The following is a 54,397-nucleotide window of genomic DNA, read 5'->3' as shown; positions in this document are numbered from 1 at the left end:
GCACCAGCTCTTAAGTTCCAGCATCTGGGACCAAAGCTCAAGACATGTGATCCAGAAAACAAACATCTTTGAGCTGCCTGCAGCCTGAGATGTGAGGCTTGAACACATGCTGGGATTTCTGGGACTTTTCATAATTTATGAGTCCACTAGGCAGATAATTTGAAACCTTGACAGTTCTGGAAAATCTACCCACTAATGGTCACCACACCCCCTGGTAAATCAAGCTGGGTTTTATTCAGAGTTCATTTCCGGGACTTCCCAGATCTCTGGGCCTCGCCCCCAGGCAAACACTTATCTCTCTCTCTCTCTCTCTCTCTGCCTCTCTCGGCGGCGGCGTAGGCAGAGAGGACAGGGGACTTTGCCTTTATCGCAGAAGTCTGCCTTTATTTCAGAAGTCAGGTGAGTCAGTCTTTCTGTCCCAAACCTGCGGATGCTCACAGAAGTTACGTGCTGTCCTTAACGTGTATGCAAATGGGGGCCCCTGGGCTCCACGGTCTCACACGTTACTCCGTACAACACTGCAGTGCTCTGCCCTTCTGAAAAGCAGGTTCTCCTGAGAAGCCAGCTTGACTCTGGTGTTCCAACCCCCTTGAACGCAGGGATAGCCTCATCTCCCTGCTGCCTCTGCCCTCGAAGGGAAGCAGAGCACAAAGCTCAGCTCAGCTGCCACAGGTTCCGATCACAGAAGGTCTCTGGCCCCTTGTCTTCCTGACATTGACCGAGGACCACCTCACACTCCTGCTCACACAGCCCACCACGGAGAGATGGTGTGGTGACGTGGGGGCACGTTGATACAGCTAGGTTTGAATCTGAGCTCGTCATTTGCCGTCTTTGTGACCACGGGCAAGTTACGTAGGGCCTCCTTGATCCTTTACAAAATAAGAACTCCTAAAATCCTACTACATAAGATTATCGAGAGGATTAAACAAAATGGCTAGCACCTCACCGGGAATCTGCCGCAGGGTAGTGGTTTAATGAACCAAACTTTCTACCCACTCTCTCAAGTCACCCTCACAGTCAGACACAGTGTAGACCAGTAGAGAGAGTGGTGTGCTGGTAAACCAGCTATATGGCGGGGGTGGGGGGATCCCTGATCTATACCATTTGTCAAGACAGCAAGCTGCCAAAGGTTTCAGACTCAGCTGCAAAGCGCCTGGTTGTTTAGCGTTGGGTGTTGGGTCCTTGCAAGCCAGGACAAGCCAGCTCCGGCACACTGGCACCATGCAGCAAGGGGCTGTGAGCCTCCATCTGTGGGCACGCGGGTTGAAGAGCTCCCCGGGTCAGCCAGGGTGCTGTGGGCCCTGCCTCACATTCCTCGTGCCATTGTGGGCACGCAGTGCAACTGCTGACGTCTGGGATGCTCACTGTCGTGCCACATGAAGGCTGTTCGGGACTTTAAAGATAAGTAACTCCTGCGACAATCTCGTGCACACATGTGCTATTTCGGAGCATACGAAGTATTTCCGGGTGTCCTACCATGTTGGAATCTCTTCTGGGAGAGAGTCAAAGCTCAGTGAGGGCAAGTGTCTTGCCTAGGGCCACGGTTTGAGTGTGGCCAAGTCTGAACTAGAACCCAGCACACAGGACTCAGAGGCATCCACTCCTCTTACCACCCTGCCTCTTGAGCGTGGACAGCAAGGCCGGGGTGTCTGCCACTCCCTAAGCTCGGATTCATCCTGGAGATTATTCCCCACTCACCTGGTTGTTGATTGTCTTCACGGTGACCTGGTCACCCTGTTCAGACTGGATCTCTCCAGCGATGAAGCCCTCTTTCTCGTCTTTGACCCAGCAGGACTTCTTGATGTCATAGGGCTTGTTCATGGCTTCGATCCTCTCCTTTTCTGGAGGTGCCAGGAAGGGCATCGGGTCCACATCGTCCCCACATTCACCTCTGTATCCACCAGGCATCGCAGCTTGGCTGAGGGAGGAGCAGGAAGGAACCAAGGGAGGGAACCAGGGCTTCCCTGGGTGCTGTAGGGAAGAGCAAGGACAGTTTGCCAGGACTGATGGGTAGGCTAGAACAAATGCCCCAAGAGAGATGAGGCTTCTTCTCTCATGTCACTTTGAGTGTCTTGGTGCCATTAGGTCTTAATAATCAAGAATTAGAAATTAGGTAATAGCTCCTCAGAGTTGTGTACCCACCCCCACCAACCGCAAAACCCTTTTGCTTCTGTCCTCTCATATGCCCCTCACACTAAGGCTGTGAGGTAGGGATCAGGAAGCTCGTTTTATGGAGGAGAAGACCGGAGCCTGGGGAGGCTAAAGCAAGGATTTTAACCATGAAATTAGGACAGGAAAACAGTTGCTACTTGGTTTTCGTTTTCTCTTAAGGTATGAACAGAGGCCACACGGCACAGTAGCACCCCAGTAATACAGTTTCTGTTGGGTTTATCCCCAATAGAAACCACAGCTAGTTTCCTTTAATTTTAGCATAGTTGCAGACACCTCAAAATATTATTTACCCTCATCTCAACTTTGAAATCATGGTCTTATTACATCCTCAGTTAGCTCTTATTTAATTCTACTTATAAAGAAGTAGACTTTTAATTACTGTATCACAGGTTAACTTTTAAATATTTTGATAACTGTATTTTAATACAATTGGTTTCCTTTGTAACCCTATGTAGGTTTTTTTTTTTTTTTTAATGTGTTTAAAGACACTAATCTGAGCTGAGGTCTATGGGTGTTGCCAGATGCTAAGCAAGTGTTTGGTCCAGAGTAATTGTCCCAATTCAATGATTACCTCTCTTAAGATGAGGCCCTTCTGGGGGCAAGTCTGGGCCTCTTGGTCTCTAAACGCACATAATTTCGCAAAACACCAAGAAGTAGGAGAACTGAGGACTCATGGTAGCAGAGAGAGAAGTCAGGGGTATCCCAGTTTGTCTTGGGGGTGAAGAACCTTCTCAAAAGTTTGGGAAGGGTGTGGTTCTGAGCGCCTTTGTCAGCAATGCTGTTCTAGAGGCCGAGTACAGCCTCCAGCTCTAAATAAGCCGGCTGGGGATGGAGGGTCTCAGGCCTGTGCCTCCCAGGATCCCCACCTCCCCGAGCTATCCTCAGGAGGGCTCCAGATTTTCCCGTCAAGGGCTCTGATGTTTCCAGAAGAGGCTGACCCAGGAGAGGCAAGAGGTGGCAGCAAAGCAGACACTTCCTCCTGGTCTCATCTCTCTGTGGCGTCCATCTCTCTGTGGGTTCTCCGACCCCAAAGCTGGTCTGTTTCACAGAAAATGAGAAAGAGAGGAAGGGGGTGGGCGTCCTGTGCCATCTGGTGATGCCTATGCTCCCACTGGACAAAATGAACTTTTTAAATTCAGGTAGTAAATTCAGGATCACCAAGGAAACAAATGGTATTAAAATATAATTAGCAGAATATTCCTGTGTAATACAGGAATACGTGTACTCCTTCACCAACACATCAAATGACACAATCTGACCGCGAGTCTAACAACCCAACATCGTTCTGAAGCAACGATGGGGACCGACAATCTTTCCCGCTCTCTACAACATCGTCCAGTGATGTGAAAATCGTGGCGATTTCCATTGCCGACAGTCACAGGTGTTGGGGACTGTGATTTGTTGCCTGTATTTAAAAGGGAGGGAATGATACATTTCCGTTAAAGGATGGAATTGTTTCTCCACTGAAGACTCCAGAGCCTAGGGTGAGAACCCTGCCTAATTCATCCAGAGTCCCGTCCTGGGGGAGCACTGGGCTGGGAGTCCTCAGTGTCCTGGGAGCTTTCAGCAGTCCGTCCAGCACCCAGGAGACTTGGTTCTCCCTCAGCTCTGCCACAAGTCACCTTGGGCAGCGCCCAGGCTGCATTGGATCTCCCCCCTCCCCCTTCCTGGAAGAGAAGATTGCTCAACAGAAACTTCCTTTTGTCGTTTGTTTTCCCAAGGGCTCAATTGCATTGTCTTTTTGCTGCCTCATTTTCCTGCTTCTGTTTACCACAGATGGAAGTCACCGGAGAAATGAGACCAAAATCCACATGAAAAAGAAAATGCAAATATCAGCAAAGTCAGATTAAAATGCATTAGACTTGTCATTAAAACAAAGCAACTGCTTGAGTCTGAGGGCCAGGTGCCTTTTTAAATGGTTCTAATGTGGGAGGAAGGGCCAGAAATTCTCCTTTGTTTATTCCAATTAGGCTGCTTCTGTGTTTTGTTTTGTTTTTATGATGGTTTTGCCAGGAACCATAAGCTATGGTGTCATTGCTATTGTTCTGGCCTGGGGGCCTGGGGCACAGACCCTTGGGACCAGGCGCTGCTCCCCAGGGCTGTACAAGCCTCTGACACCAGGTCCCACCCCTCTCAGTGGCCACAGCCCCTTGCTCAGTAGTGAGCCCACCTCCCGGGCTCCCCTGCATCTTCAAGCTACTCCTTTCCCTCCAGACAACAGCTCTCTCCAGGCATCTTTGATAACTAAGATCTACTTTCTCTTTCTTTCTTTTTTTATTTAAAAATTTTTTTAAAGTTTATTGTTTTTAGTAATTTCTACACCCAACGTGGGGCTCAAACTCTCAACCCCGAGATCAAGAGTTGCATGCTCTTCCAACTGAGGCAGCCAGACACCCCCTCAGGCCCCTTTTTAAAATCATAAACCACAAAACATAGAAAACATTCAGCTCAAGGAATGCAAAAGCTGCATGGGTCCTGGGGGTGAGGGGGGAGCAGAGATGCAGAGATGCATTATGGTGCGGGAAGGACAGGGCTGGGATTGAGCCCTGGGTGAACCCAGCACCTCCTCCCCCCCACCCCGCCCCCAACGAGGGAAGGCAGGTGGTGCAGTGAAGTGGGGGTGATCCAGGTTCAAATCCCAACTGCTGCTGTCTCATTGTGGAGTGCAGCACGAGCCCCAGTGGCTGCCTCCTTGCCCGCAGGTCCAGATCCCTTGGAGCACTGAACAATATGCTCCCTCTGCAGCCCCTGGGGCAGGCAGGTGCTCAAGAAATGCTCACCTCCTGCTCCCCCTTGCTAATCTGGCATCATTACACCCTCTTGCCTCAGGTGGCTCCTCCAGAGCACCCACCTCCCTGTTTCCCATCTCCCCCCGCAGCCCCTATGGTACCCACCTGAGACCACACTGGAAGAGACTGGGTGCCCAGCAGAGGCTGGCCATTCCCTTTTATACCTGCCCAACAGGTCTGAGCCAGCAAAACCTTAAAAAAGAAAAGAACCCCTCAGGGCTCTGGCTGGCTTCACCTTCCAGAGTTTGACTGGATGCCCCCAGGTCCCTCAGGGGGGATCAGTGAATGCTGTAATTTTAGGACATTCTCTTTCCTCCCATTGCCCATGTGGGGAAACTGATGACCTCAGCCCAGGGGTGCAAACTGAGGGCAGAAATAGAACAGCTGGCTAATGAGTTTTCTCCTCGAAGCTAGGACTCTGCCCATGGAGGGGGCCGACTCTCAAGGAGGAAGCCCCGGGCTGACACATCCAAAATCTTTGGCATGGATGAGCCCAGATAACCAAATGGTTGATGACTTTGTCCGTCTGGAAGGCCGTGTGAGCTTGGACTTCCCTCATTTGATCACGGCCATGAACCCCCTCCAGCACCTTGGCCATCAGAGGCATTATGATGCAGTGCCAGCTTGGAGTCCTAAAGCCATGCCTCCAATTCCTCCATGGATTCCCACACATTCTGTGACCTTGCGCAAGTCCTTGCCCTTGCCGGGCTTGCCTTCCCCATCTGTACCCTTCTCAAGCAAAGATGGCCTCTGGGTCTGGAGGGAGAAATTCTTCCTGGCTCTGCCTTCACCCTTATCTCCACCCCCCCCCACTGTTGTTTTTTTTTTTTAATTCAGACAAATTAACATAGAATTAACCACTGTAAGTGAGTAACTCAATGGCATTTAGTACATTCACAATGTTGCACAACTACCACCCTTACCTAGTCTCCAAAACGTCATCAGCCTAAAAGAAAACCTGGTACCCTTTATTTTATTTTATTTTTTAAGATTTATTTTTGAGAAGCAGACTCCCGCTGAGCAGGGAGCCCAACAGGGGACTCGATCCCAGGAGCCTGGGATCATGACCTGAGCCGAAGGCAGATGCTTAACCGAGTGAGACACCCAGGTGCCCAACCTGGTACACTTTCAACAGCTTCTGCTCAGCCCAGGCAACCACCAATCTGCTTTCTATCTTTATGGTTTTGCCTATTCTAGGTATTTCGTATGAATGGAATTGTGTGACATGTGACCTTTCGTGTCTGGCTTCTTTCATTTAGCATCATGTTTTCAAAGCTCATCCAAGTTGTAGCATTTACGGCTGAACAGTATTCCATTGAATGGATCTGCAACATTTTATCCACTCACCCATTGATGGACATTTGGGTTGTTCTCATCTTTTGGCTACTGTGAATGGCGTAACATACGGTTACATTTATTTGAGCTCAGGTTTTCGATTTTTTTTTTAAGATCTTATTTATTTATTTTGAGAGAGAGAGAATGAAGGCGGGCATGTGACTGGGGGGAGGGGCAGAGGGAGAGAGAGAATCTCAAGCCGACTCCCTGCTGAGCGCAGAGCCAGCCGTGGGGCTTGATCCCACAACTGTGAGAACACGACCTGAGCTGAAACCGAGTCGGATGCTTGACTGACTGAGTCACCCAGGCACCCCTATGTTCAGCTTTTTGAGGAACCACCTGTTTTCACAGCGATGAATCATTTTACCTTCCTGCCAGTGATTCACAATTTCTCCAGATCCTCACCAACACTTGTTACTTTCCTTTTTGTTTCGTTTTGTTGTTGTTTTTAAATTATGATCATCCTAGTGGGTGTGAGTTGGTATCTCATTGTGGGTTTTATCTATATTTCCCCAATGACTGGTGATGTTGAGCACCTTTTCATGTGCTTGTTGGTCATTTGTATATCTTTGGAGAAATGTCTATCCAAGTCCTTTGCCCATATTTTAATTGGGTTGTTTGTCTTTCTGTTGTGGAGTCATAAAAGCTCTTTATATATTTTAGATACTAGGTGCCCCCCCCTTTTTTAGAGAGAGAGTGAGAGAGCATTTAATTGGGGTGGGGAGGAAGAGAGGGGCCGAGGGCAAAGTAGAGAGAGAATCTTCAGCAGGCTCCACACTTGGCATGGAGCCTGATGGGGGGGCTTGATCTCACAACCCCGAGATCGTGACCTGAGCCCAAATCAAGTCAGACGCTTAACCGATGGAGCCACCCAGGCAGCCCTAGATACCAGATCTTTATCAAATATATGATTTGCAAGTATTTTCTCCCATTCTGTAGAAAATTTTCAGTTTCTTGATAATGCCCTTTGATGCACAAAAGTTAATTTTAACGAAGTCCAATCTATCTATTTTTTTCTCTTGTTGCCTGTGTTTTGGGCATCATATTTAAGAAACTGCTGCCAAATTCAAGGTTATGAAGATTTGCCCCTGCATTTTCTTCTGAGAGTTGTATGGTTTTAGATTTTATATTTAGGTTCTGGATGCCTTAATTCACTCTTAAAGGGAAAAGGACCCCACCTAGGCACAGAGCTGATTTCTTTTTTTGTCCCTCTGAATTAGGGCCTGGGAAGCAGCTACTTTACCGAGGTAACCAAAGAACTTTTTATTTAATACATATTACTGTTTTGCAGACGCTTTCTTTTATCAGCTGATCCCTGCAGCATTATTACTGTATTCTGAAAACTGGACTCTGTCAATGAAGAATTGGATTAATTAGCAATTACGGTGTGGAAGCTGTCCTAGCACCTGCTCTGTTTAAATACTGCACACCTGAGGAGGGACCGCGCTTCTTCCGTGCCGGGCCTCAGTTTCCCCAAAGGTAAAACAAGAGTTTGGCTGAGATGCCTCCAATCAAGGCTGTTGTCAATGCTACTGAGGTGCCATTCCCGCCAATCAGCTGCTCCCCCACATTCTTTTTTTTTTTTATTTTTAAAGATTTTATTTATTTATTTGACAGAGAGAGACAGCCAGCGAGAGAGGGAACACAAGCAGGGGGAGTGGGAGAGGGAGAGGCAGGCTCCCAGTGGAGGAGCCCAATGCGGGGCTCTATCCCAGGACTCTGGAATCACGCCCTGAGCCAAAGCAGACGCTTAACGACTGAGCCACCCAGGCGCCCCGGCTCCCCAAATTCTGATCACCTGGCAGGGTTGTTTTCAAGGGAGGGGCAGAGGGAGAGAGAGACTCAACAGATATAAGTGGAGCTTCTCTGGGGAGAGCAGGGGAGGAGGCCTCCCCACACCCCATCACCCTGGGGGGGGGGTGGCTTTGAAGACAGTTATCCAGGAGAGGCTGCAGTGGGAGCTGGGGCCTGCAGTCCATCCTCAGAATGCACCCACCCTCCCTTCCCCCCAGCCAGGGAGCTTCCAGCTTATTCCCACATGATCTTCATCCTCTGGCTGATGAGAGCAGGGGTCAGTGAGAAGAAATGGGACCCCACTGACAGTGATTCTGGGAAGAAATGTTCCCTGGCAGGAGGTTTTCAGGCTGGGCCCCAGCAGGAGAGAGCACACTCCAAAGCTATCACAGCCTGGAGTTTAAGGGAGAGCCTATTGAATAAGGTGGGGCAGGGTTTAGGGGAACCAGCAGGGGGTGGAGAGGCAGTGGGAAAGCCACCACACCCCAGAAAAGTGTAGGAAAAGTGGGAAAAGTGTAGTCCTCAGGGGGACGGCCCAGCTACTGCCCAACCAGACCCAGTAGGGCCAGGGGCTTGCTCAAATCTCCCCACCTGCTCACCCATCTCCTCCCTTCATCTCCTCTGGCCACACCCAACCAGAGCCAGAGAGCAGGGACCTGGGGAGGCAGCCGGTGGAGGTCAGCCTCCTGGGACACAGGACAAGTGGAGGAAACATAAGATATGGATGTGGAGCCAGCATAAGATATCAAGCACCTGCTCCTCTGTGTCTCCTGAGCTTCTCACCAGGGAGTTTTTAGTGGCCAGTGTTCCAGCAAATTCCATTTCAGTAAGAGTCTTTGGTCAGGAGAAGGCCCTCAGAGTAACTGTCAGGTGAGTACCACCTCCCAAGAGTAGGCGGGTACACGTAATGCTCTCTGCTTTTAAAAATGCGGTAAGAATAGCACTGGCCTTGGAATTATCTGGCTCGTGAAGATACGTGGGGGAAGTTTGGTTACTCCTCTCTGTAGAAAACAAGATGACTTAGACCCCCCAGGGGAAGAAAATTCCCTGGAGTCATGGCTTAGTATTGATACAACAATAAGAACAGAGTGCTCCCATGTCCATTAGCTCATTTGGATCTTTCCAACGACCTGGGCAGGTGGGTGGGGCAGATGAGTAATGACCTGCTTTTAGCGGATGAGAAAACAGGCTCAGAGAGGTGAAGCAATTTGTCCGAAGACACACAGTGAGTCAGCGTCTGAGACGTGGCCCTATCTTTCTCTCTAGCGTGTATCACTCTCGACAGTGCATTATGGGTCTATTAGATGGTTTCTGGGCTCTTTCCCTCGTCGAATGTAAGCACGGTGAGGGCAGGGGTTGGCCTGGGAGGCAGTAGAGTGTGGGGATCAAAAACTGGACTCTGAAACCAGATGTTCCAAGTTTGCCCCTTACTAGCTCTGTGACCCCTCCCCGCCTCAGTTTTCTTGTCTGTAAAATGGGGATGGTAGCGGTACTTACCGAATGACTTTGTTCTACGAATGAAGGGAGTTTATGCATGTAAAGCGCCTGGTATCTATTAGATGATTAATAACGCGTGTTGCATGAGTGAAAGCTGGGACCATATGGTGGGAACAGTACTCCAAGCACAAAATTTCCGGGTGGTCATCGAGATGGGAATTGTTCTTGGCATCTATATCCAGAAGCCTTTGGTCTTAGATACATGGAGAGCTACGCTCTGCCCCCAAATGGCTGCCTTGGGAAATAGGGCTGCTGGCCCTCATGTGCCTTCCTTCCTTCTCCCAGTTCCGTGAGCTCCGCGCTAAGTTCTTTGCGAAACCCTAGCAATGCCATACAAGTAACTAGACACTTTCTCTGCCTTGGAGGGCTTTGCACTGTGGCCCCTTGGCCTCTGGGGGGAAAACTGGGGAGGGCAGAGGAGGCACAGTGATAAAGGTGGAGGAGTGGCACCCTGGTCAATCCTGTGCCAGCCTGAGACCCCCACGCTCAGTGCCCCAGAAGGGCCCCGCCCACCGCCAGGACCAGGGCCCAGAACCTCAGCTACAACAGAGTTCTCAGTCAAGGTATGTTGAAGAAAATCAGACTCCTGTCCAGATCCAGGGCCGGGAAGCCAAAGTTACTTTGGCTTTCCTGCTGTGTGTGCCAGGCCCTGGGCTAGGAACCTGGTTCTCCTGGAACAGCTACCCGTTCTATGAAGCAAAGGGCCAGCTGTGGAAGGTCCACAGGAGTTGGTTTCCAGCCTATGAGAGCCCTGCTATTGGACATTCAACAGTCACTCGCTCAGTACGTTTCCTGGCATCCAGAGGGGCAGGCCTATGGGTCCTCCTGCTTATGAGACTGGCCTGTCCATCCATGATGGTGGGGGGGGGGAGGATATGTGGGGGGGTGGCCTTCACTCCTTGCTTGAAATGAGAAGTGTGGCTTTGTCCAATCGGATACTAAGTGCTTGCTTCTAGAACATTCTTAGAACACAGAAACCTCCCAAGTGGAAAGAGTTCCATGGCTTTGAGTCTCAGTTCTGCCCTTGGGCAAGTGATTTAACCTCCAAGAGCCTCCATTTCTTCCTTATGAAATGGGAATAATAATAATAATGATAAATGCTTCCTGACCTCCCAGAATTGATGGAACAATCAAGAGGTGTTATGGACTTGAAAATGCTTTCTTAAACTTTTCACTAATCACCACCAACTCATGATGTCGAACATCTTTTCACTTGCGTATTTGCCACCCACGTGTCTTCCTAGGTGAGGTGTCCATTCAGATCTTTTGCCCGTGTTTTGTCACCAGGTAGTTGTGTGTATGTTTTTTATATTGAATTTTTAAAAAAGATTTTATTCATTTATTTTTGTGAGAGAGAAAGAGAGAGAGAGAGAGAATGAGTAGGGGGAGGGGTAGAGGGAGAAGCAGACTCCCTGCTGAGCAGGGAACCCAACACAGGTTCAATATCAGGGATTGAGACCTGAGCCGAAGGCAGACACTTAACAGACTGAGTCATCCAAGAGCCCTTTTATATTGAATTTTAAGAATTGTTCATATATCCTAGATACAAAACCACTGTTGGATGTGTATTTTGTAAATATTTTCTCTTAGCCTGTGGTTTGTCTTGAAAATGCTTTTAAGTAGGAGTATGCTGCCTACCTATTAAGGGTCTCCCCAAATGACACAGTATGGAGACCCTAAGAAATTCCACCTCCATCTACTAATGCTTATCTCCTGGGATGCTTCCATGGAGCATGTTGGGCTCCCTGGAGCAAGGTCAGGGGTTGGAGCTGGAAGTTCCGATGACATGGTTTGGGGCTGGAGGTGGGAGGGCAGGGAACAGAACTGGAATATATTTATCGTGCCTCGGTGTTCCTCAGCCAGTTTCTGCAGGTGTCTGCAGGGTTATATCCTTAGCAGCCTGATCCCTGCCCCCAAGGGGGGCATCTCATTGCCAGCTCTCTGTACCAGCTTCACATTCCACGCAGTTTGAGTGTGTGGGTTATTGTTAGGCCGGAGAGGCAGGGTCCACCCGGACCCACACCCCCAAGGTAATTCAGGCTCTGGGACCCTCTGATCTGGAAAAGCCACTGAGGCAAGCCTGAGGCTTCTGGCACTGACCTCCAGCCTTAGGCCCAGAGCTGCCCCTCGCCAGCCACCGCCCAGCCCCAGGCTCCCGCCTCAGGCCCTTGGATGACCTCCTTAGAAGCCCAAGGGTCATCCTTCCTACTTCCCTCCCCCCTTTCTCAGGCAGCTCTAAGCTGGCTTTCCACAGAACCTTGGAAACAACTTAACTGTCCATCCATAGTGTATTAGTTAATAAAGTGAATATAAATAGTAACATAAATAATATAAAGTTCAATAAAGTACAATGAATATTTTTTAAACTGACAACGTAAATTCATATTTTTTGGCATTCAACAGAGCCCATTGCATACTTGGGTTTTTTTTTTTTTTAAAGAAAGTTTATGGAATAGCTTGAAGCCATTTTTGCAAAATGGCACCTGTGTGAACAGATGTGCCAAGAACTTGTCTGAAAGGATGCTCTGCCAGGTGATCGCACCCATTAGCTCTGGGGGGTGGAATTTCGGGTGATTTTTTTGTTAAACCTTCTTTAAAGATTTTATTTATTTATTTGAAAATGAGACAGACAGAGAGAGAGAGAACACGAGTGGGGGGTGGGAGAGCAGAGGGTGAGGGAGAAGCAGACTCCCCGCTGAGCAGGGAGCCCGACGTGGGGCTCGATCCCAGGACCCCGGGATCATGACCTGAGCCGAAGGCAGCAGCTTAACTGACTGAGCCATCCAGGGGTCCCAAGTTAAACCTTTAAATGTATCAGTGTTGCCTGAAGTTCTTTTAATGAGGACTGTTTTTAGGACCTGGAATTATTATTTTTTTTTAAAGATATTATTTATTTGACAGAGATAGAGACAGCCAGTGAGAGAGGGAACACAAGCAGGGGGAGTGGGAGAGGAAGAAGCAGGCTCACAGCAGAAGAGCCCGATGTGGGGCTCGATCCCAGATCGCCGGGATCACGCCCTGAGCCGAAGGCAGACGCCCAACCGCTGTGCCACCCAGGCGCCCCTGGAATTATTTTTTAGGGGAAAAAAAAAAAAGGAAACAAACGTCAATCGATGTGTCTCAAGAGGCTCCCTTTGTTTTTTGTGCCCCAGGGTGGTGGTTGCAGGGTCCTTCCTGGTAAGGTCCAGAAGCTACATTCTCAGCTGTTGTTTGCCATCTTGGAGGAAAGAGGATCAGTGTCCTCCCAGGAGGGCTGCGGGAAGAAGCCTTGGCAGGTGGAGGAAAGTTCACAGTGTGCTCCTTGAAGACCAAACATGGACACAGAGTCTGAGGCCCAGAAATAGCCTCTTGCCCCAGAGACCCTTGAAATCCTGTAGGGTCATCTCAGGGAAGGGTGAGCCCCAGCAGGCCACTGCTGGAATCTTCCTTGCAGGCTCTGAAATGAAAGAGAGGGCCTAAGACAGGCTCTTCTGAACACAGTGCTCTGCAGCTGAGACAGAAAGAACCTAGGTCCTGGACAAGGAGTTCTCCAAAGTCAGCTCAGCTTGAAAAGTGTCTGACTCTAAGCCAACTGGAGATTTCCTCATTAATGGTGAATTTTATGGGATCCCAGAAATATGGTGGTCAAGGCTGCTGGAGATCAATTTCTCTGGCTGCATTTCTTTCTTTTTAATACTGTGCTTAGACTTATATCTCAATTTGATTTTATTTGGCACTGAAGTACCATTTTTATTTTATTATTTCAAAAATATCTAAAGATCTTTCCAACTTTTCATCCTCCTGGCATCATGCCTTTTTGCCAAGAAGTATTTATTCTTCTTTTTCCAAAGGAGAGAGTCTCTTTATTTACCGTGAGTCTCCCAAGGTTGAGTAAAGCCCAGTGTCTGAAAAGTCCAGGTGTACTCAAACCCCAACTCAGCTGGGTAATCTCTCATCCGTCCATCCATCCATCCATCCATCCATCCATCCATCCATCCATCCATCCATCATCCATCTGTTATCCATCACCCATTCATCCATCTGTCCATCCATCATCATCTACCATCATTTATCCGCTGTCATCCATTCACCCATCATCCATCCATCCGTCATCCATCCAACCAACCATCCATCCATCCATCCATCCATCCATCCATCCATCCATCCATAATTTATCCATCCATCCATCCATCCATCCATCCATCCATCCATCCATCCATCATTCTTCCATCATCCATCAATCGTCCATCCATCATTCCTCCATAATCCATCATCCATTCGCCCATCATCCATCCACCCATCATCCATCCAGCCAGCCATCCATCCATCCATAACCCCTCCATCTACCTATCCATTCACTCATTTATCTGTCCATTCAGCAGGTGCTCCCTCTAGAGCCAGGGACTGCGCTGGAGTGAACCTTGGTCTTATTTTCTTGCACTCTCTGAGGAGAACATGTCCTCCATGGAGCCATTACAGGGAGTGAGAACATTGTGTTAGACACACAGTGCTGTCTTTGAATACCTAACTCACTTCCTTATCTGGGATTATAATAATATCCATCTCACCAGTTTGTTACAAGGTGAGGTGTGAATGGCAGAGAGAAAGACGTTGTGTGATTATTAGAGCCCAGGTGCTCAAGTGATGGCAGGTAAGTTCTAAGTTCCTTGGCGGCAGGGACCCTGTCTGATTCACTCTTGCACCTTGCAGAACCAGCACAGAGTCGGTGCCCAGTAGTTGGTCCTTACAGAGCCTTGTCCACAGCCCAGCTCCTGGGTCACATGGCATCAGATGAAAGCCACACAGGACCCTGGGCTTCGGGCATGATCTGTGCCTCTGATATTCAGAGGCCCCAGAGAGGAGAAGTGTCTGTAGACTGCCCCCACACTCCTGGAAAAGAAAACGCTTAGGGTCATCAGGCGGATGAGGAGACTTGGGAGCAGTGGGGCTGGATCAGGGCATTAAACAGAACACGCTTTTAGGAAATAACTACTGTACTGAGGAATTCAGGTTCTGATTTTACTGCAGTGCCCGCAGACCTGATGAATAATCAGCCTTTGGTTTTGTTTTGCTGTCTTCCCACCCCGCCTTTTCCTTTCCTTAATATCCCCTTTTCTCATCTCCTGCTTCTGGGCCAATAGCATCTACCAAGAATCTAAAATTAGCTGCTTAAGGGTCATCACCCTGGGAAGTTAAAGTCTCCCTAGACCCCAGGGACTCTCTGACACATTTGTGTGTGCATGCACGCACACACGCACACACACTCTCACCCGCAGAGGCCAAGCATGTGGATGGCTCCATTTGTCAGGAGCCAGTGGGTTCCCAGAGACTGACCTCAATCACGGAACTTTTCCTAAGCCTCGTGAGGAATTGTTACATCCACTTTCTAATTCCAGGGTTCTTTTTCTTAAGCGCCTTTTATATCATAATATGATGACTAGGCATCTATAAATAATCAGGGATGGACCAAGTTGAGGGGGGGTGGGAACAGTTGGCCAGGAATATGGGGAACAAGGGGGTGCATTGACTGTGGAGGATTTGAAACAAGAATGAAAACTGACCAGAAATCAGCCTGCTTTTTTTTTTTACCAGCCTGTGCTGGCCCTTGTAAGCAAAGTCAATGATAAATACTCCTCCCCGCCTGGGAGGACATCTGCCCTACACCCATGCTTGGGACGCCGCTATAAACAACAATCTTAACTACAACAACATAAAACAAAACAAAACCATGTTCCTGTTTCAAAGAAAGGAGTCAGAAGGAAGGACAGCCTGACACCTGCTGCAGCATGGATGGGCCTGGAGGACTTTATGCTCTGTGGAATGAAGCCAGTCACAGAATGACAAATATCATATGAGTCCACTTACATGAGGTCCCTAGAGGAGTCGAACTCACCGAGAGGAAAGTAGAAGGTTGGGTGTCAAGGGCTGGGGGAGGGGCTTGTGGAATGAGTGTCTGATGGGGGTAGACTTTCAGTTTGGGAAGTGGAAGAGGTTCTGGGGGCGGATGGTGGCAACAGCTGCACAGTAGTGTGAATGCACTTCACGCATTGAACTCTATACTCAAAAGTGGTTCAAATGGTCAGTTTTATGTTATATATATGTTACCACCATAAAAGATGGAAGGAAGGAAGGAAGGAAGGAAGGAAGGAAGGAAGGAAGGGAGGAAGGGAAGGAAGGGAGGGAGTCAGACACCATCCCAGCACAGGTCCGAGCATGGAGGCAAAGATGGGGCCACACAGACCTGGCCTTCCCCCATCATGTAACCTCAGGCAAGTCATGTCAATGTGAGCAGCCTCAGTTTCCCGCTCTGTGAAACAGGATTAGTAATTCCTACTACATCAGAGGAGTCAAGGCAGGTTAAACAAACCAGGTAAATAAACCCATCCGGGTAATTCATTCTTGAAAATTTAATGTAGGAGTTTGTCGGGCAGGGGTTCTAGGACAGTGTCACTAGACCAGTGGGCAAGTGGCCTGCTATGGTCAGCAGAACAGAGGTTGGGAGGGCTGAGGAGCGGGACTCAGTGGAGGGTGGGGCTGATGGAGGAAGCAGGCGGGGAATGGGAGGCTGATGTGGGGCTCCTGGCAGGTCAGATGGTGTGGCCGCTACTCATGATTGGGGCTTGGGCGTAGGGAAGGATGAAGTGACTTCCATTTGAGAACTCGGGTTCCGTCCAAAGTGCTTTTCCTCCCGTGCCTCTGAGTCCTTTAGTTGCACCTGTGGGCCCTGCTGTGTGTGCTGATTAGATTTATTCAAAGGACGCTGGCTTGATGCTTGGCTTGGGAAGGTTACTGAGCACGCCTACTGTATATCCCGGGTACATTCTGGGTGATGGAGGAGGGACACACAGTGGGGGTATAGGGGAGCGCCTGGCTTTGGGGCCAGGGTGTCCACTTATGCATTCAAAATATTTAATGAGCAAACACTCTTCCTGGCATTGGGATTAAAGCAGTGAGTAAAACAGATAACACCCCCACCCTCATAGACCTTACCCGGTTCCATGGGGCTTGGTGGCAGAGCAGGAGATGGAGAATAAGCAAGCAAGTAAATGTTCTGCATTTCAAATGTCAGCAAGTGCTGCTAGGGAGTCGGACAGGAATGCGAGGTTGGGTGAGGTTTGATTTTAGATAGGGTGACCAGGAATGGTCTCCAGAAACTAAGACCTGAAGGAAGCGAGGGAGGCATAGGGAATAGCAGGTGCAAAGGCCCTGAGGCCAGCATGGGCCTTATGCATTTGAGGGGCAGCGAGGAGGCTGGAGTGTCTCGAGCGGGACCGTGGTGGGAGTGAGACCAGAAGGAACAGGATGGGGGGCAAGGTAGTACACAGAGGGCCTCATTGGCGACTGTGGGCATGTTGGGGAGCACTCAAGTGTTTGAACGGCAAAGTGGTATGACCTGAGTGCCATGTTCAAGGGACCCCTCTAGCTGTGTGTGTGTGGAAAAGCCCAAAGGGGAAGGGGCACAGCCAAAGCAGGGATAGGGATGATGAGGGGAGGGGGACTCTGGTGCAGGGGGACTAGTGGGTTGTCTCAAATGCCTTAGGCAGACCAGGGGGCCTGGGCCAGCCCCTCTGATAGCCTTGGATCCCACGGGTTCAGGTTTCCTATATGTCATCTTGAATGCTCTCTTCTTTTTTTTTTTTTTTTTTAAGATTTTTTATTTATTTATGTGACAGGGAGACAGCCAGCGAGAGAGGGAACACAAGCAGGGGGAGTGGGAGAGGAAGAAGCAGGCTCCCAGCCGAGGAGCCCAATGTGGGACTCGATCCCGGAACGCCGGGATCACGCCCTGAGCCGAAGGCAGACACTTAAAGACCGTGCTACCCAGGCGCCCCCTGAATGCTCTCTTCTGACACCACCACTTACCAGCCACCTCGGTTTGAAACCACAACACCAGCTTCTGTGTCTCTGTCATTGTCGCCCACCACCACGTCCAGTGGGTCACCGAGTCCTGCCCCAGTGGTGAACCGACTGGCCCTCCAGGAACCTGGGTGTGAGGGTCCAAGCCTGAAGCTCCATGCTTTATTCACTCAGAGCCCGGCTTCTCCCCATCCCTCCCCTCCAGGAACCAGGCTGCCTTGAGGTTCAGACCCTCCTCTCTCCACTCCCACCGCCACCAACCACCGCCACCCCCCTCTGCCCCTCCTCCCTCTGGCCCTGCCCCGTGAAGAATCTGCCTCTCACCTCCCCAAGGCTAGCCTAAAGAAGGGTTGTGGGTTTCGTGAGGAGGGTCATGGTATTTTAGTTTTAGTTTTTTATCTTTATGTGTCAGAGATTCATTCTATGGGTGAAATGATATAATTCTATTTCCTTTAAAACACACCAACAAATAGGGGTGCCTGGATGCCTCAGTTGGTTGAGCAGTTAAGTGTCTGACTTCACTCAGGTCATGATCTCAGGGTCCTGGGATCCAGCCCCAGGTGGGGCTCCCTGCTCAGCGGGGAGTCTGCCCCTCCCTCTCCCTTTGCCCTTCCCCCCTGCTTGCATACACTCTCTCTCCCAAATAAATAAATAAAATCTTAAAACACACATCCCCTCCAACAAATATCAATAAAGTCAAAGTTTAAAACGTGGCAGGAGAAGAATTAGGATGGTGTTGGTCATTACGGAACCTGGGTGACCAGTACTTGAGCATTTGTTTGTTCTGCTTTTACAGATTTGGAACTTTCCATAATAAAAAAAGCAAATACAATGCAAATAGGAGCACTGTTGAAGCCTTGGGGTGGGCTCCCCGCTGCTCTCGGGACAAACTCCAGAGCTTTCAGAGTGAGTTAAGGAGGTGGGGTGCCGCTCGCTGACACTGTTCAGAATTTCTGGCTCATGATGGTAAAAAGCACCAGACTTGTAGTTGGTTTTATTATTGGTTTCAAGTCCCCCACAGACAGTGCAACCCCTCACTGCCTGGACCGGGGGGACGGCTCCCACTGCCCCCTCCCCTGTAAACCGGGTCACCTTTGCTCTGACCCCTGACACTGCCGTCCCTCTGACAATCCTTTCTTTTAGGATTTTACTCATTTATTTGACAGAGAGAGCGAGAGAGCACAAGCAGGGGGAGAGTGAGAGGGAGAAGCAGGCTCCCTGATGAGCAGGGAGCCCGATGCTGGACTGGATCCCAGGACCCCGAGATCATAACTTAAGCCAAAGGCAGATGCTTAACCAACTGAGCCACCCAGGCACCCCCCCGCCCCCCGCAATCCTGAATGACCTCTGTTCCCAGGAGAACCATGGCCACTTTTTTTGCTTCAGTGCATTTTCCTATGTTGTTCTTCAGCCTGGAGCATTTTTCTCACAGTTTTTCACCTGCTAATTCTTGCTTTTCCTGAGGACTTGGTTCTGGTATCACCTCCTCCCGGAAGCCCTCCTTCACCTCCCTTGCCTTGTGTTGTACCAATTGTGGTCCTGCTCCTACTCTGCTGGGAAGGCCCATCTCTGCTTCTGATGGGAGAGCAGGGACCAGGTCATCTTATTCACTGTTGCATGTCAGGGCCTGGCACACAGTGAGAACTCGATAAATATATATATTTTTAAAGATTTTATTTTAAAATAATCTCTACACCTAACGTGGAGCTCAAACCTGCAAGCCTGAGATCAAGAGTCACATGCTCCGCAGACTGAGCCAGCCAGGTGCCCCAAAATTTCTAGAAGCATATGCCCTTTAACATTTTTTTTAAAAACTAGGCTCCATGCCCAATGTAGGGCTTGAACTCACAACCCTGAGATCAAGAGTTGGATACTCTGCCGCCTGAGCCACCCAGGCACCCCGGTTGAATAACATGTGAAATTTTGTTCCAGTTTCCAATTTGATATGAAGCCAACCCATTCTCACCAGCGCCCAGTCTCCCTGCCTGCCTTGGGAATAAACATTTGCTAACTGTTCCATGGCAGCATTAAGCCTAATACTCCAGTTTTAGGAGGCCAACCTAGCCAGATCCCAGAAGCCTTAAACACCCAGCAAAAGCCCTTCCCAGAGGGAGGCTGCAGCTGCAGAGGCTAAAGGTCCGTGGCAGCTCTTAGGCTCCTGTCTGTGTCTCATCCGGACCAGAGAAGCACCTGGAGATCAGGGACTCCCTCTGGACCCACTCAATCAGCCTCGGGACTGAGGCCCAGGCAGCCGGCTGCCCAGAGCTGCCCAGGTGCTTCCAATGAGCACCAGAGCTAAGATCCATTGACTTCGGTCAGAGATCAACCCTGCGGGGAAGGGCCAAATGCCCCCAAACACCTGCCACTTTCTGAGGGCATTTAAGGCCGCCCAGGAGGCTGGAGGCTGTGGCTCTCTTCCAGGGGAGTGGTGAGTGAGTGGGTGCCGGGGGCTCCCGATGTGGCCGTGGCCTCCAGGATTCCTCTGCCTGGGTATTGACGAGACACCTAGCTCTTGCTTGGGGGTTGGGTGAGGCTGCTTCGGTGTTGCTCCCCCGCAAAAGCCAGCGGCCTGCTCAGAAGGACGGCTCCCAGAAAGCCTAGGCTGGGTCTGTCCTTGTTGAACTCAGTCTTGGTTTAACGAAATTGTGCGAAGTGGCACTTGGGTTGTTTTCTGGGTGGGTGAGGAGGATGTGGCAGTTGCCGGGTGTCCGTTGACTCTGCAGAGCCCAGATGGGGGCTGGTAGGATACAGGGAGCCTGACCATATGGCAGCCTATATATCTGTGTGTCTGCTCCTTTACCTGTGTTCCCTCTCCCCGAAATATCCCCCGGGACATGTTCACCTGTGGGAACTATCCCCGGCTGGTTCTACCCCCTCCCAGAACATTCCCAGGATCGCTGGGAAGAAGCCCTGGGTTCCTTTGTTCTTTCTTGCTGTGACCTCTGCCTCCCCTCTGGGCCAGTGTGAGCCTTGGAGGGGCACCTGACTGTGTGTCTCCCTGCATCAAATTTTGGGTCTGGACACGTCTTGTCCATGTTGGTAAAGCCCTGTGAATGCCAAGGTGGGTTCCCCGCCCCCATGGCTGCTGCTTCATCCTTGTAGTCCTGCCCCAGCTGTGCCTGCTTGCTGACCCGTGCACGCTGGGCTGAGGTCAGTGGGTCTCCCTGGGGAATGACCCTCAGTCCAACCCCATGTGCAGTTTTAGCTTAAATCCCACTGAGTTTGAAGAAGTGGCTGTTAGTGAGATAGATCTGAACATTCTGACATCAAAAGATGTCCATAGGTGGGGTGCCTGGCTGGTCAGTGGGTAGAGCATGTGACTCTTGATCTTGGGGTCGTGAGTTTGAGCCCCACATTGGGCGTAGAGATTACTTAAACAAATCTTAAAAAAAAAAAAATCCACAGTACAGGCAAGTGGAGAAATGTGTGGCCGAACTGTGTCTATGAAACTCCCCTTCTATAATTAGCCCCTCAGCGCGGGTGTGAGTTTTTTAAAGGCTAACTAGGAGGAGGGTAGGTTATGGGAGTTAATGCTCAATACGTTTCTGAGGTATTACATTGTCTATACCACGAGTGTGTGTTAATGTAAAGTCAGAGAAATGCTCCTTTCTAGAAGCCAACTCTCGGATGATCTCGATCTTAATTTAAAACAGTTCTCAGTTCTTGAAAGATGCTAACAGTCAAAGCTTGGCTAGTTCTAGAAAAGTATTTTAAAAATGGCCTGTAACGCTCCAACCAGAAAGAGTGACTCAGTGCCATGAACAAGACTTAGGAGTCCCTAGTTTCCCTTCACTCAAAAAGAAAGAAAGGTCCAGAGCTGCTTGGGAACCTGGAAGACCATGAGCATGGCCACGTCCCTTGGCGGGGCCTCTGCCACCTGACTCTCCCAGGGTGGGAGTCTCCTAGTGTGCGGAGAGCAGCAGAACTGGACTGAGCCTGGGTGTGTATGCAAATAAAGCCCCTAAGTTGGTGCTGTTTGCCTAAATAAGCAACTTGGCCTCCTCCGGATCTCAGACTCCAGGCACTGCCGACTACGTGCTCTGACTTTGAGCTCGTGCCTCACGCAAAGCCTCCAACTTGGCTCTTTCGTGCCACTGGTGAAGGGTGGCAGGGTAGTAGCTCTCCCGGATGCCACAAATAGCCATGTGAGGGGAAGGAAGCACACTCTGAGCCGTGACTAGAGAAACCTGTGAAAGCCAGAAGAATTCGTTTTGTAGACTGTCCCCAAATCAGAGGTTTGGCTAAATCTGTGACTTTCAAACTGTTCCTTCAAGATGCCCCCCAGGGGGGAGGTGGGTAGAGGAGGAGGACCCTGTTCCCTCTGAAGTTGAGCTTTTTCTGCTTGTGCCACACTGGCCTTCGCCTTGATATTTGAAGGAAGGTGGCGCTCATCTGAACCCCTGGACCTTCTTCCGAGGTTCCTTAATGGCCATACGTTCTGGGCTGTGGCAGGAGGAGGAATGGTTCTCGTGGAAGAGTCCTGGAACCAGGCACTGCCTTGGAGCTCCCCAGAAACAAGAACATATCAGCCCCTTTTACCAAACTGGCCTCGTACTGAGGGTCTCGTGGACCGAGCTGGTGGGGCCGCGAGCAGTGAGACAGCAATGAAGTGGCAACGCATTAGCAGAGTATCTCAGAAGTGGCGTCCCTTGCCGGAGACATGTGCTTTCCTATTTCCAACATCTCCAGGTGTTGAGTGCCACCCATGGGGAGTGACTTGTTTTCCTCATCAGAACTCCTTACAGACTGTTGGCCATAAAGCTTGGTGATCCAAAGCGTGGATGCAGGAGCCCGATCCAGGCTCAAGTCCTGGAGCTGATGGCTGACAGCCGTGGGCTCTGTGGGTTTCTGTGGGAAGTGACCTCTGAGATGGTTTCCCCATCCATAAAATGGGGCCATCTCTACCTTACTATTAAAAAAAAAAGATTTTATTTATTTTGGAAAGCGTGCACATGAGAGAGCGTGTGCAAGTGGGGGGAGGGTCAGAGGGGGAGTCGAGAGAATCCTAAGCGGACTCCCCACTGAGCTTGGAGCCCAACGTGGGGCTTGATGTCATGACCCCAAGATCAAGACCTTAGCCGAAATCAAGAGTCAGATGCTTAACTGACTGAGCCTCCCAGGTGCCCCATCTCTACCTTACTATTAATGTTGTGTCATTGAATCCCAAGTGTCTGACTTTCCTGGCATGTGATAAGTATGTTTTGCCTATTGCTCCCTGAACCAGGCCCTTAATACTATTCTACTCCAGACTTAGAAAATGCCATGTGCCTTACCTCTTGGAGATATAGGGTGTAGCTCCTCGCTCCAACCTAAATCTCAGTTTCCAGCTGATAACCCTCTTGACCCTGGTTATTATAGCAGCTAGAAAACTCTTTTGAGATGGTGTTTTAAAGGATGTCCGGGGGGCAGCTGGCTGGCTTGGTCAGTAGAGCATGTGATTCTTGATCTCAGGGTTGTGAGGTCAAGCCCAATGTTGGGTGTGGAGCCTACTTAAAAGTAAAAAACAAAACAAAAAACTTAAAAGGGGTGTTCTGATTTACCTTTTGGTCCTAGAAAGCAACTCTTCTTCCTTATGGAGCAGAATTCGAAGTTACTTAAAGGCAGATGAAAGTACAGGACATGGTTACTCTCTAGCCTGAGATGCTTGTACCTCTGATCTGAAGCTCAGCCCACCGGCTCTATCGGGCTGTGGGCGGCTGGTGGCACTTTATTTAGGGACTTGTGCCCGGCCTGGTAGCTGCTCTTACCACCAGAGCCTTGGACACTATTATTCTTTTGTTCTGACTCAAATTCCCTTTTTCCTGGCCCCTTGCTGGTTCTTCATTCTTTTGGGCCCTAGTAAGGAATGTCACGAAGACTGAGTTCTTGTTCTGTTCTCACAGAGTTCATCTCTCTTCTTAAGACCTCAGTCTTGGCACTCTACTTCTGGAATTTTCCTAGTTGTCTACACTGTCCTGTCCAAATTGATGTGTCTAAATTAGTCTTCCCTCTTGAAATTATTCCCAGCTGTTGTACATTCAAGAATAGAGTCAATAGACTCTGGTCTTCTTTATCTAGTTTTCTCTTCTCTGTAATGTAGTTTGGCTCATCCCGTGTACTTGGAAACAGATGGATACTTATTGCACCCTTGTAAGAAATGTCATTCCCTGCTGCCTTGTAGAAAGTTAAAATGTGGCCTGATTTGAATAACCTCCTCTAATTAGGGACCAGCTCCCTTTATAACCTATCACCCACCACCCTCATCCAACAAATACTTGAGTACCTACTTACTATATGTCGCACGTCATGAAAGGGCTGAGGAATCCTACCTAAGACACACGTGACCCCATTGTCATTGGGGGGAGGGGGCGGAAGATGAACAAACAAGGAAATTTTGGGTGGTGGTAAAAGCTATGGAGAATATAAAACTGACTGGAAAGATGCTCAGGTTCTTAGATGGAAATTCAAAGTGTTGCTGCAGGTGAAGCAGGCTGGGGCCAGCTCACACAGGGTTGGTATCAGAGAGAGTCTGAGTTTTCTTCTGAACTCAGCAGGCAGCCACTAGAGAGTTTGGAAGCAGGGGAAATTATCTTTAAGAGATCACATGGCCTTTGTGTGGCAAACAGATTGGAATACACCAATGGTAGAACTGGGGAGAACAGGAAGAAGGCTGTTGCCATAGAGTAGCTGGAAGATGATGGTGGCCTGGTCTGGGGTGGAAGCCATCAACCAGAGAATTAGAAGGAGCAGGTCATGCTTGAGACCATCGTGACCCAAAGGTTGGTGAACTGGGTGTGGGAGAAGACGGCCATCTTCCTGTCCTGGTTGGGCATCACCATCCTGTGCATACGCTCTGTGCAGAACTCCTTGGACACAGCCACACAAGAGGGTTCTGTGCTTTCCTTCCGGCCTACCCTAGCCCTCAAAAGCCCAGTTCAAGCTGAACTGCCTCCAAGAGGGTATCCCTCACTCCTGCAGCCCAGGGCTGGTCTTCTCTGGCTCCCATGGTGCTCATTGCCTGTTGAGCCAATGTGGTGATGCTTATGGAAGCTGACTTCCCGAGTCTGCTCTCCCATCCACTGTGAGCCCCGCCAGGGCTTAGAGCAAGGACGGCTGTGGCATAGGAACCCACACCCTGGGCACTGACAATCCCCTGGCAACTGTTTTACCTGCAGGTGGTACTGTTTCCAGTCAATATGCCGACTTTAGATGCTCCAGAAGAGAGGATGAGAAAATTTAAGTACCGAGGCAAAGATGCGTCTGTGAGTACCCAGCCACTGCTTCACTCTATGCAGGAGCAGTGCAGTGAAAATCTCAGGGTTGAAATGCATCAAAAATGGAGTGGAGCAGGGGCGCCTGTGTGGTGCAGTCGGTTTAGCGTCCAACTCTTGATTTCAGCTCAGGTCGTGATCTCAGGGTGGTGAGAGTGAGCCCTGGTGGCTCTGCACTGGTGGTGGAGCCTGTCTCTCCCTCTCCTTCTGCTGTTCCCCTGCTCACGCGCATGCATGCTCACGCACATGCATGTTCACGCATGCGTGCTCTCCTTCTCCAAAAAAAAAAAAAAAAAGGTGGAGTGGAGGATCAGGACATTGGGGGTGACCAAGCAGATATAGCAAAATAGAACTCTAATCTAAAGAATAGGTCATTTCCCCCAGGATTCTCGATGCTAATAAAGTATGAGTTTCTTTTGATTCAAGAAAAAAGGGTATATTTTGTTTTGTTTTTAATTTTAATCTCCCTCAGTCTGGCATCCAAGTAAAACTCCTAGGACAGGATCAAGTCTTGAACGACCTGTAGACTGATCCCTAATGGTCAGGGTCATGTGGGGCATGTCTTCATAGACTTCATAGTCCCCAGCACCGCCTGGATCTCCCACAGTTGGGAGGCCCAGGCCTGTTCTTCAGGGACTAATCAGCACTGAGGAAGATGGGCTCAGACTTGGGCAATGGGATGCTTTGCTCTGATGGCTCTATAGCTGAGAGAGTCCTGGCCTGCCAGGACTGTAGATAGGCTTCCTTCACTTTGGGAAGAAGGTTGACTATTTCTGTGGATGTGGTATAGTAGGAGAAAGCAGAAGACATAAACCATGCTGAGACTATTTACTGTGTGATCTTAACTTTTCCAGCCTGTTGCATCTGCAGAAGTGGAATCTGACACTTTGAAGCATGTTCTAAAAGCTAAATGTGGTGAAAACCTGACTTCCCTGCTCTAAGGGCTCCAATTCTTTCTTTTCCTCCTAGATGAGGCGGCAACAGCGGATGGCAGTCAGCCTGGAGCTCCGGAAGGCCAAGAAAGATGAGCAGGCCTTAAAGAGAAGAAATATCACCAATTTCTCCCCTGACCCAGCTTCTGGACAACTTACCAAAGGGGTACATGGGGAATGTGGCATTCAGGACAGTTGTGTGTGAAATACGTCCTTAGCAAGGTTTTCTGGCTTGAAAATGTTTAAGAGATTCAGAACCTGCCAGCTCTAATTGGGGGTCTTTGAGGAGAGGGGTGGAGAGATCATGGTTAGAGCGGAGCTGGTGGTTTCAGAAAGCTAAAGGCCGTTAGGTTTGTGCCTGTGAGTTTGGGATCTATGTTCTGAGTGGGGTGGGGTGCACAAAGTACTGCTTCTAATGGAAATTCACTGGCCACCACTTAGTCAGAAATAGGAAATGAGGGGTTACGAAGATTCTCGCTCAGTTAGAAGCATCTGGTCACTCAACATATGAAGTCTTGCCTAGGACCCGAATGCTGTCCTCTATCTTCTCTTCCCCATCCATACCAACCTTGCTCAGTGTAAGCTCTGGGTTGACTTGCAGGCCAACACTGTTTTTGCAAATCCTTTCTGGAATGCCCTGATGGGGGAGTTTCTCTTCTTAGACTCCAATAGCCTCGCATCTGCATGTGTTTTATGATCTGCTGTCGTCTATATCCCACCTTAGCTAACATCCGCATGCATCATCGCACCCTGCTGGGATGGGGCAGACAGGAGTTCAATCTGGACAAGTGGATCCAATGATGCAGTAGTGGTCATCAAAAAAAATGGCCGAAAGCGTTCTCTAAGATGCCATGCATGGCTTTTTTCATTCAGTATAATGTTTTCAAGTTTCATCCATGTTGGAGCATGCGTTGGTACTTCATTCCTTTTATAGCTGATTAATACTTCGTCGTGTGGATATACCACGTTTTGTTTATCCATTCATTAGTCGGTGGACGCTTGTGTTTCCACTTTCTGACTATTATGAATAATGCTGTTTTGTGCCCAAGTATTTGTGTGGACATGTTTTCAATTCTCTTGAGTATACCTAGGAGTAGAAGTGCTGGGTCCTATGATCATCCTGTCTAACTCTTTAAAGAACTGTTTGTGGTAAACTGAATATTTGCCCAAATATCTCCATCTTCCAATCCCCAGAGCTTGTAAATGTTACCTTGTATGACAAAGGGGACTTGGTAAGTGTGATTAAGTTAAGAATCTTGAGATGCAGAGATTGTTCTGGATTAGCCTGATGGGCCCAGTGTAATCACATCGGTCCTTATAATAAGGATGAAGGACAAGTTAGAGCAGATGATAGGACCACAGAAGCAGAGATTAGCATGTTGTGCTTTGAAGATGGAGGGAGGGGGTCACAAGCCAAGGAACACAGGTGGCCCCACTAGAAGCTGAACAAGGGAAGGAGATAGATTCTTCCCTGAGCCTCCAGCAGGAGCCAGCCCTGCCTTTAGTCCAGTGAAGCTGATCATAAATTTCTGAACTCCAGAACTATAAGAGAATGTGTCGTTTGAAGCCACTCAATCTGTGGTGATTTTTATAGCAACAATAGGAAACAAATAGGTAGCCAAACTATTTTTCAAAGGAGCTGTATCATTGTACATTCTGACATTCTTATCAACACTTGTCCATTTTTGGGTTGTAGCCACCTAGTGGGTACAAAAGACCATATTGTTACAATGTTGATAGGTTTTCTTAACGACGGATGATCATTTTTGATGCACTTATTGGCTATTTATAGATCTTTTAGAGAAATGTCTATTCAAACCCTTTGCTCATTTTTAAACTTGAGTGATTTGTCCTTCTATTGTTCAGTTGTAAGAGTTCTTTATACTGTCTCTTCTGGAGACTAGCCCTTACCAGATACATGATTTGCAAAATTTCCTCTTATTCTGTGGATTGTCTTTTTACTTTCTTACTAGAATCCTTGAGGCACAGAAGTTTTAAATTTTGAAACTTCTCAATTCGTCTACTTTTTTCTTTGGTTACTTGTGCTTTCGATATCCTATTTAAGAAGGCAAGGTCGCAAATATTTATGTCTAAGTTTCCTTCTAAGAGTTTTATGGTTTTAGCTCTTGCATTCAGACCTTTGATCCACTTTGAGTAAATTTCTGTAAGTGGTGTTAAGTAGGGGCCCAACTTCATTGTCCTGCATGTGGATACCTTGTTGTCCCAGCATCATAAGGCCATCCTTTCTGCCACTGAGTGGTATTAAAACCCTTGTCTAACATCAATTGACCATAAATGTGAGAGTTTATTTGTGGACCTTGGATTCTCTTCCATTGATCAATATGTTTATCCTATGTCAGCACAACACAGACTTGATTGCTGTAGCTTTGTTGTAGGTTTTGAAATTGGGAAGTGTCTTCCAACTTAGTTCTTCTTTTTTAAGATTATTTTGGCTATTTGGGATCTCTTGAATTTCCATATGAATTTTACAACCAACTTGCCAATTTCTTCTATAAAGACAGCTCAGATTTTAATGGAGATTACACTGTATCTAATAAGATCAATTTATAAGGGTATTGCCGTCTTGACAACTTTAAGTCTTCTAATTCATGATCATGGGTATTTTTAAATTTGTTAGATCCTCTCTAACTTTTTTCATAGTTTCAGCATATAAGTTATGTACTTCTTTTGTTAAATTTGTTACCAAGTATTTTATTCTTTTTGATGTCATTGAAAATAAAATTATTTTCTTAATTTCAATTTTGGATTGTTCATTGCTAGTATATAGAAATTCAAGTGACTTTTTTATGTTAATCCTGAAGCCTATAGCTGAACCTCTATTTTCATGTGTGGGGGGAATTCCTTAGGATCTTCCATATACAAGTTCTTGAATTCTGCAAATAGCAATAATTTTATCTTTTTTCCAATCTGGATGACTTTTTTTTTTCTTACCTAATTGATCTGTCTAGAGTTTCCAATATGATGTTGAAGAAAAGCAACAAGAATGGACATCCTTGTCTTGTTCCTGATCTTAGGGGGAAAACTTTCCATCTTTTACTGTTAAGTATGGTGCTAGCTGTGTGGAGTTTTATTCGATGGCTTTATCAGGTTGAGGAAGTTGCCCTTTATTTCGAGCTTGCTGAATGTTTATTATCATGGAAGTTTGCCTGAATTTTGTCAAATGCTTATCCTGCATTTACTGAGATGATAGTGTGCTTTTCCCCCTATATCCTATTAATATGACCTACTACACTGGTGTTCATATGCTGAACTGCCCTTGCCTTCCTGAATTAAATCCCAGTTGGTCACGATGTATAATCCTGTTCATATGTTGATGCATTTTGTTTCCTAGAATTCTTCTTCCTGAGATTAGCTGTTTTTCTTGAATAATCTCTTGTTGGCTCAAGTAAAAAATTGCTCCAAGCCTTCCGTCAATTTCTAGAGTTCGGAAGGTTGATCTACTTGTGTTGGTTTTCTTGTTTTTACAGAGGAGAGAATTTTTGGAGGTCCTTACTCTGCCATTTTTACTGGTCATCACTAACATGTTCTTACTGCAGAGGATGAAAAGGTGCTGGGGATCCAAGTGATGATAGGAATTACCCCTTTCTCAGAGCACGGAGAGTGTCGCACAGATCCATGAGACCTATAAGACCACCAAGTGTTCTCCCCTAATGTAGACAATGTGCAGATTGGGACATACTGTTCAAGCCAGCCTGTTCTAACCAGATAGATGGCTGGACTAGATGACCTTTGTGGTTCCTGTGGGCAGAGACTCTGACCTGAATGTGTGTCTCCTTGCAGGTCAGCCTCAGCCTGCAAGAAATAATCAATGGTGTGAATGCCTCAGATCCAGACCTATGTTTCCAGGCCACCCAGGCAGCCAGGTACTCACAAACAGACTTCTTTTTTTTTTCTAATGTTTTTTTGTTATATTATGTTAGTCACCATACAGTACATCCCTGGTTTCTGATGTAAAGTTCGATGATTCATTAGTTGCGTATAACACCCAGTGCACCATGCAATACGTACCCTCCTTACTACCCATCACCAGTCTATCCCATTCCCCCACCGCCCTCCCCTCTGAAGCCCTCAGTTTGTTTCTCAGAGTCCATAGTCTCTCATGCTTCATTCCCCCTTCTGATTACCCCCCTCTCTTTATCCCTTTCTTCCCCTATCCATCTTCCTAGTTCTTATGTTCCATAGATGAGAGAAATCATATGATTATTGTCTTTCTCTGCTTGACTTATTTCACTCAGCATTATCTCCTCCAGTGCCGTACATGTTGTAGCAAATGTTGAGAACTCGTTCTTTCTGATAGCTGAGTAATATTCCATTGTATATATGGACCACAACTTCTTAATCCAGTCATCTGTTGAAGGGCATCTCGGCTCCTTCCACGATTTGGCTATTGTGGACAATGCTGCTATGAACATTGGGGTGCATATGGCCCTTCTCTTCACTACATCTGTATCTTTGGGGTAAATACCCAGTAGTGCAATGGCTGGGTCATAGGGTAGCTCAATTTTTAACTTTTTAAGGGACCTCCACACTGTTTTCCAGAGTGGCTGTACCAACTTGCATTCCCACCAACAATGTAGGAGGGATCCCCTTTCTCCACATCCTCTCCAGCAATTGTTGTTTCTTGCCTTGTCTATTTTTGCCATTCTAACAGACTTCTCGGGTTTATAGGTTCCTAGCTAGAAACGAGCTCCGGTGGCCTTTTTGGTTTTGTGGCAGTGGCAAAATGCCCACACAATTTAAGAAGAGGCGAGTCCATTCAAAAGCGAGACTAAATCGTTCCTCTACACCGCCCTTGAGAACAACTTAAGCTATGCAAGTGTTGTCAGAGATGAATTGCTTAATTTAAATTGGCCTCTATAGGAGTCTCAGCTCCTAGATAATACCTAAAGGGAAGAATGTTGCTTTGTCATTGCAAAGTGCCATAGGCTGGACTTCAGGATACAACGTATCTCTGGCCCAGATGTTAGTCTCATTTGATACAAGGAACGCCAAGAACATTTATACAGGAAGGTCTTAATTTCAGCCTCACATGGCTTGTTTATTTATTTTTCTTTCGTCTTTCACTACAAGGAAAATGCTGTCCCAGGAAAGGAACCCTCCTCTAAAACTGATCGTTGAAGCAGGGCTCATTCCCAGGCTGGTGGAGTTCCTGAAGCTGTCGCCCCACCCCTGCTTGCAGTTCGAGGCAGCCTGGGCTCTGACCAACATTGCTTCTGGGCCTTCCGAGCAGACTCAGGCGGTTGTGGAAGGTGGGGCCATCCAACCTTTGGTTGAGCTCCTGTCTTCCCCCCACATGACTGTGTGTGAACAGGCAGTGTGGGCCCTTGGTAATATAGCAGGTGAGACTCTCCCCTCCGGGGGGTAGGAAACCAGTGGGCCAGGCGTCTGGCATGCTATGGGAGTTCTTTGGGTAGCTTAAGATTCAATATTCTCAGTATGAATATCTAGAAATTCTGGGAAGAGTATGCCAGGTTCTTCCCAAATCCAGAGTCAAGTTCAGAGGCCAGAAATGAAAGTGGCGACCAGATGATGCCATGTGTACTGAAGCTACAGGCTTCCTGGTGACATCTGTCAATACCGGGGTCCACGGCCTCGGGCCTTAATGGCTTCAGGAACAGAGGACAAGTCTTTGACCTGTGCAGTATTTAGGACCAACTCATGCATACCCAGGACCCTGAAAGAATTCTACCTTCAGTGAAAGTTGCCAAGGGAACATACCAGAAAAGACCCCCCTATAAGGGCAGTCCTAAAATGGCCTTGTGAATTTGGGGCTTGATGCTGTATTCCCTGCACGGTCCAGGAAAGCATAAAATGAGGAGTTGGTGCTGCCAGGTTGGAAGCCCCAGGATTCCTGGCTGAGTATAAGTATAATGCTCTTGGGGGGATATGAACTCAATTGGGCCCCTCAGGATTTTGACAAATTAAGATCAGCCAAATATTAGCAGTTTCAAGTTCAGAGAATCAACAACCCGCCATGACTGAGTCAGCAGAAACAAACAGTATGATTAGACCTCCAAGGACTTCAGATATTGGGATTAGCAAACACAGAATATGAAATAAGTCTGCTTGTTAAATGCTTGCAGAAAGGAAGCCCCTATTACAGAGACTTTGTCCCTCATTTTGCTTGGTTCAGTAAGGCACAGGCAAAATTGTTTGTGGTATAAAAGGTAACCTAGGCCTTGCCCTTGTGGTTGAAGAATTATAAATGGAGACTTCTAAGGTCTCAAATCGATATTCTCACCTGAGAAGCAGACAGCTAGCATCGACCCATCTCCCAGATCAGGTTCTGAGTTGAATTTGGAAGTTCCCACCCCATGCCAGAGTCTTCTGGGAAGACAATTTGGCCTGTAATCGCCTTCATCTTCCTGAGAACTGTGTTGCGAAGTGCCACCAGCATTTAGAGTCTCGAGGGCACTTCCTGGGCCCATTGGCTGGCTCCTTTATGTGTCCATAGACTGTTTATATGGTTGCTGCTGTGTGATGTCTGCTTTTCACGTCTGGCCTATCTACCCAACTGACAGGATGGAGACCCAGGATCTAGTTTGTGGCTGTACTATGTACTTATCCAACCCAGGAATGTGTTTTTGACTTCTCACCCTTTGCACAGGGTTTTAAAAAATTAGTCACTTAGCCCAGCATTCTCTTTGCTTCCTGTTCAAATGTCACAGTCTTTTTTTTTTTTTTAAGATTTTATGTATTTGAGAGCGAGAGAGTGAGAGAGCATGAGCAGGGCGAAGGGCAGAGGGAGAAGCAGACTCCCTGTTGAGCTGGGAGCCCAATGTGGGGCTCTATCGCGGGACTCCAGGATCATGACCTGACCTAAAGGCAGACACTTAGCTGACTGAGCCACCAGGTGCCCCCGAATATCACATTTTTATGTCTTTGTAGGTGATGGCCCAGAATACAGAGACCTCGTTATCTCAAGCAATGCCATTCCACATCTACTGGCCCTCGTTTCATCAACCATACCAGTAAGTGTCTTTGAAGTAGAAAAACTAGCTAGGTAACACGTTTCTGAAATTGGGGGAGTACTTTCAAGTCAGTGCTAGGTCATACGGTTGCCGCCTTGCCCCTTAGGACAGCAATTATAAGCAAGGCCTAGGACTGAATATCACATCGGGCAGAGATGGATCCAAATTTGTCCCCAAGGGCCAATAGTGCTCATTTTTCTTCAGCACTATTTTCTAAGCTTACAATCCTATAAAAGTAGATGACTAAGCTCTCCATTCAAGCAGCACAGAGAGAGTTAATGGGTCACCAGTTCTGTTCTAGGTACTGGGTCTAGGTTCGAAGCTTAGAGTCCAAGCTGATTGATGTGGCAACAATAGGGGACCCCCTTGGATAAATGCTGGTTCTAGATCTGCCTCAAACAAAAATGAAGGGAAGGTAGTTTCTAAAAGTCCAGGGAATACCCATCCCTCAAGGTGGCAGATAACCTGACATGGGGGAACCAGTAAGAGGCTGGTATGACCAGGGAATTTGCAAGGAGAGAGCAGAGCAAGATGACAAGTAGGGTGAAGGATTTAGACACACACCTGCTGGCAGAGGGAAGCAGGAAGTGAAGTGATCTGATCTTTTAGGAAGACCCTCCTGGCTGCTTATAAAGTGAGAGCAGAGAGAGCTGGATGCTGCCATGCTGGGCATGGGGGATGGGAAGGAGCAAGAATGCCCTCGGGTTCCAGGTCAGGTTGTTTGGATGACTGTCCGCCCAGAGCAATGGAAAGACGGAGAGAAGAAGGAATCCGAGCATTAGTTGTATCTGTTAAGTTAAAGCGAGTGAGAGGCACCATCGCAGTAACGTCAGGTGGATGGATAATGCAGGTCCAGATGCTTGTGTGTGCGTCCGTCATCCAGCTGGGCAAGCTCGGCTAGAGCAGGGGCCAGCTGCTTGCTTTTGTTTTTTTGTTTTTTTTTTTAAAGATTTTATTTATTTATTCAACAGAGATAGAGACAGCCAGCGAGAGAGGGAACACAAGCAGGGGGAGTGGGAGAGGAAGAAGCAGGCTCATAGCGGAGGAGCCTGATGTGGGGCTCGATCCCGTAACACCGGGATCACGCCCTGAGCCGAAGGCAGACGCTTAACCACTGTGCCACCCAGGCGCCCCAGCTGCTTGCTTTTGTAAATAAAGTTTTATTGGAGCACAGCCATCGCCATTTATTTATACCCTTGCTGTCCGTGGCTTTTGTAATGTTACAAGGGCACAGAGGACTAGTTGCAACAGAGACCCTATGGCCCATAAAGCTGGAAGTGTTTCCTCTCTGGCCTTCTGCAGAAGAAGTTTGCCAACCCCTGACCTAGAGCAGCAGAGCCTGGGACCAAGTCTCGAGGGCTCTGACAATCAGGAGTCAGGCAGAGTCTGCCCAAAAGACTGAGAAGAAACAGCCCATTTGGCAAGAGAAATGCAGGTTTGGTGTCATAGGTGTCAAGAAGAGCTTTTTCAAGAGGGTACTAAAGACAGCTGAGAGGGACAGTAACTTTAGGACTAAAAAAGCAGCTGTTGGATTTGGTGGCTTGGAAGAAGCCGATTTGATCACTCAATGCAAAGAAGTAGGGGCAGAAATCAGACCAGAAGGGATAGCAGAACAAATGGGGAGCTGCAAGGTAGACAGTGAGTAGAGATGCATCCTTGAGGCCGGACTCTGGAAAAATAAAAGCAGGATGATGGCTAAAGAGGTGGAGGGTCCCGGAGTGTGGGAGGGATCTGGGGAGAGAGGTGACTGTGCGGATAGAATCTTCAGAGGCAAAAATAGGATCCAGATGCAGGGTAGGAGGACTGACCCTCCAACAAAGATCAGGAACGTGGTGACCCCATGTTGTTATGTTGACTGGCCGATGGGCAGAACAAGTAACTCCTGCTTGACCTTTGCTTTGTCAATGAATAATGAAATAAGTCATCAGCTGAGTCAAGGTGGCGGGGAGGGACATTTCTGAGGCATACAAGGAAACCTCCACCTCACATTTGAATATGAAACCTAAAGCTCATTCTCAGTCTCCCTAGCATGCATCACTATCGAGAACAGATTCTGCGGAAGCTCCGATGCGTGGCTTCATGCTGGTCGATAATATTGATCAGGGATGGCAAGGACACACAAGCCATTGGCATTTTTCCTCCTTTGCACCTGATGCTGGAAGCAGTCTCCTCGTTACAGATCACGTTTCTGCGGAACATCACGTGGACCTTGTCCAACCTGTGCCGAAACAAGAACCCTTACCCTTCCGCGAAGGCTGTGAAGCAGATGTTGCCCGTCCTGTCCCACCTCCTGCAGCACCAAGACGGCGAGGTCCTCTCGGACACCTGCTGGGCCCTGTCCTACCTCACTGACGGCTCCAACGAGCGCATCGGCCAAGTGGTCAACATGGGGGTCCTGCCCAGGCTGGTCCAGCTCATGAGCAGCTCAGAGCTCAATATCTTGGTAAACATCCCTGGTCCCACGTATCTCTGTCCGGGCCTTCAGATGAGAATGCGGGAGTCATACGCTCTTGAACAAGGCCTCTCCCAGCCCCCGTCTTCCACAATCGGGTCCCCTACTTTGTCTAGAACAAAGCTCGTTATCTGCTTTTCTCTGGTCTCTGCTACTCTCTAGCCAAAGGCTTGAATCTATTTTGATCCAAAGTCCTAGTGGATGTTCAATAACTTACTTCGTCTTAATCTGGTAACCAGAAAATCTAGACAAGCACCAAATTAAAAGAATCCCTCCACCCCGTAAACTATTCTTTTGTGGCCTTTCCTTCTAGGGGTCTGTGCACGTGGATGTTAACAAGTTGGCTAATATAGTGCGTGTGTGTGCGTGTATGCGTGTGTGCACGTGTGTGTGTTAACATAAAGCTCATTGTAACATTTGAATTTCTTACTCAGGTATAAAAAAAAATTCCCTCTTATCCTCTCCCCAGTTTGTTATTAGACTACTTCGGTATAGGTGAAAGTGAAAAGAAAAAAACCCAACATCAAATACTTTGCTATGATATGAAACCTGTCCCTTGCATAATAGCCTTCTTGAAGATGTGCCTTGAGACGTGGGTGGCCCTTTTGATTTCTGAGGCTGACGTTGTATGTTTATGCAGCCTTAGCGATCGTCTATGCCTAGGTTAGCATGGTCTTCCTCAGACATCAAAGGTAGTTTGGGGATGGTATTGGGGAGAGGGAGGGTACGGAGAGAGTATCTGTAAGAAGCTGCTTGTCCTGGGGGGTCTAGGGCCCACTCGGAGCCATCCTGCCAAAGCTGTGATTGGCCTCTAGCACTGCTTCACCTCTCGCTTGAGTAGCAGCAAAGAAGGCTCAGAAAACTCAAGAACTGTTGACAGTCTGCGCGGGCGGCAGCCACTCCGGTGCAGAGACACCAAAATAAATGCACAGTCAGCCCTCAGAGGGTGATTGTCTTGAGCCCGGTTGCAGACCCATCCTGGGCGCCTTCAGAGTTGAGAGGGAGTTTGTGAATACATCAAAAAAAAAAAAAAAAAAAGAAAAGAAAAGAAAAGAAAATGCCATTGGGATCTCATTAGATCCAATGAAATATACAACAGAAACTTGACACTGGTGCTAAATACAAATTCGGTAGGAGTTACTGCATTATAAACCCTGTAATCAATTTAGCGATTTTCCCAGTGTAAGGATACGAAAAGGGCAGTGTTCTTTCTTAGTAAAGGCACCCCTTGACCTCTGCCTCACATGAGCTGGAACTGTTGAGAGGCTAGCAAGTACCTTTAAACTATGCAAATGGCCATGGGATGTGCTGACTTAATAGGGATCATGGATTTAATCATTAGTCACAGGTTTCTCGAGCACCATCAACATAGCATGACAAATATTTTGGAATGCACAGAGCTTGGTGCGATTGTCCCTTTCCTGTTACTGTACCTTTGCAATGCTTGGTTACACTTGTAGCCTTGTTCTTCCAGACCCCCTCCCTCCGCACCGTGGGGAACATTGTCACGGGAACGGATCACCAGACCCAGGTGGCCATCGATGCGGGCATGCTGAATGTGCTGCCCCAGCTCCTGACGCACCCCAAGTCCTCCATCCAGAAGGAGGCGGCTTGGGCCTTGAGCAACGTGGCTGCGGGGCCCTGCCAGCACATCCAGCGGCTGATTGCTTGCGGCTTGCTGCCTCCCTTGGTGGCTTTGCTAAAAAATGTAAGTGGTGCACTCCGTGTCCATGACAAAAGGCTCTTTTCCAATTGGCCCCGTGTTGAGCTCCTTCAGGAATTCAGATCCCGGCTAAGAAGCAAATTAATTGAGATCACAACAGAGCTATGAAACCTTAGTTTCCTAACTCGCCCTGGAAAAAGGAAGAGGCATCCCATTTGGGACAGCCCATTGAAGATTTGGAGACTAAACAGGCATTGTCCAACGAAAAGATGATCCCTGCAGCTCAAATATTCAGAAAAAATCTTGAGCTGGTAAATATTGGCTTATCTTTAGTGTTGAAAGAATGTGCAATCCACTCTACTTGCCAAGGGAGGGGGGGAGGTTTTGTTTTAGGAGGAAGAACATATCAGGTTATGGTGATACTATATACACAGAAGGAAGTGGCCTTTTCAGTGTAAAAATCACATTGATTAGAGTGGTAATATACACTGAAAATCCGGATATAAAAGTAGAAATACAATAAAGCTTCCTTCTTCCTCCTGATTCCCACTTCCCTTCCCTGGGACAACTACTATCTGTCAGCATTTCTTTTTGTCACTTGGAATGGATGAGCTCTGTTTAAATCATCTGCATGTGACACAAGCCTAGAGTAAGACACAGTCTTACTCGGGGGCGGGGAGGCAAGTGGAGTAGGATGGGAGAGAGAAGCTGCTGGTGGTGTGCCTGCCCTCAGGCTGGACGGTGGGTTCCCAGGTGCGCCCCCCAAACCAAGGGTTCAACCCAATCCTTCAGATACTTCCTATCCTGTGTGCCTCTGTGAGTCCGTACATATTCTAATCAGAACATCCAGTCATGAGTCAGGGAGAAATCTTATTTCAAACTGCCTTTTGAACTACACCTGGCTCGGAGCCGTATGTTGTGTTGTTTTTTTTTTTTTTTAAGATTTTATTTATTTATTCAACAGAGATAGAGACAGCCAGCGAGAGAGGGAACACAAGCAGGGGGAGTGGGAGAGGAAGAAGCAGGCTCATAGCAGAGGAGCCTGATGTGGGGCTCGATCCCAGAACGCCGGGATCACGCCCTGAGCCGAAGGCAGACGCTTAACCGCTGTGCCACCCAGGCGCCCCCGGAGCCATATGTTGTTTCGGTTATTGATATGTTTTTGTTTTTGTTTTTTTAAGCTGAAGTCACAGGTTTTTCCCCAGCCATAAAATGGGAATAACTCCTTCTGCCCGGGGATAGAAGGATCTATGATTAATTACTCACATATCTCTGGGCAATGTCTTTTTTATAAATGCAAGGGATACATTGAGTGACGTTTCAGTGGCCTTCCTCTGTCACCTCCGGGCCGGCTCAGTGTCTGAGATCACTTCTGTGTGGTGGGCTTTGTAGCTATGGAGCTTTTGTCCACAGTTTTCCTGCAACAGAAAGACCAGAAATGTTGACTGAGGTCACTAGAACCTAAAATTCCAAGCATAATGCCTGTTTTTTCCCCATAACCTGACCTAAGGAAATGAGTCTACTTCAGCTTAGATAAGGCCCCATGGCAGTCTGCCTGCCTGCTTCTGGGCTTCTCGAAGATGCTGTCTGCTCATGAGCTAGAGGCCGGTTGCCGAGGTGTTCTATGTAAATTGCACGTACAGTCTTGGCTGTCATTGGCCTACCTAGGTATTGAACTAAGTTAGCATTGATGTATTTAAGTTCCCCAGGATCTAGAAAGAATGTAAATGTTCTCTTTCCGCAGGGAGAATTTAAAGTCCAGAAAGAGGCTGTTTGGACTGTGGCTAACTTCGCAACTGGAGGCACCATAGACCAGTTGATCCAGCTTGTCCACTCTGGAGTCCTGGAGCCACTGGTGAATCTGCTTACTATCCAAGACACCAAAATCGTTATCATCATCCTTGACGTTCTCTCTTTTATCCTCCAGGTGAGCTGTTCTAAGCAGGTTGGTTTTTAAATAGCAGTTTCCAAATTTAAGGCACTTAATTTGGTTCTTAAAGAGAGATTAAGAGAATCACATGTGGATCCTCTTACCACTCCTTCACCCCTCCTCCTGGCCACATATCCTATGGGTAACAAAAATAAGAGGACTTTCAAAGAAGGTCCATCTTCATTCTTCAAATGAGTGACTGTACGCCCAGCATTGTTTCAGATACTCAGGATACAACAGAACATAAGCTCTGATTGAGCTTATGTATTAATGGTGAGAGAAACAGACACAACAGTTGAGAGTTTATCTGCCAAGCCATCACTGATGGCTCAGAGTGGGGAAAGAATGGCAATCCCTTGTATGCAGTCATTAGAAGAAACTTGTCTCAGGAAGAACATTTACGCAGAGCCCTGAGAGGAGTGAGTCTTGTGGATATCTGGGGAAGAGCACTCAAGGATGAGTGGGAGTGAATGGATAGAAGGTGGTAGTCAGGCTCAGAGTATCCAGATCACATAAGGTGTGGGAGAACTTCAGCTTACTCTGAGTGAGATGGAGAAACCAATCAAAGCTTCAAAGCAGGGTAAAGCAGTCCGTGAACCACATGGCTGGCTCTCTTGGAAGGCTAAAACATAGGATACACTCAAAAGCACAGCAAGAAGTTAACAGGAATAGATCTTGAAACTGACTACGAAGACTTGATTAGAGATCTAGAAAAGTCTTATTTCTGAAAGAAAGCCAATGTCCATAAACCATTTGTGTCAGTTCTATATTGGTGCATAATTGATTACTCCCTGCTGGTCTACAACAAATATTTATTATGTCACCTAGTTTCTGGGGTTAGGAATCTGGGGGCAGCTTAGCTGGATGGTTCTGGCTCAGGGTCTCATGAGGTTCAAGGTGTCACCTGGGGCTGCAGTCTCATCTGAAGGCTTGATGGAGGCTGGAGGATCAGCTTTCAAGATGGCTCACTCACATGCCTGGAAAGTTATTCTCACTACATGGACCTCTTCATAGGACCATTTGTGTGTCTTCACATCATGGCAACTGTCTTCTTCTGGAACAAGTGATCTAGGAAAGCAAGGTGGAAGCCCCGATGGCTTTTATGACCTAGCCTTGGAAGTCATTTCAACAACATCCAATTGCTTATACAGATCAACTCCACTTAACACAGGAGGAAACTATATAAGGGTGTTTGATACCAGGAGGTAGGGATTATCTGAGGCCATCTTGAAGGCTGGCTATATTCATCTGGTTAAGGTCCTTTTATATGCGACCAAGCTGTTTGAAAAATTTCAAAGTAACACCAGGGGACTCCTTTTAAAAGCTCACTTTAAGCATCCTTTTCATGTAACTGTCTTGGCAAGAACTGACCCGAGTCAAGAACAGATCTGAAACAGCACCCAATTAGACACTAAGGCTGAGCAAATCACATAGATGAAGAATAGAGACTTGGCCACCTGTAGACAAAGTTGGACATAACGTCATAACACATTTGTGAAAGCACACTTGTGGGCTGTAGAAATTTAACGTCATCTGTTTCATTTGAACTAAACATTTGGGATTTTTTTCCTTGGGAGAGTCTGTGAAAACCACATCTGATAGACTAGAGAGAGGCACTGGAATAGCAGGTTAGGAGGACGAGGTAGGAGAGAGCCTCAAATGGACAGCGGAGTGTAGTTGAAGTTCTTTGAAGTGATTTGGGGGCCATTTGCTGTGGTGTCAACATCCAGAATCCTTCGCCAGAGCTCTGACTGCCCTTGGTCATCCCACATGCCCCAGCTTTCTGAAGCTGACCTAGCACATTGGTCCTGCCTCAGTTTCTTTGCTCAAAGCCAAAATATCAAAACAAAACAAAAACAACCCCCCCCAAAAAAAACCCCTCACTTTGGACATGCGGGATAGGACTAGAGTGCGTCAGGGTTTAGACACACAGTGCAAACTCTTATCAGGTAGACAGCGGAGCCCAAATCATGTTTAATTTGAACCACAGGAGGTGCCAAAATCCAGAGTTGGACCCTTAACTGACCGAGCCAGTTAATCTTTAGAAAAGTGAAATAGAGAGCAGAGCCCTTCAGGAGTGGACACCACAGCCTTTTCTTTATTTTTCTTCACTTCCTCCAAATAGGCTGTTTAGCTGAATTACTCCCTCTTCACCTAATATGCAACACGTATTCCTTCAAATCTTTGTCCTTGCCCCTCGTTGTGGGAATGCTGTGATTATCCTATGGTTGACCCTGGCAGAGCACCACTCATCAAGAACATGGTTACTTTCCAGGCCTTTTATGTGCATCTTCTATAACTGAAACCCCCGATCATTTACTATATTCTGCTTTCTGTACCGCAGCAATTATTCACCCGTCCTGCCCCAAGAACGTGAGTTATGAAAAGGCCTTTTCCAAAGCACATCTTGATCCCCAGTTTTGTAGGCCTCACCCACGGAATATGTACAAATGTTCGAGTGAAGGAATAGCCCTATGTGATGAGTCCAACGATCCACATTGGATTAAATCCACTCATATTACTTGTTTCCAGGGACTTGGTTATTTGCCGTGGTGTTACTAAGGGTCCCTTTAGCTTGACCTCTCAAGGCTTTCCAGCAAGGGTAGGCCCAGAACACCTGCATTTAAATAGCATTACTTGAACATTCTTTCAAACCGTATTTTAAACAATTTCTATTAATTAGAAGGGAGATACGTATGAAATAGTAGTAGCAATGTATTTATGGAGGGCAGCATACTTCGCAAAAATTATATTTTGTGCAATTAATATAAACTTAAATATATATATTATAAATATCTGAAAGGGGAGCAAGATCCTGAATTTTTTTTAAAGAGAGGGAGACAGAGAAGAGGCGGTGAGAAGGAGAGGGAGAAAGAGAGTCTTGAGCAGGCTCCACGCCCAGCATGGAGCCCAGCACAGGGCTTGATCTCACAACCCTGACATCATGAGCAGAGCTAAAATCCAGAGTTGAACGCTTCGCTGACTGAGCCACCCAGCTGTCCCTGATCCTGCTGTCTTAATTAGGGAAAAGTAAAACTGTGGCTGCCATTCTGGAACCCAGGAACCTTTGGTCTGACTCCCCAGTGGTGAAGCCCCACCTCCAAAGGGCTTTGGCCCAGAGTCTCGCTTTTTCTTGTATGCCCACAGGCGGCAGAAAAGCTATCAGAGAAGGAAAACCTGTGTCTTCTGATCGAAGAAATGGGTGGCATTGATAAAATTGAGGCTTTGCAACTTCATGAGAACCCTCAGGTCGCCCTGACGGCTTTGAACATTATTGAGAAACATTTTTCTGAGGTAAGTGACTTCAGAGTGGAAAGGAGTGCCCACGTGTCCTGGCATGCCACCTTACCAGGTGATCACTGGGCAGGTGCCTGTGCTGCTCCCGTGGAATGGGTGACCGGACAGGTGAGCTGCTCTCACGACTTAGCTCTGGGTTTCTCCCCCATCCATGTTGAATGGGCTGCCTTTGAGTGGCGGCTTCCTGGCTCCTGGAAACCATCCTAGTCCCATAAAAGCTTGTCCTGTTGCCTCTGATTTAGAATTTTGTTTTTGTTTTTGTTTTTTTCTTCCCCTGCTTACTTCTTTTGATGGGGACAGACGGATGGACGGATGGAGGAAGGGAGGGGATATGATGCTGAAGTGATTTTTTTTTTTAACTGAGAAACGAAAACAACTAAGGCAGGCCTAGCTTTTGAAAGACACTTTGCTACTTAACACATTTCGTCTCTTCCCAGAAGATGGGGTTTGGGTTAAACTGTACACAGGGCTTCTGACTTCTCTGCGGGAGCAGGGAATAATGATCAGACAGCAGTAGACACTCCTTTAAGCCATTTTTTATTGTAACGTGCAACACAGCAGTTTACCCTTTTCACCATTTTTGAGTGTACAGTTCAGGGTCCTTGAGTACCTTCACATTGCTCTGTAGCCATCACCAGCATCCTCTCTAGAACTTTCCCATCTTTGCAAAATGAAGCTCTGTCCCCATTAAACATTAACTCCCTGTCCTTGCTCCCCTCTCGCCCACCCCCTGGCAACCACCATTTAACTTCTCATCTCTGTGAATTTGGCTACTCTAAGTAGAATCCTGCAGTATTTGTTCTTTTGTGACGAGTTCGTTTTACTCAGCATAGTGCTCCCAAGGTTCATCCATGTTGCAGCAGGTGCTGCAGAATTTCCTTTATGTTTTAGGTTGGGTAGTATTCCATTGTGTGGATAGATGACATTTTGTTTATCCATTCATCATAGATATTCACTTGGGCTGTTCTTTTGACTATTGTGAATAATGTTGCTATGAAAATGGGAGTCCAAATATCTGTTCAAATTCCTGCTTTCAGTTCTTTTGGGTGTATATACAGAAGTGGATTTGTTGGGTCATATGGTCATTCTATTTTTAATTTTTGAGGAACCACTATACTGTGTTCCATAGTGAATGCACCATTTTGCGTTCTCACCAGCAATGCATGAGGGTTCCCATTTTTCAACACCCTTGCCAATACTTGTCTGGGTTTTTTTTTTTTTTTCTGTTTTTTGTTTGGTTTTTGATCATAGCCATCCTAATGGGTGTGAAGTGGTGTCTCATTGTGGTTTTGAGTTGCATTTTCATTAGACATTTTTCATACGAAGAAGGTGAACTCAAAGTTCTTAAGAGGCTAGGAGGCTGGGGGTTTATAGAGTGAGTGACAGTCTGTTAGGCATCAAACTTGAATCAGCAAAATCCAGAGCCATACAATAAATATGACCAGGTTGGTGATGTGTTGCTAACTGAAGATAGCCAATCCTGGTTTGGGACCAAGAGGCTGCTCTCAGAGCAGAGAGGACCCAGAACACCAATCCGCATGTTCTGGATTAAGGCTCCTATGAACACCTTGTAAGGTGGTTCAGATCTCTAGGACTCATCCAGGGCTCCAGGCCAAAGATTTCCGATTTGGAAGTAACAGCTACATACGCTATGTCCTTACTCACCATGAGGGCACTGTTCTGTGTATCAAAACTGCACTTAAAAATAAGCCAGACACGAGAACACAAATACTGTGTGCTTTCACTTACGTCAGGGACCTAGAAGAGTCAAACTCAGAGATAGGCATACAGTAGAATGATAGGGGCCAGGAGCCAGGGGAGAGAAGGAAATAGGGAGTTAGTGTTTAATGGGTACAGAGTTACAGTTTGAAATGACAACGTTCTGCAGATGGATGGTTCTGCAGATAGCTGGACAGCAATGTGAACATACTTAATGCCACTGAGCAAACGGTTAAAGATGGCAAATTTTATGATAGGTCGGTTTTACCACACACATAAACTGCATTTAAGATCCAGCCTGAGAAATATTTCAGTGCTCCTCTCCTCTGAGGGAGACTCGAGGCCAATTTAGAGCAAATTGCTAATCCACAGAAGATGTTAAGGAGTCAACTGTGTAGCAATAATATGCTGAGAGGCTGCAGGTATAATAGCGTCTCTTCTTCCCTAAAGGGAGAAGAAAGTGGCACAATATTACCAGCCCTGGACCAAGATCATGAATTCTTAAACCGCGTAACAAAAAAATACCAAGGCCCCACGGTTCCTAAACCAAGGAGCAAACCCTAATGGGTAACTTCTTTAAGAACCTTCTATGTCTTGGCATGGCCCAGGTGTAAAGGTTTTTAACCAAATGTTAATAAAATTTTTGACACATTCACCTCCATCTATCAAAAATGCCGTTAAACTGCTTATGTCTTAAAGTCATGTGGAATTCATCTCCTAAGAATGTGTGGTTTAGTGGTTACCTTTAAGAATCTCAAAGGAAGGCCCTGAAAACTGGATAGAATGGTCTAGAGCTATCTAGACAAATTTCGACTTGCAGACTTGGTTTACCCAGCAATTCTTATATTGCTTTCCCCTTTCCTTTTCATTGTCATGGAATGTCTGTTAATACAGAACATTCTTCAGGGAAAGCTATGTGGACGGTGGTCGAAAGGAGAGTGAGAGTAGGATGGGAAGGACCTAGGAACACGATACTAGGCAGTGTTGTGATGGATGCGGAATATGCTTTAAGGAGGATTGGACTTGATTTGTATTATTTAAGTGTAGAGATGGGTCAGGTTCTATCGTGGCTCTGAAGCATCACCCCAAAATGTCATGCCCAAAGCAGGTCTTCACTGGTCCTTGACAAGTGAGGAGGAAAGCTGTGTGGGAGTCCATCTAAAATACTGCTGGGAGACCATTTGTGTTCTCACAAACATCTTGTTGAGTGGTGAGAACAAATCTATGATTTAGTGGAGATAAGATCTTCCAGAAAGTATCCTCGTCAACGTTTGGGGTGACTATGCTTGCTGCTGAGAGCTGTGTTGGTGGGAGGGGATCCTCCATGTTTTGCTCTCCCACATGGAAATGAAGAGGACCCAGGAGACTCCTTTTCAACTACCTCTTTCATTCATCAGCTTAAGACATCCTAGCTTGGTACATCTCTGACCAAGCAGAATCCCACTCTACAAGGACTTTGAATCTTAGACCCAGGGATTGAGCACAGAAGAAACAAATAGTTGGCAAGCGTTCATTTACTCCAGCGGCAGGACCTTACGCTCAATGGAGTGGACATTCTCAATGGTTACCTGCCTTCTGCTTCTCCAAGGCTTCCCTTTGGTCCCGTCTGCTCTCCCATACTCCTTATTTTTTTTTAAATATTCTATTTATCCATTTACTTATTAGAGAGTGAGAGAGAGTGAGAGAGGGCACAGCAGGAGGAGCAGGGGGAGAGGGACAAACAGACTCTGCTGAGTGCAGAGCCTGATGTAGGGCTCAATCCACAACCCTGAGATCACAATGTGAGCGAAAATCTAGAGCTGGTCACTCAACTGACTGAGCCACCCTGGTGCCACTGTTCTCCCATGCTCTTACAACAGATTCTCTTTTTGTTTAAGTAGCCAGAATTAGTTTCTGTTGCTTGCAACTAAAGAATCTTAACTGCTACACATGGGGTGAAAAACTAAACTGTAACTAGTTATTTAAATCCAAAAGATCTATTAAATCCCATTCTGTCAAGATAGACACTGTATAAAGTTTGAACTTTAAGTTAAAAACACAAGTAATATATGTAACAAATTGTATATACTGCTATATGGTATATATAATAGTTATTATGTTATATATGAATGTTTTTTCAAATTAAAAACAAAACTAAGAATGGAAAAAAATAATCCCAGCATGCCAACACAACTATTCTGGATTGATTATTTTTAAGTAATCTCAGTGCCCAATGTGGAGTTTGAACTCATGACCCCAAGATCAAGAGTTGCATGCCCTACAGACTGAGCCAGCCAGCTGTCCCATCAACACAACTGTTTTTATGTTTGTGTTTTCCCTTCCAGTTTGAGTCCACATAGGCCTTTTTTTTTTTTAATCTGATTGAGATCTGATTCTTTTTCAACATTCTAAAATGCCACCTTTTCCCCGCTAGCAGAAGACTGAAGTTGAGGGGAAGGCAGAAGGTGAGGTGATTTACAAAAGTACCTTGAGAAAAAAAGTTTTTAATGAAAAAGGTTCGAAACCCTGTTGAGGTTAGTCATTGTCCAAATGGTCTGACCTTGTTGGCTCAAAATACTATTAGCCTTTTTTCTCCCCTCCCAGTCAACTATTTTTACTAAAATTGCATAACAAAGGAGCATTTGTAGTTTAGGGATACTGATACCAACTTGTCTAGCAAGTTTTTTTTTTTTTTTAAAGGAGCTATCTGCCTATCGTACATGGCTTAGGTACAAAGAGGTGGTGTTAGTCACCTTCTGGTGGCTGGGTGCCCATGTGCTTGGACTCAGTGTGTTGGGATAACTAGCAGAGCAATAGAAAGAAGGAAGAAGTAATTGGCCCTGTGACAGCTTTATGATGTAAAAGCTGAATTGGAACAACGGACTCTCTTGCATTACCCAAGTTTGTCATGAACCATAGAAGAAATGCAATTCTCCTATCTACACTACAATCCATAATTTACCTGCTGCCTGTTTGCCTGAAACATAGAGGGACCATGTTTAATGATAATAGTACATGATATTTTAGGCATAGTAGCAAAAATAACCAGACATGGAGTTGTGGGCTGTGGGTTCTGGTCCCGGCTCTTTTTCTAAATACTTGAAGCCTGGACAAGTCCTATAATTTCCCTGTTCTTTAATGCCTCATCTGTCAATGCTTTTCATTCCTTTGGGCTTTCAGTTTTTATCTGCAAAATAGGGAGGTTGGGTTTGGTAAATTACTGGTTGTATAATGTTTTCATATATTTTCTTATGTGCAACTCATAACCTTGAAAAGTCAAGTGTGGCAAAAATGGTCATCAGTCTCCAATGAAAGAAAGTGGAGCTCACAAAGTTACTCAATATGTCCTGCATCTTTTAGTAAGTTGTAGAGCAGAGACTCAGGTACAAACCCTGGTGTATTATCTGCTTTATAACGAATTTCCCTAAAACTTAACGGCTTACAAAAAACCCCTATTCATGCACACATTTTTTGCGGGTCAAGGATCTGGAGACAGCTTGGCCGTCTGGCTCAAAGTCTCATGAGATTGCCTTCAAGCTTCTGCTAGAGCTGCATTTTTATCTGAAGGCTTAACTGGGGGGAGGATGTGCTTCAAAATTCACTTATGTGGTAGGTAGTAGGTTTCAGTTTGTCCATGGCTGTTGGCTGGGGACTTCAGTTCTCCATGACACAGGCCTCTCCATAGATGACCTGAATCTCCTGCCCATAGGACAGCTAGCTTCTCCCAGAGCAAGTGATCTGAGAGTGTGTACATAGGAAAGAAAGAGTGCTCAAGACAGAAGCCACAGTCCTTTATAACCTAGTCTCAGAAGTTGATATACTCTCATGTTCACCATATGCTCTTAGTTACACAGACTAACCCTGGTAGAATATGGGAGGGTCTACACAAGAGTGTGGAGACAGGAGACAGGGATCACCTTGGGAGCCACCTTGGAGGCTGACTACCCCACTCTGCTACTCTGCCATGTGTTCACATTTTAGAAGACATCAATTCAGATGATAGCCTAGGGTCAGTGAAGTCTCAGCAAAGAAAAAGAAGAGGTGAAGAACCGAATGGAAATTTTAGAACTAAAAAATATAATAATGGAAATTAAAGTTTACTAGATGAGCTCAACAGCAGAATGAAGCAGACAGGAAAGAATTAATGAACTTGAAGATAGAACAATAGAAGCAATTAAACCTCTAGATCCAACTACCAACGCTCAGGAAATACAGAAGACAGAGAAAACTGTTAAACTACACCTCAGAGATGCAATCAGGAAAATCCAGACTGTAAGAAACTCTGCAAGGCCATTCTATTTCCTCATTGAATAAATTCTAGTGAAAAAAATTGCACATAAGAGAAACTTAGAGACTTAAAACACTATTGGCCAGCCAGAATGTGTGGATTATTAGTTCTATTTTGATTGTAACAAGCAAATGTAAAATAAATAAATGACATTTATGAGACAACTGGAAACCTGAACTTTGAATGGAGGTTTGATATTAAAGAAGTGTTAATTTGGGGGGGGGTGAATAATCATGTTAATGTTATATTTATTAGAGTCCTAATCTTTCAGAGGTATGTACTGAAAGATTACATTCGGAATGATTTTGAAATTTGTTTCAAAGTAATATGGGATAAGGGAAGTGGAAGAGGAAGAGAGATATAGGGTAGAACTGGAAATGTGATAATGGCTGGTGGGGCTGGTGATGGGACCATGGGGGGCAGGTATTATGCCATTCTGTTGTTGTTGTTGTTTTTTTCCTGTGAACATAGGAATTTCCCAATAATTAAAAAAAAATTTAAAAGCCATTATATCCTTTTACTCCACAAAGCTAATCATCTGACCCTTCCCTACCCTGATAGTAGACTGGAAGTTTGTTTCCTCAATTGGGTAAAAAAAAAAAAAAAAAAAAGGTCTCTGTACTAGGATACATCGGGCAAGGTTAAAAGCAGATTCATGCTGAATGCAGGGGGATTAAGTAAATTGCTTAGGGAATGGTGAGTCCCCACTTACCCTACACCCTACCGGGTAAATAGAATGCTACCAGACAGCTGTATATCTTCCACACAGGAGACTAGAAGATCTTTCTCTGGGAAATATGACCTTCCCAAGCGGAAAGACCTAAAGACACTGACATTGTGAGTTCCACAAGGAAACAACCCAACTAGATTACCCCAGGGACTCACCACTTCTGATCAGCTTCTTAGTACCTCACTTAAATAAATAGATCAAGAACCGCCAGACATTTAAGGAAGCTTCTGACATAATAGAGACAAAAACAAATAGTGCTGGTAGGGGATTTGAAAGAAAAGCCATGGAAAGGAAAGAAAATTAAAAAACAATACTAGCATACTCAAGAGATAAGATACTGCTTCCATGAAACAAAAATAAGATGCTATTTTTAAAAGTCCAAGATTGAAAAGGACTCTTGGAAATTAAAAACGATAGTAGAAATGAACAATTCAACAGTAGGGTTGGATGAGGAAGTTGAGGAAATCTCCCGTACAGTAGAGCAAAATTACAAAGATAAAAATATAGAACAGATGAGGTTATATAAATCTTGAAGTCTGGGAGATGCAAAATCTGAACAGAGGCATTCCAGGAGTAGAGAATGAAAAAAATAAAGGATAGAAAATTATCAGAGAAATAATTCAAGAGCATTTTCCAAAGCAGAAGTAGACCTTTCCAAATTTAAAGGTTCCAGTGAGTAGCCCAGAAAAAAGGATTAAGATTAATCTTTGCCAAAGCACATCATTGTAAAATTTCAAAACTCCGGTAAAAGAAAAGATCCTACAAATGTCCAGAGAGTAAAAATAAGTCATGTACAAAAGGTCAAGAATCAGAATGCATTGGGGCGCCTGGGTGGCACAGCGGTTAAGCGTCTGCCTTCGGCTCAGGGCGTGATCCTGGCGATCTGGGATCGAGCCCCACACCAGGCTCCTCTGCTATGAGCCTGCTTCTTCCTCTCTCACTCCCCCTGCTTGTGTTCCCTCTCTCGCTGGCTGTCTCTATCTCTGTCGAATAAATAAATAAAATCTTAAAAAAAAAAAAAAAGAATCAGAATGCATTTCTTCTTACCCATCTAGTTAAATCTTTTATCACTCTGTAGGACACCCAGTCAGCTAATTTATTCATGGGAGAATCCTAATGAGATGTGTATATGTAAGAAATCTGAGCCAATTGTCCACAGAAATTAACCTAGGCTCCCATTCTTAAGTATGCATGATCGGACAAGAGAAGAAAACCAGCATGGTAAAAGAGAAAGGCCAAGGTCAATGAAACAACTGTCCCCAGGAGAAACAGACTTAACTCAGAGAAACTAGGGGAATTGCTCTCTATATTTTCAAGAGATTTGAGAAAATAGGGACTGCAGGCATTAAAGAAGAAGATGCGATGAAGCAGGAACCATCTCAGAGATTAAATAATTATCAGGACAAAATTCAAGGGAAGGGTTTGAAGATAAATGTAAGGAAAGATTTCAGACTATAGACCAGAAAGGGACAAAGAGATGAAAAAATTGGGAGAAAAGTGAGAGAGGATCAATTCGGGAGGCCAGCCATCTGAGTAACTGGAGTTCCAAAAAAAAAAAAAAATTTTTTTTTAAATAAAAATTGAGAAAACACATGGAAAGACATGATCAAAGAAATCATAAAAGAAAGTTAATCAGAATTGAAGGAATCTCTAGGTTGAAGGACTCATTTGGAATGAAAAGCTGAATAAATGAGAAAAAGATGAATATTTACATTCAATATTGTGAGATTTCAGACCACCAAGAATAAATAGAAGATCCAAAATAATTTCCACAGAGAAACAATATTATATACAAAAAAAATAAGAATGAAACTAACATCAGATTTCTCTCTGGGGATGCTGAATGGTAGAATATAATGGAACAAAGCCTTAAAAGTTTTTTTGTTTTTTTTTTTTAAGATTTTATTTATTTGAGAGAGCAAGAGTAGGGCAGGGTGGCGGGGGAGAGGTCGAGGGACAAGTGAGCAGGGAGCCAATGTGGGGCTCAATTGCAGGACTCTGGGATCATGACCTGAGCCAAAGGGAGACACTTAACTGACTGTGCCACCCAGGCTCCCTAAAGCCTTGAAAGTTATGAGGGAAAATTACTTACAATTGAGAATTCTATAGTCATATAAGGCATAATGGTATTTTCAGATAGAAACTCAGGAGGGTTACCTTTCAAGTACTTTCTAAGTAAGCTACTTGAGAATTTACACCATCCCAAAAGGGTGAAAACAATCTTACCCACCACACCTCCCACCATCACCAAAAAGAAAAACATAAGATACAAGAAATAGTGGAATCAACTCAGAAGTCCATTGAAATGCAATCCCAGGATAACAGTTGTACAGTGAAGCTGGAAAGCTGTTTGTTCCTTAGTAGAACAGAAAGGAAGCTCCAGATAGAATGTTGTCAATAAGAGGAATGAAATAGACCAGAGTAACAGAATGACTAAGAAGCCAGATCATGTTAATGACTTGATGAAGAAAACATAAATCTCTACCACCAATAAGAAGAAAGTAAGGCGATTAGAAATAACAGGTAAAAAATTATGTAAGAAACTCATGGCCAAACAGGAAGCAAGCCAAAATGTGGTATGATTTTAATCTTCATTCTGCAACGATCAACTCATGGAACCTGCAGACAAAACAGGGAAGTCAACTCTGCTTGCAGAAGAGAACGTGAATGTTGTCATCCTTGACATTGTCAAGGTCCAGCTGATAAATAAGAAGGTGGGAGTGTAGAGGACCAGTACAAGAGAAGGTAGGGGTATTGATATCTTCATCTAATGTGGAGGGGATCATGAGTTACTGGCTGATGGAAGAGCAAACACGAGCTCAAAAAAATTTTAAAGTACAAATAGAAGAAGCGAAAATACAAAGCAAGTACCAAAATGGAGTCAGGAAGAGGGAACTCCTTATCTTCCACAATGCAGAGCCAGGTAATGTCTTAAATTAAGTCAAGAAATACCAGTGTGTGTATATATATGATTATTGATTAGAATATTATATATCTGGTAGTATATGTACAGAAAAAACATTCTGGGAGACTATTACTGAGTTGCTAACCTCTGGCTAGAAGAGAGGGGGAGTCCCAATTCTGTCATTGCTAGTGTTTTAATAATAGTTACAAATAGAAAACCTCAAAGACATTAGAATTGTGTAATCTCATGGTGTACTGCACGAATATGAATTTGACTCCTAAATTCCTGAAGCATAACTCCACACAATGAAAGTCTGATAAACGACTTGGGAGTTACCAGTAATAAAAAGGCGTTTCAGTGTGTGAGTTTCTTTTCTCTAAAGTAAACACCCTTTCACTCGGTTTGGCTGAATCATAAATGGGAAAAGATTCCATATCTCTGATTTGCTTGTTTTTGAGAAATGTGATTGTTTAGAAAACTTTTAAAGTTTTTTGTTTTTGTTTTGGCAGGGGCGGAGGGGGGAGTGGGAGAATCAGAACATGTAACAATTATTAAAACTTACGGGAACTTGTGTTACTTATAAAGTTCTGGTTACCACCTACACATTCAGCTGAGTAAATTTATAAAGGAAAGTCTTCTCTGGAAGGCTGCAGGTTTAGAGACAAACACCCCTAGATTAAGAACAATTATTTAAATGACACTTCTACAAAGGGTTTTCACAGATAACATCTTCCCTACCAGTAATTCTTATAAAAACAGCACGACGTTGGTATTGTATCTATTTTGTAAGAAGAAGAAATTGAAGCAGAGATATAGGGAATCACCCATGATCACATAGCCAGCAAATAGGGGAGTATTTAAGCTCACTCTGCTGATGCCACATCCACTCCCAGTTGTATCCTTAATGTGGGGATTGCTAGGGAATTAATTGTTCTGGGTTCTTATATGCCTTGGGTTCTTAGTTCTCTGTATAAGGAAAGGAAACTCTGGTGATTATTAAAGAGTTTGTGACATGTCTCTAGTTTTGAGGAAAGGTAGGGAAGGTAATGTTTGGGTCATCAAGATATCAGAATCCAAAGGACTTGAAAGTGTTTTTTTGGGGGGGGGGTACCTTCCACCATCACTATTGGGAAGGTGAAGATGCAGGTGCAGATATGGGAGGCTTGAAAGTGATTTTTATGAGACTTCTCTAGAAGGATTTCCAAGGAGTATATCTACCCTAATAACCTGGTAAACTGTAGACACGGGCTTTCTTTCTCTTTGCCTGCGGCCATAAATCTGGCCTTCTAACTACAGGTACTCTTCTATCAAAACCCGAAGAATGTTCTAAGCTGAGTGACCAAGGGTCATGTTGGCAACTCTTTCTTTTGAATCTGCAGTCCAGTTCTTTCCAACAAGAAGAGAAATAGCTCTTTGTCAAAACAAAAAACAAAAAACCTAGTGCTGCCCCAATACTCTATTTCAGGCACTGGCAAGTTCATAGCTTGCCTAAGTCATTCATTGTTGGCACCAATCCCCCAATACCCCCTTTTCCCTCCTGCTTACATAGGAATTATTCTGCAAAGGATTGCATTCAGAGTATGGAAATTCCTTTAGGGGAAGGATGCCTTAGCTAATGTGTTCCATGAAACATCTCTAATGATTCTTAGCTCTACCCTTTTTCGAAGGAAGGCATTCTCCTAAGACCAGCCCATTATTATCAAAATATTCCATTCAGATGCAATATAGTTTATTTGGGATAACAATATTCAAGATTCTTAATTTTCATCGATGCGTTGAGAATCCAACCAGAATCCACAAACGCAACCGTAGTAAGTACAGTTTTTCTCCTTTGCAGCTAGTGCTTTTTCCTTAGAACATTTTTTAAAAAAGATTTTATTTATTTATTCGACAGAGATAGAGACAGCCAGCGAGAGAGGGAACACAAGCAGGGGGAGTGGGAGAGGAAGAAGCAGGCTCATAGCGGAGGAGCCTGACGTGGGGCTCGATCCCAGAACGCCGGGATCACGCCCTGAGCCGAAGGCAGACGCTTAACCGCTGTGCCACCCAGGCGCCCCTAGTGCTTTCCTTAGAATACAACTGTATTCCCATTTGATTCCAAAGACTTTCACTTATTAGAGAGAGGCATGGCAGTCCTGTCCTGTGCTTCGTTAAGACATCACAGACTTTGCTCGCTGAGCAAACCGCAGCGTCTAAATTGATTATACCTCTAAGTGACAACCTAAGATGAAAACTCACAGCAGAAGTAGATGCGGCTTGTTGGGAAAGCTGCTCGAGTCTTTTAAAAAGCAAAGGCTTGGGGGCTGCCTTATGAGAAATAAAGCTACCGACCATACAACCTGAGTATCAGATTTAAGTTGGCGATGCTCCTGAATGGATCACGGCTCATTTTTGAAACTCTTTAGAAACTTGCTGCTTAAGACACGTGCAAGTCTTTTTCCACATGCATCCAGGTGACACGGCCAAACCCTTCCCCTTGCCCCCCAAAGGGAAGCCTTCTGTGTGGCTCTTCTGCTTTATTTATACGTTATTTGCTTATGTGATGTTTTCCACTACCAGACATGAGCTGCAAAAAGCAGGGACCATACCTCATCGGCCTTTTAAAATTCTTTGCCAAACAGCCTGATTCCATAATGGACAAAGGACTTGAATAGACATTTTCCCAAAGACCTACAAATGGCCAACACGCACACGAAAAGATGGTAAATGTCATTCGTCATCAGGGAAATGCATTATCAAAACCACAATGAGATGCGGCTTCACGGCCACTAGGATGGCTACTATCAAAAACCGGAAAACACAAGTGATGGTGAGGATGTGGAGAAATTGGAACCCTT

General features: G+C 46.1%; 1 protein-coding gene across 1 annotated transcript; it reads left to right on the top strand.

The window, feature by feature from the left end:
* Positions 1-19,616: 19,616 nt before the first annotated feature.
* Positions 19,617-46,344, top strand: KPNA7 (karyopherin subunit alpha 7). Its single transcript, XM_045813402.2, has 11 exons — positions 19,617-19,851; positions 24,578-24,664; positions 25,643-25,771; positions 29,407-29,489; positions 30,697-30,965; positions 32,515-32,597; positions 34,777-35,040; positions 36,524-36,757; positions 38,457-38,639; positions 41,790-41,936; positions 44,109-46,344. Exons 2-11 carry the CDS (start codon positions 24,599-24,601, stop codon positions 44,220-44,222), a joined length of 1,572 nt encoding a protein of 523 aa, XP_045669358.1. The 5' UTR covers positions 19,617-19,851; positions 24,578-24,598; the 3' UTR covers positions 44,223-46,344.
* Positions 46,345-54,397: the final 8,053 nt, after the last annotated feature.

This window comes from Ursus americanus, chromosome 2 (assembly GCF_024610735.1).
Source record: "Ursus americanus isolate L20-20 chromosome 2, mUrsAme1.1.p, whole genome shotgun sequence".
Taxonomy (NCBI): Eukaryota; Metazoa; Chordata; class Mammalia; order Carnivora; family Ursidae; genus Ursus; species Ursus americanus.
The sequence above is the reverse complement of the archived record's forward strand: the minus strand, read 5'-3'. Positions and strand labels throughout refer to the sequence as shown.

Bases quoted from the DNA above. Each gene is read 5' to 3' on its own strand.
- KPNA7 (XM_045813402.2), top strand. From the start codon at position 24,599: ATGCCGACTTTAGATGCTCCAGAAGAGAGGATGAGAAAATTTAAGTAC. The intron at 25,772-29,406 runs GTACATGGGGAA...GTCTCCTTGCAG, and splicing joins CTGGACAACTTACCAAAGGG to GTCAGCCTCAGCCTGCAAGA. The intron at 38,640-41,789 runs GTGAGCTGTTCT...GTATGCCCACAG, and splicing joins TTCTCTCTTTTATCCTCCAG to GCGGCAGAAAAGCTATCAGA.